This window comes from Onychomys torridus, chromosome 12 (genome assembly GCF_903995425.1).
Source record: "Onychomys torridus chromosome 12, mOncTor1.1, whole genome shotgun sequence".
Taxonomy (NCBI): Eukaryota; Metazoa; Chordata; class Mammalia; order Rodentia; family Cricetidae; genus Onychomys; species Onychomys torridus.
Window position 1 is genome coordinate 43,787,131 of NC_050454.1, and position 72,089 is coordinate 43,859,219.

A 72,089-nucleotide genomic window follows, 5' to 3' on the forward strand; every position below is an offset into this window, starting at 1 on the left:
AAATTAAACTTGGCAGGTTTACACTCTTTACCCACCTTCAGCGCTGTGTGAGTCACTAACAAAGTATCTAACTCTGCCTTTTCCCTCCTGGAATTTATCTTTTCATAAGGGAAGCAATTATCATAATTGAAATGATCAGAGCAACAGAAAGAACAATAACACTAATTTCAAAGAATAAAGAGTCTAATGTAAGGTGCAGGCAACACAGCATATAATGATAAGAGAGGGAATCTACTTTCTAATGTCAAACTTCACTGCTACAGAAGGGACAACTTTAAATGGGTCACTGGAAGTGGATAGGTTATGAATATCTACTAAGTACCTAAAGGCAGTGGGACAGTAGTGTTAAAACCTCCCTCCCTGGAACCTTTTTTTTTTTTTTTTCTCAATACAGGGTTTCTCTGTGTAGCTTTGCTCCTTTCCTGGAACTCAATTGGTAGCCCAGACTGGCCTCGAACTCACAGAGATATGCCTGGCTCTGCCTCCCGAGTGCTGGGATTAAAGGCGTGCCCACCACCACCCGGCTTGGAGCCTATTTTTATACTGAGAATGAAGTGAGTAGCTGGGATTAAATTAAGTTTTAGGATTTGAAGATGCCTACACTTCATTTTATGAAACAAACAAACACAAAACATGAAAATCTGGAATTTGCTAGAAAAGTTATTTTATATCCATAAAAGTTACTAGACTTCAGAGTGGATTTAGAAAGACAAAGTTTCTTTTGTGCTTCTTAAACATTTGTTTAGAGATTATGATTTTTCTGTCTGTTCTCTGCTGACATCTTTCATGCAAAGAGAGAGCATAGATCCCAGTATCACCTTGTCCATTGGCCTGGTGAAAATCTGTCTGGGTAGTTTTTCTCTCTGCGGTCTCTCTTGTGAATGACAGCAGCGCAGACCTTTGGCTTCATTTATTCTAAAATATTTAAATCAAATTATAAAACTAATGTATTAAAAATGAGAAATAAATTCAAACCAGATCCCTCTGGCTGCTGCAATTTATTAGTTCAATTGGTCTTTGTCTGTGGCTAGTTAGTCTTGTGGATTAGAACACAGTGTTAATGATGTCAAGATCAAGGGTTTAATCCTCCCTGGCCTACTTAGCCATGTTCCATTCCACAGGCAGAACCAGGCTCAGAACCAGCTTGGCCTCATGTGAATACATCCACTCGTCAGAGGTAGACATCAAGAATGTCACTGAATTAGCCTAGATTTGTCATCAGTACCAAAGGAACAAGCGACAGTCTCAAGGTGGGCATGGAACAAAAGATTTGTTATGGAGCTAAGAAATCCTTGTTTTTACGAACACTTGTTTTTACTAATATTTATTCACATGTAAGTTTTGAAAGCATATGGAAAAATGAAGACATCTAAATATTTATTAAATGGATTTGAGGTTTTACATGTGTTTTAATTGTGGAATTATTTAACCAGGTTAATCCACATAGCTATCCCCTTACCCTTTGCTTCTCTTTACATACACAGGCTTAGTAGTATCTTGATAGTCATTCATCTCAGATAATGTTTTCCATCTTGGCATCTTCTATTTCCAAATATCTGCAAAACATCAGACCAAAGGGGCTATGTAACTATTCAACTCCAGTCAAATTTATACACACACACACACACACACACACACACACACACACACACACATATGTATAAGATGAGTGTGTGTGTGTGTGTGTGTGTGTGTGTGTGTGTGTGTGTGTATACTTAAAAGAGACAATAATTTGTGTTTTATGAAGGTGCTTCTGTAATAAAAAACAGGTACAAAGGAAGGATGAGCATAAGCCTTGACTGAGCACCCAATGAGTCAGTGACAGTGTGATGAGGTGCTAATTGCTGTGTGTTTCTACTGGGCCAACTGAAAATATCTAAAGTTTATCTTTTCAGCAAAATAAATAAATAAATAAACAAACAATAAGGATTGAAAGTGTCTTTATTAATTTTTGAGGATGAAAGTCAACTTTAGCGTGAGTCTTCAAGTAAGAACTGTTATATCTGCTGTAACGTTATAGCATTTCATGAGACATTAATAATAATTTAAAAAGTGTGTTAAAGTAATCAGGTAAAAAAAAAAATACCAGCTTAACTCAGAATACAAATAGAATCTTTTCAAGAAATGTTGTCTCAGAAATGCTAGCATAAATGACCTAAATTAGTACAGGTTTAAATGTTAAATTTTATTGGGAGGGAGGGACCAGAATAATGCAGAGCATAGCAGGTATGGGCCATACTGATTCTTCCATACTCTACATCTCGAAGTGTCCTTCAAATCACTGGACTGTGTGATTGACTCACAGATTTTCAGCTCAGAACAGTGAAAAAGTCTTGAAGGTGACCTATAAAAGTAGTTTTTAGTTGTCCTAGGATAGATCTTAGTTTAGACATTTGTGTATTTTAAAAATCTCTAAGACAGACTTGTGAGAGGGAAGTACCCCGCTATTTTCATGTTCAAGCTGGGTTGGATTCCGCTCTATGAGTTTTGTTAATATTGTGTATTAGTCCACACTGAGGCCTTCATAATATTACTGTGACCACTTAGGTATATGAGAAGGTATTGGAAATGACAAGAAATATTATATTTAATAGCATTAAAATCTGTAGATTGGTAACTATTAAAGAACAAAATGGAAGACCTGAATTCCCTATGGCTCTCTTACTTATGTTAATTATGCTTGGATCTGGCAAATCTGGTATGATTTTTGTAATTTTCATATTTAATTAGCTTATGGTTCCTTAGCATGAACAGATACTTCATCTGGTATTCAATTCAACAGTACTTTTTTTCAATACTAGATGTTAAACAATGTTTGGTACTTGTGGGAATACAGTAAATGTATATTCAGTTCATTTTCAGAAACTGAAAAAGATTTCAAAGTTAATTTAAAACAAATACAGACTAAGCATCCAACATAAAATAGTAATCTGAAAAAGAAATTAAAGTAGTAATTTAGAATATGTATGGCTTCACTTGCTTTAGTTAACAATTTGTGGAACCGTGTAAAATGCATCCTTACAAGTCATCAACTATGAGAAACATTCTGGACATGAGGAGCATTTTATAAGTTATTTGATTGGAATAGTGGTTTTAAGATGACTGAAATCTCTTAAGAATATAGAAAAACACAAGAAAGGATGGAACACTAAGAAACTCAACATTTAAAGTTTAAATACATGAAAAATTTAACAGGAAATCGAGGAAGACTAGCTAACATGTAAGAAAACAGGAAGAACGGAGCATGTCATGGATGTACATGAGGGGAAGATAAGCAAGAATAGATTACTTTCAATATCAGTATTTATGAAGCATAAGCTTGGATGGGGTTCTAACAGTGGACTCTGTATTTGTCAATGTGTCCATTACTGATAACGTTACACATTTGGGAGTGAGATACTGTAGAAGAGTACATAGAAATAGAGAACACAAAGAAAACTGGACATGAATGATAAGAGAACGGTGAAGAAGACAGAGACAATCCTTGAAAAAGGGAAGAAATCAATGGGGAATTGTTGTAGTTGCTGAATGTTGCAGAGATCACCTAAGGCACTTGGTATGAAGGACAATGGAATAAATAGTCTTATTGTTTTACATGTGAATTTTTATCTCTTTTGCCACTGTTGTGATTTCACCAATATTAGACCATACAAAGGCGGTGCCTCCCTGCCCTCTAAGCTTTAGCCTTCCCCTTACAAGTCCTTTTCTTATTGTGCCTATCTATAGTCATTTCTTCAAGCATCTCCTGCCACATGAAATTATTATATTATTTTCTCATTGCTGCTATAACCAATTACTATGAACACAGTAACCTCATATAATGCATGCTTACTATTTCCTATTTCAGAGATTCCAGAGCTTCTGCTCACCAGTGGTGTCAGCGTGGCTTTATTCCTTCTGCAGCTCTTAGGGGAGACCATTTCTTTGCCTCTTCAACTTCTACAGGACCCTTATAATCTTTGGTTCTTGAGTCCATTCCATCTTCAAAGTCAGTGGCTGCACATAGGGTGTTTGTTTGTTTGTTTTCTTACTTTTATAGATCTGACATTAACTCTGCCTATCTCCTGCCTCTGTAGTTTGAGACTCCTGGTAATTATATTGGTTCTACCACAGATGTTGATGGTTATCTCCTTATTCTAGGATCTACTCATTAGCAGACTAATTTCCCTACAACCTTAACTCCCCTTTGCTACATAAAATAACATATTCTAGTTAGGCATGGTGTTGACAACCCTGGAGACCAAGGCAGGAGGAGCTCATGTTCCAAGCCTATGTGAGCTATCAAGCAAGGCAGGCCTGGTTGTCATTACTCAGACACAATGTTCCCTACTATTCATGCTAATTTATGCCAAGAGATATTGAGAAAATCCATTACAACTTACCTCTCCTCCCCAAATTTGTTTGGGGATTTGTCTTACTACAATCCAGCTAAAAATATTCCTAGAAATTTGATGAAGCTCAAAAGTGTATGGACCCTAAGTCAGAAAAATTAGAAACACTTATAGTCATTTATCTTTTGTGAGCACTGCAGGAGCTGGGATATAGAAAGGCTGGGGAGATTCAGATGGCTGAGTTTGGATTCTACATAAGGACTCAAGGAGAAGAGTGGATAGTAACTTCCACAGAAGATAAAATGACAGAAAGGTAAACTGTGTGGAACATAATTAGCTAAGAATCTTGGGATCACATTCTATCCAGTGTTCTTTATCTAATTATGACACTTTTATGTAATAGTGATGAAAATCTGTGCCCCAGTGATCAGGCTGAAGTCTCTTGTCTGAACGACTCTCTAATGCTACATGCTACTAGCCTGTGCATATCATAAGCCTGGTTTATATGTACTTATTCCTTCGTGTGTTTTCATGAATTAACATGTCTGAATATGTGTGGTCATCTGTAATGACCACAGGCATATAAATTATACACGTTTCAATAAAATATCACCAAAATGTTATTTCCTTGTAAGAATATTTGACTAGCACATCCAGCATGTGTTCTTTTTTAGAACCAATGATTATCCTTCCCTGTGGTGAATACTTATAGCACGCTGTCTTGATTCAGTGTTTCTATTGCTGTGAAGAGACACATGACCATGGCAACTCTTGAAAAAGGAAGTATTTGATTAGGAACTTACCTACAGTTTCAGAGGTTTGGTCCACTATCATCAAGGTGAGCATGCAGGCACACGTGGTGCTGGAGCAGTAGCTGAGAACTAGATCCTGATCTGCAGTCCAATAGAGTGATGGGACCTGGCATGGATTTTGAAATCTCAAAGCCCAATCCAAGTGACATACTTCCCTCCAAAAGGCAACTTCTCTTAATCCTTCTAATCCTTTCAAAGAGTTCCACTCCCTGGTGACTAAACATTCAAACATAAGGGCATATGGCGGCCACTCTTATTGTAATCATCACACACACTAAAGCACATGGAAGACATGGTGGTTTGAATGTATGCTCATTTTACACAATTAGTAAACACACACACTAAACAGGGACTAAACACAGTAACCCTGTGGAAGAAACAGATATTTAACACATTACTTTTGCCAAAACTAATTAACTAAGAAACACCATGAAATTGAAGCAAAATTCGGAGCTGTTAAGATGGTTGGGCAGGATGTCTGACCTGGAGGGAAAGATGCCCTTGAATGCAAGCTCTATTTTAGTCACTTGGTTCTCTTAAAATTTCTCACAATATAAGGAATTTCTCATTTTTCACATAATAGAAAACTCAAACAATCTGAAACCAGGTTTCCCATTGTAAGTAATCTCCACTGATCCCATGTGCCCTCTGATCTCTCGCTAATTTTATATTATTATGAGTTTTTGTTTATTGTTGTTCTGTATTGGTGAAATTATTAAGGCCACTCCATGTAGTTAAAAGGGAGATTTATTTAGTGGTGTAACTTACAAATGAACGGATAGTTAGGTTGCAGGATCTGGGAAAAGTGTGTTGCAGTCCAGTGGTGTTCTCTGGAGAACTCTGCTCCGTCTACCTCTAGTGTCCAGGGTCCGGGCACCAAGAGAGCCCCGGCATCCGGAACTTGGGTCTTCAGCATCCTCTTTCAGCCCTGCTTTGTAGGTGTGACCATTACTGAAGCCTCAATGGGGCTTGGAACTTCCAGGTCAAATCTGGAATGGCTACCCACTACAGTTCTGTTTTAAATACCTTATGCAATAGGTACTTATTAAGGTAACCATTACATTTTTGGGATTCAGAGGTAAAAGTCACATGTTCTTGCACTGAAACAGCCATGGTTGTGATGGTGAGACTTTAAAACTGGTCAGCAACTGACTTCTGGTTCACTGAGTAGGACTTGATCCCACAGCTGTTTAAAGTACTAGTGCCTTGGTTCCAAGGTCAGGATGGGAGCTACATAAGGATGATGCAGATCTTGAATCAGAAGGAGCAAGATCAGCCCAGGATGGCAGTGATTGAATATAAAGGGAACTGCTTCTGTCCCCTGGCCCTGCCTCACAGAGACAGCAACCTACTCTCCTAAACCAGCTGCTACTGGAACTGTAGCAGAACCTGCACCATAACCAGGAAGCAAGCCTCCACAGGCTCCCACAGGGTTCAAATGCCAAAGACTTAATTGGAGCTGGAGAGCATGCGGCTCTCACAGGTGTGTTCACAGGCCTTGGAGCTCTTGTAATGTGTGACAACTGGAAGTGGCCTTGTAAAGTGGACTGTTGAAGTGGGGCCCAGACCTTCCTACTGGCTTATGACCTTCTCTTTGCACAGTAGATAAAATTTTGATGTGAAAAAACAAAACAAAACAAAACAAAAAAAAAACTGGTCAGCATTGACTATTTTAAGATAGGACTCCTTTAAGAACTAGAAAGAGTTAGCAAATGTGGATGATCAGGGTGGACAGCTGTGGACTTTTGAAAAAAATCATAGTAGGAAATACCGGGCTCTTTCTTCATCTCCATCCCACCCCCCCTTTTTTTCTGAGGTTGTAATATAATTACAATATTTCCCCTTTGATATAGATATATAGGACATAAATATGATAGGATAAAAGGGTAGATTGGTGAACCTACTTTTAAAGAGCAACAACTTGTTTGAAATGTTTTACATTGGTATGGATTTTATTTTATTTGTTATACTGTATGTGTATTTTTACTCTTATTTAAGGTATTATGTTTATACAACTCATTTAAATTGTAATGGAACAATTAGTCTTCTATGATAGCCAAACTTTTGTCATGTGACATTTTCTAGGTATACATAGATCTATTTCAGATAGATAGGTAATCTTCAAACACCTCAAAGACCTACAGAATATGACGTTTAAAATGTTTTAAAAAATTTAGACTTTCTGGACGATGAGACATGTCTGCTCCTGGCAGCACCAATTTACTTCAGAGGGGAGGATGGGCATCAAAGACACTCCATATGGAGTTTATCTTCACCTTGGCAAAAATAGCCATTTGGGCAAGAAATTGTTCTTGCCTGGACTGCTTGATCAACTGGACATGCAGGACCCATAGGAAGGTGACCACGGAATTTTGCTTGACAAAATGGTCCTTCAAGTTCCTGCTTCACAGAGGAAACTGCCAGACATTCCACAGGACACAGGAAAAAGTGACTGAGAGACTCTAGACCTGTGGGCTGAAGACAGATGCCCCAACTTTACAAAGGAACCTAATTAGGCTGCCAGCTGTCTCTGTCTACCTCTTGCAAGACTCCCAAAAGACTTCTGGGGTCTTTGATGTAGTTAAAAACTAGATAGTTATAATTTCCTTAGTTATGATAAGAGATAGGTTAGATATAAAACCTTAGACTCACAAATGTAGATAGATAGGATATCTTCTTTAATTTTGCCAAATACAAATAGACTAGATATTATAAATAGACTAGATATTATAACTATAATTCTTTCTTGATAGTTTTTTGTTATATGTAATTTTACTATGTGAAAGTTAAAACCGTTCTTTCTAAAAAAAAGAAAAAGGGAAAGTGCTGTGGTATGTCCTGTATGTTGTAAATATATGTTGCTATGATTGATTGATAAATAAAACACTTCTAGTAGCCAGGAAGGAAAGATAGGGTAGGCAGGACAAGAAAGAGAAAAATGCTGGGAGGTAGAAGGCTGAGGCAGAGAGACTGCCAGCCACCACGATGAAAAGCAGATGTTAAGAAACTGGTAAGCCATGAACCACATGGAAACTCACAGATTAATAAAAATGGGTTGATTTAAGATTTAAGAACAGTTAGCAAGAAGCCTGCCACGGCCATATAGTTTATAAAAAAAAAAAAAAAAATAAGTCTCTGTGTGTTTATTTGGTTGGGTCTAAGAAGTTGCGAGAATGACATGGGAGAGAAAATTGTCCTAACCATGAGCCAAACAGAACCAATAAATAAATAAATAAATAAATAAATAAATAAATAAATAAATAAATCCTCTAGCTACACCCCTTCCCTTTCCTCCCTCTGATATCTCCCATATGCTCTTTCCACTCAGTCTGTAGAAATTTACTTGTATGCATGTTTTCAGGGCTGACCATTTGTTACTAGATAACCAGTCTGTATGCCTTTCCTGGGGAGACCACCTCTCCTGCTCCCCACTTTCTTCAGTTGCCTATAGTTCTTTGTGTAACGTCGAAGCCTTGTAGACTTTCCACTTTGGCACATCTATCGGTGTCACCCATGTTCAGCTCTTGCTTAGAAAATCATGTTGGTGAGACTTCATGGGTGCAAACTCTCTGATCTTCATACTCTCACAATCTTTCTGCTTCTTCCTCTGAAATTTTCCCTGAACTCTAGTTGTGGGAGTGTTTTGTAGATGTATCCATTTTTATTGGAGAAGAATCTACAACCACAGCTACACTAAACCAGCATAATACCTAGCAACAGTCTAGAAAAATGTGTCTGTATACTCACAGATAAGAATAGTCTTTATCTAAAGGTGGCGCACGCCTTTAATCCCAGCACTTGGGAGGCAGAGGCAGGTGGATTTCTGTGAGTTTGAGGCCAGCCTGGTCTCCAAAGAGAGTTCCAGGAAAGGCACAAAGCTACACAGAGAAACCCTATCTCAAAAAACCAAAAAAAAAAAAAAAAAAAAAAAAAGAAAGAAAAAAAATAGTCTTTATCTCACAAGGAAACTTCTTTTTGAAATACATGGAGACAACTACAGAAAATCACAACCAATCTAAACACAGGGTTGGAAGAGCCATGTTCTTTCTTAAAATAAGAGTTTCATCCATTCAGAGATCTGTATGAATGCAGGAGAGGCCGGTGTGAGTAGGAATCAGAATTGGAGGGGAATAGCCTAATTCTATACCATGGAATGTGAAAAACTACCTTTAAAACATGAGAAAAAGCACCAAGGCTCCATTGGATTTACTGTGGCTAAATCATTCTTGGAGTATGGGTCCTGAAGAATAGGTCAGAAGATGTTTGACCACAGGTTTGGGAAAACTGTAATGGGCCTTATCCAAGAGTCTGAACGAGAGGGACTAAATGAACTAAGGGTTATAGCAATAGTTATGAAAGCAGGAGAGCAAGAGCATTACAGGAAATGTAAAATTTAGGATGTACTAAAGGCTAAGGGCCTGTGAGCAGGCACTGTGAGAAGAGGGAGTGGTGGGAGATTCCCAGGCAGTCCCAGTTCAACTGAGAGATAGGAGTTTCATTATCTATGGTAGACATGAGAAAAGAAGCTTGGATTGGGATATGGGGAGACAGCTGCTCTTATGACTCTGTACCCCATGTGGAGCTGCCTGGACAGGGGCTCAACCTATGAGTGTGGATGACAGGAAAAGGGTTTAACTAGGGTGTATCAGCTTCAGACAAAGGTGTCACAAACATATAAAGGAAGTTCTTCTCTATCTCCTTGATAGGCATAGTCTCCCACCAGAAAGAACACAGTTTAAAAATCCGAACTACAGAAACCCTTAATAATTGTACTTTAAGATTCAGTTAATACAATAATGAATAGATGAAGGAAACTCGTTATGGGATAGCAAAAGTACCCAACACAATCATCATTGTTTGTGTGAGTGTATGTGTGTTGTACAGCTTTGTATATACCTGTAATCACACATATCACCTCTTTAAAGAACTGTCTCCAGATACAGAGGTGGTGGTGGTGGTGGTGGTGGTGGTGGTGGTGGTGGTGGTGGTGGTGTGTTTTACTCGATGGCAACACTAATACATTTGACATCCAAAGTGGCATTTCCTTTGAGAGAGACTGTGCCTTTTGGTCTCTGTTTCCTTTAGTCAGAGAGGCGAAGGTTGAGTTAGATTTCATGATTATACTGGAGTTTAATAATATTCTTGAAAATAGAGTTTTTATTTCATTTTGGAGATTTTAGTCCATTTGCACACAAGCAACACCTTTAAGCCTTCGCCAAATAAGTAGCCAATTATCTTCTCCTTCTGCATTCAAACCGGTTGGTAAATGCCAGAAAAGGACACACATCCTGCCAGGATGACAAGCCACCAAGATGTGCCTTTCAAGCGAAGACACTGCAAGGGAATTCCATATTGTCGGCCTGTGGGCACTCAAGGCAATGTTAACTTTCACTTTGGCTTATTTTTAATGTAGGAACTAATTCTGTATTGTAACCTCGGCTTGTTTCATAGCTCTCTTTACCTTTGGCCTTCCTTTGATCTTGTTCAATCATCACCGGGGTTGATGCTCCGTGAAAAAGCTCCTAGGACTTGGGCAACTTTGGCCCAGCCGCCAGGTGACCGAGACTGGGTGGGGACCCGCGGAGTTTTGTGGGCGCGGAGCCTCTCGCATACCAATCTCCTCCCACCATCCTCGCTCGCCCGGAGGCGGAGAGGGCTGCAAACTTCGCTCCAATCCGCGGCCGCTCTCCCCAGGGTCCCCCTGCTGGGCGACCCGCCCGCTGTGGACTGGAGTTGGTGGAACTTTGCAGATAAACTGCTCCGGAGATCTGGGGAGGGAAGCTCCCCGCCTCCCCACATTCCGGCTCCCCGGCCCCCGCCTCCCGGTCCTTGCCCAGCCGCCCGCGCTGGTGATAGGACGAGCCCCGGGCGTGCATTGTGTGTATGCAAAGCATCGCCGGGCTCCTGGGGCAGCTCGAGCGGGGACTCGGCGGCTGCTGCGGCGGCTGCGGCTGGCGCTGGGGTATATACGCTGCTGCTGCTGCTGCTGCCACTCACGGGTGCCACCGCCCGAGAGACTGAGCCCAGCGCTGTCATGCTCCTGCCGCGGGGCGGGCGGCAGCGTCGTCCTGTCGCTATATAAGCGCGAGCGGAGGGGCCACCCGGAGGGGCTGAAAATGAAGGTGCCCGCGCATGGGCCGCCGCTGATTGCCAACCCCTCCCGAGCTCGCTCCCGGCGTGGAGCCCGAGGCCGCCGAGGACCCGCCTTCGCCGCAGTAGCAGCAGGAGCAGCGACGCGGACAGCAGCTGCGGCGGCGGTGGCCGTGGCGCCCCTCCCGCCAGCGCGTCGAGCGGCGGCGACTCCGGGGCCGCCGCTGGCCCCGCTGCCATGAGTTGTGCGGAGGTGATGTATCACCCCCAGCCGTATGGAGCGCCCCAGTATCTGCCCAACCCCGTGGCAGCTGCAACCTGCCCCACAGCCTGCTATCATCCGGCGCCCCAACCTGGCCAGCAGGTGAGTCACCGGCCGGGCAGCCTTCCGGGGGCGGGGACGAGGGGCACCCGGTATCGGTGTGGGTCTCTAGCCGTGTCCCGCCCGGACCCGAGGCGCGGAGGATGCTCTGGGACCTGCGGGGAGTCACAGAAAGAAAAAGAGACCAAAGGGCAGGACTGCAGGTGGCGGGGCTGGGATCTCTGGAGTGGCTTTACCTGGCCCGGGGCTTCTTTGAGCTGTGTCACCTGGACACAGAGGCTGTAGCTCCTAGCTGCGCTGGTCGTTGGGATTCAGTTCTCTGAAGCTCACCAAAGGCATCTGTCTTAGGACTGTGTGAGTAAACTTTTAACGGGAATACTTTGTTTCCTTGGGCAGGTAGGGTATTCCAGCGTTTTCTGGATTAAAAGGAGGGAGTGTGCCACTGAGGTAGCAGAGGTTACCTGATCAGTGTGAGCTTCATGAAATGATCGGTCAGGGACTTTTAGGGTGGAACTCTGCTCTGATGGAAGACACATTCAGAGTTAGATTTATCCATTGCCTTTCTCACCGGGGCTGTGATTTAGAAGAAGGGGTTGCCCAAAAGGCTCTTCATTCATTTTCTATCCCCAACAAAGCACAGAGCTTGCCTGTGTCCATCAGGGGACCTCTGTTTTTCAGCCCAGAGCCTTGAGTATCAGCATGCGTGGGCCCCACCCAGCCAAGACATTGAAAATGTCAGTAAAAAGGGCAGAACATCTAGGGATGATAAGAAAGAGTAGACATCGGTAAACTTGATACTGGGGATCCTTGAGTAGTACTTTGTGGCCACATAGCAAGCGCACCAAAATGTAGTTAGCACTGTCTTAAAAACAGGAAAACGTGCATGTGGCAAGAGCCAGTACTGAAACAGAGTCCTTGGACTCCAAGGATTAGAGTAGGGCTAATTTCACTGAAACTTAAAAACTACAGCTAAATAGAGTTAGAAAATAATGATTTACAGAATGTATTGACTTGTTTTCATTTCTTAGGAACTGTATGTTTTATTCTGGCCTTCAGGGTTTGGCCCTTGGAGGAATCTGACCTTTGAATTCCTATTTTTCCTTTGCCTCTGTCCCTTTTCTACAAGTACAGGGCTACTCGTTGGGAAATAGACTATTGCTCTCTGATTAAAATGTACTGGCTGTTAAATTCAGCTGACTCTGAAAGGGTATAAATTCAGGATTCACCATTAAACAGTCCCGTCTTAATGAAGACCAACAGGGCACATGAGAGAACAGCCCGTCTTCTTGCTAGTCTTAATTTATTTATTTACTTTATTATTCGACAACTTTACCATTTCAAAGTGAAATGACCTTTGATAGGAGAAGATGGCAAGCATTTTTCTAGTTTGTGGTCAAGGGTGACAACTGAAAACGTTTTGACCGTTGATGTTTTCTTTGACATATACAAAACAGTAGTATTGTAAGTTCAAGGGAGGCAAAAAGACCTTGGATATTACTAACACTAGTTCTGTACGAAACACCCTTTGCTCTATCTCTGACGCCGTAGAGGCCTTCAATTATCAGTTGGAATGTGGATGAGCAACAGGCTGAGATGCTTCTAAGTATTCAGAAAGATAACTTTCTCTTCTGAAATGTAAAGAATAGTAGAAGTTGTGAATAAGGTTGTTGCTTTTGGAGTTATAAAATTAATTCTATTAAAATAGGTGTCTGTGGTAGACATCATCATTGTAATACTCCTTCAGCTAAAACAATCAAAGGCTGCTTCAGACAAATTAAAAATCAGTAGTCATGAAAGCTAGTTTTCCATGAGAAGCGACTACAGGTACTTGATCTTATTTTGTGATTGCCCTAAGTTTCAAACCCAAATTCCATTCTTTTGCTAAAACTACCAACAAGCTGACAAATGAATTAAAAATAAAACACCAGAAGACTCTAAACTGTCTGGGTTGAGAAATTACACAATGCCTAGCCTCTGCTGTAGTTGGAACTATATTCTATAGACTTCTTTTAAGTAGATATTTGGCCGAGTTTCCTGGAAGGATTTAGTTGAGAGGTGTGTGTGTGTGTGTGTGTGGAAATGTTCATACTTCTCTGGTTAAGTGGATTATTTGATATTTAAAGTTTTCCCTAGTAAATAAACTGTTGGACTGTTATTGGCTGATGGACTAAAGAGACATGACAGTGTTGCTTTCTTTTCTCTTTCTGTCAAAGTTTATTTTGATGACCTATATTTTCTATTGGAAGAAAGAGTAAGTCAGGAAATTCTTATCAGCCTGACAGCATTTTTAGACTATGCACTGTGTGGGTGAAGTGGGACTAATATTGACTTGGCTCTAATGCAGTCATCTGAGAATACATATTTTGGTTGTTTTTGCATTCCATAGAGTTTTATCATTATTATCCACGAAGGTTGTTTTCTCCGTACATGGGATTTGACCCCTAATAACATCTTGCTTGGAAGGCAAAAATGAGGATGGCAACTCTTGCTGCATTAAAACAAAAACAAACCAAACACTTGATTTGTTGAGGAGGAGAAAAGAAAGGAACAGGAACATAAAAAAATGACAGTGTAGTCAAAACACGAAATGGTCATTCATGAAGTAAGTGCCAGATGTGAGACTCTGACACTTAGTACTTCTTCTGCCTTCAGTTGTCATGATGTGTCCTCAGTTGTTCTTGCTCCTCAAAACTGGCTGTCTAGAGTGCTTGGACATTTGTTTTTATTTTTTATTTTTCTGGAAGGAAAAAGAATCAAATGCAGAGTCTCACATATGCTAGGCAAGCAGTATACCACTGAACTACACACACCCCTGCCTCTGAAGTTCTTGCAAATTAGTTCATATCAAAATAGTTCATTATGATTGATCTTAAGCATGGGTGCATTTTTCCCTGTCTGAAAATTCTTTTTGGAAATGAAAGACCCTCATTTTCCATCCATAGGTACTACCAGTTTTCCCCTCTAAATCTAAAAGTTTTAAATTGAACATATGGTAGGTGTAGGTAGGCAGTAGATGAGTGTTTGAAACACTAGTAATCTGCATACAATTACCTCACTACAGGGTCTTATTCCAGTTAAACCAATCAAACTAATCTGCATGTGTCTGAAGAGTAAATTCGTGATCCAAGGAGCTAATTCCTTGACACAGTGTGCTGGGCTCGAATCTTCCAGTGAACTTTTACAGAGGCAGAACTCTGGGAGAAATTCTGAGCAGCCTAGTCCCCAGCCTCACCATCTCTCCATAGCCTCCAGACAAGCCTCCTCCCTACCTCCCCGGGAGAAGCCTTGACTCAGTCTCAGCACATGCTCCGAGGCTGATGACACTGCAGAACGTGAACAGAAAGGAATGCGCTTGTATTCTACCAGTGACAGTTGGAAACAGCACAAAGTTTCGAAATACGTGTCAGGAAAAATTGAGGGCAACGATATGAACTCATAGATTCCCTTCGTACTCAGTGGACTTCTCATCTTAAAGGCAGATGGTCTGTTGTCTAAATCCTCTTCCATATTAAGAATCTTAAATTAGCAGTACACATAAAGTCAGGATTTGGGATGAAAGGACAAACAAAGCGAGCAGTAGCTGGACTTCCACATCTATATAGATTTTTTTTTTAATGGTCATTTTCGGCTTCCTGTAAGTTAGAACAAGTTTACTCTCTTCTTCAAGGATAGCAGCTGGGTGAAAATGCCCACAGGCCATCCCGTAAATAAACAAAAAACAAAAAGTTTCTTTGGGAGGGGAAACTTCAGTAATGTTTATAAGGAGTTTTTGAAACTCATTGTCTGCCTTCTGCTACCTTGGTTAAGTTACAAAACGACCCTGAGATTCTGTTTCTCACAGGGGAAAATCCTAGAGGGTGGGGAATGTATTATAAATGGGAAAAGTCAAGCCCATGGGGCTGGAATTCCTGGCTAAAATTTCCATGATCATTGGTAACAGAATCAGGACCAGCAGATCTCTTTTCCTGGAAGAGCATTCTTCTACCATGTCATGCAGTTTCCCAAGCATTTCCCCCTCCTTATTACACAACAGGTTAATTTTTGTCTTTAGTACCCCAATCAAATTTTTTGATAAAGAAGATTAATATGCAGTAGATTCTTTGGCCTTGAAGCTTGATATTCTTTCCAAGTCCTTGGTAGTGTACTTTTTAAAGTTTAGAAATGTCAAAGCCTTTGTGCAAACTGTTGTAGTGTGCTAATGACTTTTGTTCTCCATGTTACATAATTTTTGAAGAAACTGTGTACCTACTTAGCAATTGAACATTTGTTTATTTAAAATAAAATGCAAACAATGGAATTAAGTATCACATGTAGGTGCCTCGGTTTTATTGGTATTCAAACATAACATTAGATTCATTCGGAGGAAAGAACTCAATTTTAACCTAAATAGTTTCACTTACACAGTCAAATTATTTAAGGCTGGGGATTTAATTTTCTTGTAACTGTAAGCAAGGACTTAAGTATATTTGCAAGGATTTCTACAGGACTTCTTTGAAAAAGAGCAGCCTCTATAATCCTATGATGCACAAATTAACTTGACAGCGAAGCTTTAAAAGCTTAAGTTGTCCAGAGTTTCATGTTCCTAGTAACTTCTCAGCTGAACGAAGTCAGAGACAGAAACAGTTAAGCTTTAAAGTAACCAATGTATTGACAGGGCAGTGATTCAGAATGGAGATTACAAGGATACCAGAGAGGGTGGGATTAAAAGCCACAAAAGTCTCACAGAGTGAGAATGTAGTCACCTAGAAATCAACCACTAGGAGATGGTATGGCTAGAAATTTAATTGAAAAGTATTTGCTCAATATGCAAAGAGCACCACTTTATCTAGCATTTGGTAGACCCTCCACAAAGCTTGAAGTGGTGCAGAGGACTCCCATCAAGTGAAATCAGAGAGAAAGCCCTGCTCCTTTGCTTGATGTCTCTTCCAGTACTGCAGGTGAGACACTAAACTAACTCTGTTGGACCATCTGTGCAAAGACAATTTTCCAAGAGACCAAAGCAATTATGCACGTGATGCCTGGGGCAGCTCCTGCAGTACAATTGTCAGGTAGAGGAATGTCATTCTAAAAGGTGTTGCTGAGCTGGATCTCATCCCCCACGAGCCCTGTTTTCAGTGAATTTCTTTATTTTTAAGTCTCAGAAAGCATATGACTAGCAATAGAGTTAAAAAAAAAAAGGTATTTTCTCTAAAAGGAGGTTCTAAATATTTTCATTTGAAAAACTAGCATTCTGTAGTAGATGAGATCCAGCAAAGGCAATCATTTTGGTCAAGGCTCTGTTTTGAGTTTTTCAAAATGCACCTCTTCAAACAGCTGGTTTTGTGCTTTGGCGACTCATTTAGGCAGAGTCAGAAAGTGCCTTGAACTACTAGACCCACACAGCTGTTGTTAGATCAACTCACAAATGCCATATTTGTCGATAGTTTAGTGGATTCTAGACTTATGCCAGTAATTTACATGTATAGTCTGACTGGGGAAACTCAACTATTTTTCACCCATCTCCCAAAATTAGCAGAACGAGAAGATGGCCAAAACTCAACAGGTGTCTTTTCTTTTTTAATCTATCTTTTTTTTTTTTAAATGCCAAATCACTTTTTCTTGAGAGCTGGAGGAAGGCTGAAAAGATGTATTTATCTTTTCTTGTTTATGTGACAATAGATAAAAGAAGCATCCTAGGTAATTCCTAGGAGCTGAGCTAGGTGACAGCTGGAAACAAATGAGGCTTCCATGGCTTGTAGATTTTGTGTTTTGGCTAGTATCCTGTAAATTCAGAAGATATAGCCAATATAGGAAACAAAATCAAGTGTGAATGTGCCTAAAGAGCCAACATGTTGCTGATTAGAATATTTATTTTAATTATATTTATATGTATTTATTATGAGACCTATAGACCTAATCACATCAGAATTCCCCATCTTTAGAAGTGGCAGCCAAGGGCTACCAGGTTCAGTTACTTGCTCAGACTTGTGGAATTACTTTAGGTCAAGTCATCTTCGTGATTTTGGTTTCTAGTGTTGTTTTTCTAAATGAACCTCCATAAAAAGTTGAAATAATTCATAGCTAGTCTAATGTTATTACCTTGCTTGTCTTACTTTCAAATTTTGGAATAGTAGATACTTGCAAAAATAATACAGTTTACCACAGGGGTAAACCACAGGGTCAGTCTCTGTTGCTTCCCTAGCAAGGCTTTTCCCACTGTGTGAACAGATTCAGCTCTGATCCTGGCTGAGCTTTTCAGTTTGCATATCTAAGTACTTGCAAAGTTACTGACACAATGGAGGAATGAATGAATGAATGAATGAATGAATGAATGAATGATAATTGTAATAGAGACTGCATCCTAAGCTTAGTTAAAGGTTTATACAAATAAAGCAGAAATTTCACATAGGAAACTTGTTTCATTCAAAGTAGTTGCCTTGAGAAAGAGCACATTCCCTAATGATGTGATCATAGTTCAAAACATTTTGGGAATGCAAATTTTGAAATTGCTTCTAAGCCTGTGGCACATTTTTTTTAAACATCGTAAAAACTAGAAAATTTTCATTCTTAGAGTGGGTAGGTTAGATTTTTGATAATGACTAGATTTATTTGGGGGTTATGGGTTCCAACTCTTATCAGGTTGAGTAATAATGTTTTTCAGTTGCTCTTTTCTGCTATTAAGAAAATAATTGAAAAAGAAAATAAGGAAATACCATAAACACAGAGTCCTGAAGTATGACTGACTGTTCTTTACAGGCTGACTCTGTTTACATTTCCAAAATAGGATTTTCAGAAACACTGGAAACAAACGTAATATAAATATATCCAAAGAGATGGTCTATATAGACATAGAAGTTAATTGTCATCTAGGAATATACATATGTGTGTGTGTGTGTGTGTGTGTGTGTGTGTGTGTGTGTATGTGTGTGTGTGTGTGATTGTATTAATTAGTAGCTATATCTCTGATATGTTTCCACTTTTATCTAGAAATTATTTTTCTTTTGTGGTATCAAAGATCAAATCTAGGGCTTCATGCATTCTAGGCAAGTGCTCCAGTTACATTTCCAGTTTGTTGATCTTTCTAATTCTAGTTTCTTGATGTCTTACATAACTGTAGACTGTCTTAGTCAGCATGTGATGTCATTGTGCTGGCTTCTATTTATCTCTTCAGTCAGAATAGATATCCTATAGAGACTCATGCACATTGGCATATTTTCTCAGCACATGATTGGGGGACAGATAGAAATTGGTTCTAATCCTATGACCATTACTAGTCGGGTGATCCTAGATATAGAAAGACGTTTTTGCATTTGAATATTGTAAATAGACACACTGGGAAATATTTGCATATGTGAGAAAATTAAGTGAAACAAATGATAGATGGGACAAGAGATGACTTAGCATCTAAAGGTACTTACATCCAAGCCTCATGACCTAAATTCCATCCATATTATACCTCCACCAACTCTTACAAGACATCCCCTGATCTTCACATACAAAGTATGGCATACATTTATGAGAATGCACACATACACACACACACACACACACACACACACACACACACACACACACACACACACACACACACACACACATACCTAGACACACACAAATGAATAAATGTTGGTTGAAAAAGTTCAAAGAGAATTTCTCTATCATATTTTCTTTAAGCCAATTGAACCACATATTTCCTAATGTACCCACAAACCTCTGAGATGTTTTTAAAGATCTGTTTTACGAGTAAATTTTTAATAAATGATTAAAGATCAGTGGGTGATTTTATGGACTTAATGCTTTGAAATAGACTAATGGTTTTTTTTTTCTGCAAATTCTGAACTTTCCTTTTCCTTTTTCTTCTTTTCTAACACAAACCAGTCACTTCATTTAAAGGAGATAGTCAGTAGAATTTTTGTTTTTTTCAAAACTTTTTTTCTAAATATCCAGTGATTTCAGTGATTCATTAAAATAGTTTTGTTTCCTTAGGAAGAAACTTTCCACACATACACAATAAGCTCTTGGCATTCTGTGGCTTAAGCCTTGGGGAGTTAGTGGTATTTGGCTCCTGACCTGGAAGTCTTGCTCCTGTCAGACAAAATCCTTTCCCTGCACATTCCTGTTGAAGTTTGTTTCTGTTTGCATGATGGCAGGCTCTGAGGTGATCACTAGGGTTTGCACTGCCCAAGCCAACTTTCCTTCCCTTTTCTACCTTTCTGCTTTGTGATCTGGCCTCAACTCTGGCTATTAACCCCTTCATTGTTTTACCAAACTGGAATGGTATTACCTGGGGAAAATGGTTTCTACTGTGTATTACTTAAACCCACTTTCTATCTAGTGTGTGTGTGTGTGTGTGTGTGTGTGTGTGTGTGTGTGTGTGTGTGTGATGCAAATGTGCATGTGTGTAAGTGTACCAATGATTGCTGATATACATGTGTGTAAGTGGGTGCTTGTGTGTACACACAAGTATGTGTGGAGGCCAGAGGTTAAATTTGTGTGTTTTCCTCCATTTCTTTCCCCCACCTGAAATGGTGAGGTAGGATCTATTGCATGAACCAGCGCTCATGTATTTGGTATCTGGCTGCTCTAGCCCAGCCAGCTTGATCCAAGGATCTTCTGTTACTGCCTGGTGCTGGGATTTTAGGTTAGTTACTAAGCCCACCCAGCTTTTACAGGAATACTGGGGATCCAAACTCAGCTCTTTAGGCTTGCTTGGCAATTGTTTATTCACTGAGTCATCTTTCCAGCCCAGCATTTCTTGTGAGAAGCATACAGACCAGACACTTATCAGATATATCCTGGAAAATACACAAACTGAGTGACATTTTGATCTTGATTCCGCAAATCTATGCTCTGACACCTTGAGATTTCATTTCAGCCTTAAGATTTATTTATATTTTCCCAACCAAAACATGCATCCCTGGGAGAAATAGCATGTGAGAGAAAAGAGCCAGTGCAAATCTAACATAGCTAAAGTGTGCGTACTGAGGAGTATGTTCTAAGAAAAATGCACAAAGGACTGGTGTCCGAAAGTGGTTGGTGTTCGAGTCTGAGAAGTTAGGTGGTGTGATGGTGGCATATAAGCCTCATGATGTTTAAATGATGTGTTTCTATTTCCTTCCTGCTGACATTTAAGTTAAAATACTTCAGCAAATTCAAACTCAGCAGTTTTGGCATCTAGAAGACCACTTGGATATTTGGAAACTCTTCCTTTAACCAGGGATTATCTTGAGATTACATATGTGTTGGAAATGTAAATATTCAAAGAGTTTCACTCCAGACTATGAAAGTTTCAGCAAACTATGGGGAGAAAGCACAAGTAGAATCATACACATTTGTATGTTCGGTTGTTGGTAGATCATAGGCTCACTTTTGATTGCACTGCAGGCATCCACAATGTCAAAAGGGTATATTTTGTCATGTATAGTGACACAAGCAGAGACATGTTGTTTATGTATGGATATAAAAACTCAGAGAATCAATTAGCGAATGCACAGACAAAAGAATTTCACAAATTAGACTAATGATGGTTATTTTGGCATGAGACTTAGCTTACTTCTTACCTCATTGCCTGTGGATAAGGACGGGATTTTAAATATTAATTTATTTGTAGTTAGTCATTCCACAGCTGATAGAAAAATCTCCCATGAGTTATGTAGCATTAACAAAGCTGTGCAACCTTAGATTGAAAAGCTATAGCTTCAATCCAGCTGCCAGCAATTGATCCTGAGATAGTTTATGGCTGCCATCACTTTTCACAAAGCATTTTCTAATTTATGCTGTTTCATAGTTTGTTTTTTTTTTAAAAAAAATAGTTTGCTTGTATTTTATTTATTTAATTTAAGAGGTAGTTGCTGATATCTAGCAGTGAAACGGTTTCTTTCCTTTATTTGGCTAATTAACATAATTTAAAAACTAAGGAAATGGAAGAGATATGTGCATAGCACAACTCAGACTGAGGCTGTGAAGGACAGTGACAGGAAAATAAATCAGTTTCCTGGGTGACAGTGAACACTCTGAACAGAGAGGGAAACCGCGCTGTGGATCAGTTTTAATTTCCTTCCAGTATAAAAGTGGTATTCCAAATAAGCTAGAATAGCCAGGGCAGAGTTATGTATAGGTATAACCATGCAGGTTTCTAGTATATATGCATTCACCCAGAAAAATAGCACTGTGATTTGACCAGTAAATTATAGCATTTGTTTGGTTTCATAATGAAATTTAAAATTAGAAGTCATTGAACTGAATTCCTGCATTTTGCATAACCCCTTGTAATGCAGTGTTTTACTTTTGAAGTCAAATTTGAACAAAGCCAGATCATTAGCAATGTAACCCGATAGCATTGTAACTACCTATTCATCAATAAGATACATGTATTCACATGGAATAAATTATCTATTCATAAGAAAATGCTAACTACATTGATGTGAATTTTAAATAAGAATGCCACATATATTTGGAATTAATATTTCCCAAATAATAAATCAGCCCCTAATCATATGCCCATTTCAGGAACCACCTGGAATAAGAACAGTATATTTGTTGCTAGAAGAAAATGATTGGTTAATGAAAGATGTGCTTACAATCGGTAGTTACTGGTTTCCAAACTAGTAATTATATTAGAAACATAAAATCTGAGTCATATGTTGCTAACACATGCAAAACTACTGAGGATTCTGGAATTATCTGTATTTGCTATTCATGCTCATTTTGCCAGCTTGCATAATTTCTCCTAAAATAAGACAAATGATATGATAAGAAATTGAATTTTGCTGTTATACTACTCCTATGGAATGTTTATGCGGCCCCCAGGAGTATGCTCTCATGTATCATTACAGTGAAGTTGTTGGTCATCTTTAAGTCAATACATGTTCAGTGAAAATGTTTGGAAAGGTTGAAAAGCAGGTGGGAGGAAAATAACAGTTAGCTGCCAAGTTTCCATTCAGCCAAACAATATTGGCCATAATTACTTTGAGACTTTTTTTTCCTATAGTAGATATTGCTTCCTTACCTCCCAATATGGTACATGAACATCTACACCTGCTTACTTCCCTATGCATTGTCTTTGTCAGTCATAGACTCTCTGACTGTTGGCAGCTGACTTAGCTTCTTGGTCCCTTCGTTTCTTTAAGATACACACAGCAACAATAACCATGTTATAGCAGTGCAAAATTCACCTAAGGTCACGTATGTGAGGTTTTAGGAGAGATTCTTGGATAATGTATATTAATGATTACTGTAGGTATGACTGTATCTTGACATATTTTAAGATATCAAATTCTGATCATTTTTATTTGAAGAGTTAATCCTTGCTAGTATTTTATTTTATTTTCAGTAAGCCACAATAAACTCTCTCCCCCTGTGTGATAATAGTGGTGAGTGGAACATATGAAAAACATGGCCCGTGTGAAATGGATCTTCACACAGGCTCACTCTGTCATTTCAGCTTGAGTTTTAAGAAATGAGTTCAGTACATCTGCCAAGTCCTTTTAGAAGATGGTGCATTCCTGTTTTTATTTTAGTTTATTTCATTTATGAAAAGCTGTTTTTCTTCTCCACCTTGCCCTGGACAGTTAGTTCTCCTGTCTCCTCTACTGGCCTAAAGTAGAATGTTACTGTATATTAAATCTTTAAATGTAAATATAAAATGAGCATGAAAAAAATCTGGAAAGAATCTGTCACTTAAAAAAAAAAACAACATTCATTTAGTGTAGCTGGGTTTAAAACAAAAGCAGAAGAATAAAACAGGAAAAAAAATTGACATGCTGAAATTATACAATTTGATAATAGCCCCCTTTCTTTGCCAAATTTGGAATAACAGACTTTTTTTTCTCAGTGTGGGAGGGAGGCAACTGGTTTGGGGAGGGAAAGGATGGAATACAGCAGATGATGGAGGATCAGTTTGCAAACATGTTAATATTGAGATTCTTTTTTTTTTTTTTAAGTGAAAAGTTAACTAGTTAACGCTTTTCCACAAACTGTCTTTGATACTATGTTTTGTTTATTCTATCCCAGAAGAAGTTAGCGGTATACAGCAAGATGCAGGACTCACTGGAAGTCACGCTTCCCAGCAAACAAGAGGATGAGGAGGAGGAGGAGGATGAGGAGGAGGAGGAGGAGAAAGACCAGCCTGCCGAGATGGAGTACCTTAACTCTCGCTGTGTCCTTTTCAATTATTTCCAGGGAGACATTGGGTCAGTAGTGGATGAACACTTCTCAAGAGCTTTGGGCCAAGCCAGCACCTTGCATCCAGAATCTGCCATTTCAAAAAGCAAGATGGGGCTAACCCCCCTATGGCGAGGTAAGAATTCGAGAGCAGATGCCCTTTCGGAGCACGCTGTTTCGCAACTGGCCTCTACCAGGCTCCAGCTGGAGGCTTGCCCCTGGAGAACGGATATCCACTTGCTTTTTAATTTTTAAGGACAGCAAGGAATTTCTTTCAGACAAACAGCTGGATCAGTTTTGTCACATGTGGAATGCAGGATTGGAAAGGATGCTCTCACACCCCTTAAATTCCTCATGGAAAAAACAGTGATACAAGTGGCCCCAGTTTATAGTGGCCAGACTGAGCTCAGAGCTCCACTCCCTCAAGCCCGGTGGCCCCCGTATGGAGCTCTAAATAATAGGCGTGCCCGAACCGGCTTCTAAAAAACGTGTTCTTCTTGCTCACCCCACTAGGTGTTATGTGGTGACATAGCTGAGTTCTGATTGTCATCCAGGAACACTGACTTTGAAAGCTGTCTGTGTTCTTTTGGTGGCTTTCTTTCTCCTGACTTGCTGTGAACCATTTACTATGGTCTTCTCAGGTAGTGTCTTGATGACTTAATCCATTGTTTCACCTCAGTAAGCAAAAAGTTTCGGACTGAAAGAACTCTTCTTTATTCCCTTCTTTTTGGCGAGCACAGTGATTTGTTTAGTTCTATGCTCTAGTTTTAAAAAGTCAGTGGGTGAGCGGCATGTTAGAAATGGTGATTGACAGGGCAGGAGAGGAAAATCATGCACACTCTAAAGACAGTTTTAGAGAACATATTATATGCAAGTATTTTGTTCCAAACTCATCTGAATCCAAGAGGCATCTAGTAAGAATTGTAAACTGCAGTCCTCACGAGGGAACCTTTTAGAAAGCAAGATTCTGGCCCCTCATCCAAGCCTTTGGGACGAGAAACTGGTGTGGGTTAATTTGTGTTTACCCAGCCCTGCCAGTGAATAAGAACCAGGCTTAAGTTTGGGAATCAGTGACCTGAAGTCCCTGTTTGTGAGGACTCTATATGGTCAGAACATCAGCAGGAAGGTCGAGGGAATCACCAGTAACAACCGTCTTAAGTAGTATCTGAGGAGGCAAGGCTGCGCACCTGCCATAGGGTCTCGTGATTCGTGACTATTGGCTCATGTCATTCTCACAGGCATGGCTCTGCTGTTGCTGGAGAGGACCTCAGCTGGCACCACTGACCCTTACCTACAGATTCATTGTTGTTCTTCCTCCGCATGGTCCATTTTGTCATTCTCTCCCTTCTGCCTGCCTTCCTACTATCCCTTCATTCTTCTCTTTTTCTCTTCCTCTTCCTTTCCCTCACTTCTTTTTTTTTCCTTTCTAGCAATGTATTCAATATGAAGCAGATATTGTAGGAGGCCAATGGAATATAAACTCAAATAACAGAGCTGGCTAGAGTAGTCACCCACATGACTACTGCCTAAGTGACAAGTATGTGCTGTGAACTTCGTTTAGGGACAGAGAGCCCTTCAGAGTTCATGATACTTACAGAAGGAGCCAATATCCTATTTGCTAGCTTGTGAGAAATTACATGAATAATTTGAAGACGATTTCATCTGTGAATCAGATGGTTTTAGGTACACAAATTGATATATCAATAATTAATCACATCAACATAATTGGTTCCAAGAGAGTAATGATAGAGTGGTTCCTTCTTTCAGCATGCTGGTGTATGCAGTCCTGTAATGATCTTGTCTGGAAAGGAGGAAGTAGGATGCCAAATTACCTGGAGCATAAAGCCTACTATCTTGCCAAAGCCAGAAGACTTTGAGTGTGTGTGTGTGATGACTCTTAGGCAATTCAACTGTTCTACGTAGAAATTAGAACAACCAGAGGAAAGCTTTGGCTAACTGTCTGATTTTTATACAGAACCGGAGAATGGGAGCCATGGTTTAATAGCTGTTGCTGGCCTTGACTTGTCATCTTAAATTTGGCCTTCCCACATGTATGCTGACTTATTAGTTGACATTGCCACAAATACTTATTAAGCTTCTCCTATGTACTATGTAATTTTCAAGGTCCTGGGCTCTATATTTGTGGAGTTACCATTTTAATAGTAGAGACAAGTAATATGCAGGGATACAATGAGTGAGATATTATAAGGTGTTTCTTTACTGAAGGTGATAATGAAAGACTTCACAAAGACGGCTATATCTGAGCATAGCCCTGAAGGAAATGAGGGCATTCCTCATGTGAATATTTCTGAAAAAAAAAAAAAAAAGATCTATACAGGACTATTCGTTGCAAAGCCCATAAAGATGAGTGGAGCTTAGAATGTTCAGTGAGAAGGAAGCCTATGCGTATGTAGGTGGAGTAGTGTGCTCACCCAGTGTCTCGCGTCTTTTTGTCTCTTCTCCCACCAAATCTACAAATACTGTATCTAGTTATCTTACATCACTTCCCTCAAAACTCAAGGTAATGCTCTTCTATGTGAATATTCTAAGATAAATATAATTCAGTGATTAGGGAATAGAATTATGTGAAGAAAGTTCATACCATATATCAAATATTAAAAGGAAAACAGTCTTCACAGAAGCATTTTATAATTAATCAGTTGTATGAAGTCTTTGGGTACAGTTTCCTTCATCCCCTTTTCCATCCTCTCCTCCTCTCGCCCCCCTCCCTCTTCCCCTCCCTCTCTCCCTTCTCCCCTCCCTCCCTTCCTCCTTTTCTCTCTCCCTTCTTCCTTCCTTCCTTTCTCCATCTGTATGTTATATGTTTCCCTGGCAAATGTGCACATGTGTCTGCTGGTTCATGGTCAGAGGTAGACTTTGAATCTCCTGCTCTATCAGGTTCTACCTTATTCCCTTATGACAGATCTACTGTCTAAACCTGGGGCTGGACTGGCAGCCAGCAAGCCCCTGGAATCCTTTTGTCTGACTACAGTGCATATTGACTGAAGTTTTATTATATAAAATTAAGGCACGGCATCAAGTAATTATTGATATAAGGTTGGCCGAAGAATGCACTGTTTATTTTCCGTTTGTGAACTAATAGTGCCATTGCTGCTTCTGGTAGCAAATCTCTTTCAAATCAGCACACAACACTCGACTAGGATTCATGGGTAAGCCACAAAATGATATTAAAGATATAGAAACCTTCTTAAAGAGGAGGTATAATGAATGAAATGCACATATCCTATGAAGAGAAATAGTCATAATATAAATATTAATTGACAAAGCTACACAGGATTAGACAATTCAGTCTTTGGATCTTACTCATTATGGATTCTGGTTATCACCTTATTCCTTGATGTTTGCAAAGTGGTATTGGAACAACAGCTTAAAATCTCTGTGAGGCCAACTTCTCCAACAATAGCATATTTTCATTACTACTCATATTTTAGGATTATTACATAAAATGTGTTGAAGAATATATAAATGGTTTCATGCAGAACTTGAACCAGAATAATCATTGAAGCAGATGTTTCTCTTTTCCTTAACTATTTCCACTTACTTGTAGATGAAAGACCAATGTTGAGTCTTTACCTAGCAGCTTTGTTTTCTGGAAGCTCATATTTTTAGCACGAAGTAATATTTTCGATATAGTAGGGACTCAAGACTATTGATAATGTTAATGGAATCATAAGGGATAGGTTTGAAAGAAGCTGCTGGCCACTCCACCTGCATTAAATACTCTGGCTTGTAGCATGGAGTTATTACAGTCCTACTGATGTGCTACATATGAACTTACAGCTGGATTATATTTGAACAATGCATTTCCATAGTAAATTTTTAGACAAAGAGAAGAGAAGAATAATCATAGTTGAATCCATGTTTTTTTGATAGGGTTAGGAAATGTGTTGTGACAAGTGCATCTGTTAGAAAAACTGCAAAGGTGAAGAAAGTTTTGTACCTTATTTTGGTTCAATATCTTGTGAGTTTTATCACACCTTACTCTGCGTTTCAGTTAAGAAAACAAAATAAATCTGATTACTCCTTAATCCCATTTAGCATCTAGACTGAAACATTAGTTTCAGACACACTCAAGCTTTGTTTGTTTTACAGAAAATGTGTGAGTCAGTGTGTGTGTGTGTGTGTGTGTGTGTGTGTGTGTGTGTGTGTGAAGAAGGGCAGTGGTGAGGTAAGATGTAGCAGAGTGGGCCTCTGAATAAAAAATGTTGCTCTAAGGTAGTTACTGCCATTTATGTTTCTTGTACCTTCAAAATAAATGTATCTGTCCCTTAGCTTATGCAGCTTGGGTCTGCTTGGGAACTCAGCCACATGAATGAATAGTACAGATCCAGTAGAGCCGAGAAGAAAGAGAAAAAAGGGCTATGTCTTGAGGGAGTGCTGGTTTGGAGCAGACTATGGAGGAGGCCCTGGAGGCTGCTTCTTCCAGGAAGTTCGAAAAGCAAGTGAGGGGAAGGTGAGGCCTGACTCACCTTATGATAGTGCCCTCAAGGGTTAGCTCTCATTGCAGTCAGGAGGCTGATTTTTGAGCAATGCTACAAAACCGGAACTGGAGGACAGACTTTGGATACCACGGCAGTGCACACAATTCCTGGACGACAGAAAAGATTGAAACACTTGTCTTTCTTTTTCTGACCTGACAGTTGGTTTCTGTAGGAATCAGAAGAAACCAGGGAATGGGCCTTAAAAGGTGTCAAGAACCCTTAGGTTAAGAGTTGAGCTTAAATAGTCTTCTTGTTTTTTTTTTTCTCTTTCTTCCTCTTCCTCCTCCTTCTCTTCCTTTCAGAGGCAGGGTCTTGCTCCAAAGTCTGCCTTACCTAACCTGCTAAGATACTCTTAGCCCAGGTTGTAAGTGAATTTGCAGACCCCTCCAGCTTCTTTCTCTTTTTGAGTGCTGAAATTACAGGCATGCACTCCAATGCTCTAAATATTTTTTCTTTATTGTGAATTTTAAAAGAAAATGTTATGTTGGACACTAATATTTTTCATCTGTATTAACTCTAAGAATGTGTCAGCAGTAGATTATTAAAGATGACTTATGATGGCACTTCTCTGCCTTATTTTCCACTTAATATTGTTTTTATTATCTAAAAAAAATTCAAATTTGAGCCTTCCCTAATCTGTTTCAGTTTTTGTTCTTGCTTTTTCTTTTCTTTTCTTTCTTCCTTCCTTCCTTCCTTCCTTCCTTCCTTCCTTCCTTCCTTCCTTCCTTCCTTCCTTCCTTCCTTTCTTTCTTTCTTTCTTTCTTTCTTTCTTTCTTTCTTTCTTTTTTTGGGTATGTGTGCAGGGTTGCTATAAAAAGTACCCCAGTATGACGACATTTTAAAAGAAGTGCTTAGCCTCTGTGATCTGTGTTCAATTCCTCTGTTTCTCTATGAAACATTTTTTTACCCTGAAAGTCAGATGATGAGATTACCGTCATGCTTTGGAAAGATGGTATTGGACAACACAATTTGCTTTGTCTTTCAATTTTTAGAAAAGAAAAAAAGTGTGTGTATTCCTAAAAGTGAACTCAACAAAAATCATATTTAGTTTATTATTATTATTTCTATATATGAGACTATCACTGCTGGCTGGCAGCATCCAAATGCTAATATTGTATGAATGTTGAATAATGATGACTCCAGAATCCCAGTTGAGTCTTAACGTTATGCAGCTCTGAATCGTTCCCACTAACCTTAAAGGTAACATTGCATGGAAACAGCTCCCACAGCTTTTCATCTGCTTTCTTATCCACCAAATGTGGCTGTGATTAAGTACTCGTAAGCAAAGAGTCAGATAATGAAAAAAATTTACATACATATGAAATAAGCATGCTGTTGCCAGTGCAAAGCCCCTGTGTAGCATCTGTTTCTTTGTGTCACTTTTTTTTTAAACAAGCAAGATACCAAATAGAGATCCTGAAGCAAAGATTTCTTCATGAACATATTTTCCATTCAATATCGTTTCGCTTACTTGTAAAACGTGATGGTGTTTGTGGAAAAGGGCTGCCTAGATCCCTACAAACTTTATATTAATCTCAGGAGAACTTATACAGACTGGGAAAATATTAAGCTGCTTTTAATTTTATTTTTCCCTGGGGAATTTTAAAGAGTGGTTCAATTTTTATTGAGTGCCTTTAAAAAAATGATAATATATTCACTCATCACAATATACTGCTTCATAAATAGGACAATATTACTTCAGTAAGGAATGTGTTCATTATGAGAATTTGTGTGTGCATATATAAAATGTCTATACAGCTATAAAAATAAGAATGATTCCATCTTGGTAAGAATCAAGAGGAAGATAGATATCAGATAAGTTGGGTATTATTTCTGTACTTTGGACATTTTCCTCAGGATGTTGAATAAGAGGAACTTTTGTCCTTGGCACATCTGTGTGGGTCAGGAATTGCCAGTTTTCATATCCAGGTTCTGGTTGTACCAGAAGACACAAATTATGAGCAGAATGGTACCAAAGATGGGAGGTGTGTCAGTAAAGTGGGAGATTGCTGGTTGGCAAGCTGCCCTACACTGCCCATAACGCTGATTTGTAAGTGCTGTCTTTTAATCAGTGGTGACTGTCAGGAAACAGTAATTCATTGAAGAGATTACTGGGAATGAATGAAGGCTTCAGCAACAATTTCTGTCCTTTTCCTCTTGAAGAGCATCATAGGTTTCTTCAAGGGTTTTGAGATCCATAGTAACACTTAGGAAGAGATGATTATGAAAATGTGGGTCCCTGGCCACAGGGTGAGGGAGTGATTCATGGCAACACTGGTGCAGATTTGAAGGGGAGAGAGTGGATGTTCATTCCCTGATAATACCAATTATCTTAGAGAAGATGCCAGAATATGGCAGAGATGGACTGATTTGGTTAATATCATGATACATATGGTAGTTTATTCAAATTATTTATTTTGAGGCAAGAAAAATATGTTCATGCCCTGGAAGTATAAGAAATGATAAACATGCTAGATTAAATATTTTTAATAATGAGCACCTCTGAGGATACCCTTTGATCAATGGTAAAAATCTAGATTTTTTTTTTTATGTTGAACCTGGCATAAAAATAACAACAATGCATGTACATAAGTAATGGTTGTTTCAACCTTATGTCGAACATTAACAGAAATAATCAATAGACTATTTGACAGAATGAAAAATATTGAGCAATATAATTGTATGAATTAAAGTGCTTTATTATTTTTAATGGAAGAAAGTGACAGAGAGGTCAAGAAGTCCACTTATGGTTATAAAATGAGAAAAAACATGTTTGTAACAGAAGTGAAGATTCACAGGGCACAGCTTCTATAGATACACATTGTTATAAGAAGCTGACTACAGGGTGAGCAAAGACCTTTCTACATACATGTCTGACCTTGTCATTCCCTAGATTAAAACCTTTCCATGCTCTCTGGGAGGCCTCTTATGGTAAAGTTCATTTCAATTCTCTGACCAGGAAGGCCACACTCTTCTGAGTCTTTCATATCTCCATTCCTCCCTCCCTCCTCTCTTTCTCACCAAATTTTGTCTATTGAATTTTATCCCTTAAATGCTACTGATGCTGGTGGTATTGCTGTTGTTGTGTTTGGTGCATCTGTGTAGATTGTGTAGATGTGTTAATATTTCACCTGCTGGTTCATCAGACTAGAACTCCACCTCACCCCTTCATAAGCCGTCCTCCTCCTCAGCTATTCGATTTCAGCATGGTTATCACTTTTCCTGATCATTTTGTGCTTGCTCTTGCAGACATTTGCACATCTTCCTCACTTGTGCAACTCCTGGTGTGATTAACAGTGACAGGTGTCTACACAGCTCTGATGTTCTCTGTGTCTGACCCATGTAGGTCACCTGTTAACACTGAGGTGATAGAGACTGTGAATTGAGGGGGCTGATGGAGGAGGATGCTCCTTCTTCCTTACTTGTGTGCAAGTGTGCACGATAGTTTCCTAATATGGCCCGAAAAGTATAGTTCAATCTGAACTTTGCTGGTTATCAATTCTAAAGAATCTCCAAATCCAGGGGACCAGGTTGCAGTCATAATTGTTCCCTCTGGTGGCCATTATGAAGTCTACCATCCTTTGACTATTGAGGCAAGCTATTTGGTTTTGAAGGGTAGGTTTGTACTCGCCAACACCTTATACTTTTGCCCTGTCCCCATTTTCTCATGGGACTGGAGTGAACTCACAAGTGGCCTTTGGGCTGGTGTTGGACATTTGGCTATTCTCATTAAATGTAAACCATTGTTATTTCCAAGACCACAAGGTTCCCAGGTTTCCACAGAAGTAAAAAGATAAAATATATTCCTTTTAATGATCAATGATTTGGTGGGGACAATTACATGTGATCTTACTACCATTTCTTACTTTTGGCATTGAAATGTTATTTTTAAATAAAAATTGTGTGGGCATTGAAGTTAATGAAATTATTTCCAATCTACACACACCACTCCCCATCAATGGCACAAAGGTTCACCAGAGAAATATATCGTAATGACCTCTGTTTAGAACTAAGGCTCCCAACAGGAAATGAAGCTTTTCAGTCATTAAATTGAAGCAAAAACCTCAGCTCAGACTGGGACAGAGGAAGCCCAGCAAGCAAATACAGGGGCTCTCTCAGTGCTTTGAATCTTGCCCTGTTGTCCTGGCATGGGACCCCAGAAGCTAACCCCGAATCAGCTAATTCCTCTTTGTAGAGAGAAAAAAAAAAAAAAAAAAAAAAAGCGCATGCGCATGGTAATCCACTTACTTGTAAAACATTACAGGACAAGCAAAGGCAAATCTATCCCAGAACTCTATCTTATGTAAATAATGTGTTTTCTGTCTTCTCAGACAGCTCAGCTCTCTCAAGCCAGCGGAATAATTTTCCAACTTCCTTTTGGACCAGCTCTTACCAGCCCCCACCTGCACCCTGTTTGGGGGGAGTTCATCCTGACTTCCAAGTCACTGCACCCCATGCCACCTTTACAACAACCGATCCCAACTCTTGGCCAGGACATGGTCTGCATCAGACTGGCCCTGCCCCACCCCCTACTGCATCCGAGTCCTGGCACTATCCTCTGGCATCTCAGGTGAGCCCGTCCTACAGCCACATGCATGACATGTACATGCGGCATCACCACCCTCACGCCCACATGCATCACCGCCACCACCATCACCACCACCACCACCCAACTGCTGGTTCTGCCCTGGACCCCGCGTATGGGCCCCTGCTAATGCCATCAGTGCGTACTGCCAGGATTCCTGCTCCCCAGCGTGACATCACAAAGACAGATCCAACTACAGTCACCACTGCTACCTCAGCATGGGCTGGAGCCTTTCACGGGACAGTGGACATCATGCCAAGTGTGGGCTTTGATACAGGTGAGCCGACAGATTTCCTCCTTTCTAGATAAACATGAAAAAGTTGAGACATAGGTTTTGGAAAATACTTTTTTGCAAAGTTTTCTCTTGAAGCTAATATGCTTGTAGAACAGAGGCATTTTGCAATAATTCCTGCATTCCTGTGGAAAGTTGAATGACTAGCTCATGAAAGCTCTGCCTAAGAAAGGTCTCAGTACTTTTCTTGAATTGCCTATGTGGGGGATCTGTTCCTTTGAACTGGATTTCTCATACCTTATGTTTACAAATAACTCAACCCTTCTTTAAATCTCCCATGACTCCGCACTCTACACCATGTGTTCTGCCCAGTAGATTTCAAAAGTAGTGGTATGCTTCAGTTATGCATTGTAAAACAGATTGTCTTTTGGAATGTGGTCGACAGTCCAGACTTAAAGTAAATAGGGACCATATTTGAGGGAGTAGATGCTTTTCTATTCTTTTCTCTCTTTTTTTTTTAATTCTTTTTTTGTTCCTTCTTTGCTCTCTGTTTTCTTTCCCCTTCCTTCCTGTTCCTATTGTGTCTGATTTAAGTAACAGAGGACATCAGTGAGTACTGTGAATTTATCTTCAACGTACTTAGAAATAGTCATGAGAATGTTTCTTTATAGAGCACTTGTCTCTGGAGTCCCTAGTCCTGGAGATCATGGTTTCAGCCGTCCTACCATCACTACACTCCTCTACCTGTTTTAGTTTCCTGTTGAGTCTACAGTGAGGACTGGGTTCTCTCTCCTGCTGAAGAGCGTCTGTAGTGCTAAGCATCACAGGTTGCCCTTTGTCCATTGTCAGATCTTTACAGAAGAAAGAAGCTTATGTTGTTCAGTGTCTGGGGACAGATATTGTTGGGGTCTCAATGCAGTAGCTGCCACCTAGAGCTGTGTGTCTGTTAGAAGCTTGCTCTGTTTCACATCTGTGGCCTCTGTGGGGTCATATTAACAGTACTCCTGACAGGCAGGGGATGACTTTGCCTTCTGTATGTTCTGTCAATAAAAAGGAAATGGGCACGATTCCTTGTTGCTTTCTGTTTCTAATTCCCTGCTAACTTTTGCTTATTTTTGTACTTGTGAAGTTGGGAATGAGTCTGGTGCATGCATTTTTTTTTTTTTCAGAATTCCAGATTGAAAGTCTCATCAAGATTAAAAGCCATGCTTTTAGCTTTTAGAAGCAGACAAGAGAGAGGTTTTGTCCAGTAGGATATCTTGAGAGGATCTCCTTTGGTTTATTAATCCATGAATCCATGATTTAATTTAATGTATTAAGTATTTACTGTATGCTATTAGCAATTTTTCTTTTCTTTATATACATATGTCAACAAATTAGTACATTTATATATTATAAATAATATTTATATCAGTATATAACATATATATATATATATATATGTATGTATGTATATATATAATAGGTTTCTCTTGCCCCTATGTAGTGTTTCAATTTCCCAAACTGATCTTTGTACTTGCTCCAAGAGATTTCTCAGCTAGAAGTTCTGTGATTCCCTGTGTGGTTAGAGTAACAGTGCTGTAAGGAAGCAAAGTGAAAAATTATAATCTTACAATGATTAGTATTATGGAAGGGAGGTTTCCTTATTGGACGTACAAAAGAGTACTCATGGTTAGTGTCAGCTAAGTAATTGGATAGTAATTAAGATTCATTCCTAGTCTGTATTCTCACCCAACTGGAAAAACAACGAAGTAACCTAACAGATTAAGATAATTTACTGGCATAATCATTTGAGATCTCTGATTTGACTGCCTTCAACAATGGACTTTTTATTAGCTAGAACTAAATTTATATCCTACACCAGGGGAAATCTGGACTTCAGAGAATCTTCCCATAGTCTTCTCTGTCACATTTCAGAGTGCCATGACTTTAAAAAAGAGCTTTTTTTTCTTTATAATTGCCTCTGAAAAGAATGGCTTAAGGCACAACATGGTGTGTTTACTCTGCAAACTGTAGTGGAAGGGGACCAGTCCCTTTGGCCCAAGCCAATGATGATAGAGTAGAAGATGCTGAGTCATATATGATCAGTTTCTACTCCAAAATCCATAATATCAAATGACACATTTAAATTCCAACTGGAAAAGCATGGCAGGGCTCAATTTTTACAGGAAACGGCCTTTGAGCCAGTTTGTGGGATAATATTCTAGGGGATCATATCTTTGGTGTGAGAAAAGTCCTTGAGCTCAAGGAGTTGGCTTTTATGTTTCTGCATTTACAAAATCTTGGTTGTGGCTTGCCTCTGGGAAAAGGGACATGACACTGGATAAGGTATCTTTGTTTAGTTAAAGCTAATTCCCAAACAGAACTGTTCCTGAGAGAGTCTTGAGGTAACAATAAGAAAATAGATGCTTCAATCATGAAGGGAAAGGAGCTGAGTGGTACAGCATCCACTCTATGGGACCAATAAGAGGAGAAGGAAGTAACTACCCTTCTCCTGTTCAGACTGAATGTGATAACAGATGTTTCCATGTAAAATTTAAAAGCAAGGAATGAGTTGTGTAGCTGGATTAGGGATGAGGAGTGTCTCTTTCTGAAATCTGTGCCATAGTGACCTGAATGTCCAGGCAGTCCCCAGTGTTGAGAGACCACTGAACAGTCAAACTAAGGGTGAGATGAGTCAGGTGAGGCAGTCATAACTTTTATCCAGATCTATGTTTCTGAACCAACAAAATATAGTTAATTTTCATGTTTCATTAGATGGCAAATAATCTAATTCAACTGGTTTGAGAATGTTTTGGTAAAGGACATAGTAGTTTCACCCATAATGGACAGGACTTGGGATGGCCATCACAAAAGACAATATACGCAGGATGACTTCTGAACAGCAGAGAACTGATTTTCAGACTTCTGACACAGCTGAGATCAATGTCAAAGTATTGGTCATATCCAAGTCACAGGAAAACCTGCCTCCTTGTGCACAGTTGGTCATCCTTTGGTATCATGTCACATGGTGGTAGGACTGTGTTAGCCTTGTAGCTGCTTTTGTATGGCGCCAATCCCATTCACAAGGGAGCTTTCTTCTTGATGTAGTGGACTCATCTCCTAATACTATTACTTTGGAGATTTGGATTTCAGTACATTAATCTGAAGAGAACATAAACATTCCATTAGTACCAGTGAAACGATAATTATAGCTGCAGTTCTATTTTGCAGAACATAGAGAAATTAATTAATTCTGAAGAAATGGACTACCCTGAGTGTAGTCACTTGTGCACACCATTTACAGTTTTCAATACTAGAATTGTGCACATCAAGTATCCTTCAAGTTTGTGCTGCTGTCATGCTTGGCTTGCTTTCGGGCCAATGTTCTCTCTGTTGAACAGGTTTTACATACATACATGCCGATACAATCACCAGTCACCTGTGTCTGCCCTCTTTAGAAAAATCCCCGCCTTTATCCAAAGGCCGTTATCATAAATCTCACATTAGCCTTTTCTCTTTTGATTGACAATTTAGACACTGGGTTTGGCAAGCCCTGTGGACCAGTACTTCCAAAACGTGGGTTTGCCTGAAAACAAGATCTACTGTCAAATGAACTTTTGGACATAGGATACTTTGTAACTCTCTTAGCAATCACCATTAATTTAGCATTTTGAAAGCTTTTATTCATTCTTCAGTAAGTGCACATGATAAGTTTTTTTGCAGGAGATTTTCACACTTTGTGTTTTTAGGACAATACTGTGTTTTATGCACACTTTTCTCAGAATGTACTTTGAAAATTTCACTTACCTTAACTTTTTCCTCATAAGAAACCTCACAGTTTTTAATTTTCATGAGTAGTGATCAGCTTACACTAAACTACTGTGAAGGAGTATAGGCTAGGAATAGTAGGTAGTCTGAAGATAATATGGAGGAAGGTAAGATCAAGAGAGCACAGGAAGGTGAACTTCAAGCAAACTCAGAGTTGTTGGCCTGGGTTTCTGTTTGTAAGGAGGAGTTAAATGTGGGGGTGTTTGCAACTGTGTGCATTGTATTTATTATTAGACACAGGTAAGACAGGATACCACAGAGCAATCCTAATCTGCCCACCTTTCACTAGTCACAGTGATTCTCACAGCTCAGTGCGATCCTGACATCTAAATCTACAGTTTCTGTTCATAATTGACCTAATGTAAGATGGATAATCTTGTAATCCCTAGTCATTCTGTGCTAACTTTTCAAGTAAAGCTTTGCTAATGAGGCTTCTTTGCTGAAATACAAAGCTAACTTCATTTGTAGCTTTCACATCCTTCACTACATTTGAACTTAACACAACTAGAAGGAGTTTTACTTTGTGATGTAGCTTCTCTATAAACACAAGCTGTTCCTGGCTTCAGCTTGTATTCATCTGGAGATCCACAGATTTATTTCTCTTACAAGACCTCATGTTATTTCTGCTACAAGTTTGTTATGATTTTGTTTTTTCTTGTGATGAATGTCATAATGCCTTATATAAGTGTGTGTGAAGATGATCTAAAATTGAAATTCAAAGGAAAATAAAGAACATTTTGTACTAAATCATATTTTCATAAAATCAGATATGTATGAAAAGTAACAAAAACATGCTGATATTATTCTGACTTCTTAAAAATACACCTAAAGACCATTATATAAAAATTATTACTAAATATTTGGAGCCAGTGAGAGAATCTTTAGATGACCCTTCCCTAAACTATATTGATAGCTAAAATATGTTTCATCTCTCACCAACCAAGATGTATATCTTCAAATTTCCAGTCAAGATTGGGTGTCATAAGGCAGGGTTTTTTGTGTGTTTGTTTGTTTGTTTGTTTTGGCCAGGTAGAGAAACAGAATTATTCTAGATATTAGAGACACAGATTACTTGAGAAATGAAGGCTGTAAAGTTTCCACAAACATAGAAAACTACATTTCTATGACTCCATCAAGACATTGAGGCATAAACTAGATTATTTCTGAAGGAAGCTTTGAGCCCAGTGTGATGAGTCATGTGGGTAAAGGCAGCTTACCTGAGTCTGATGATTTGAGTTGGATCCCCATGGCCAACATGATGGAAGAACTCTACCAACTCCTCAAAGTCTGTTTACCTCTGCATGTGATATGCATTCTTTTGGTCTGTATGGGCACTGCACCCACATGTACAAACCCACATGCAGCCATACATGTATATACATAAAGAATGCATCTGCCAGGTGCATGTCTTTAATCCCAGCACTCAGGAAGCAAAGCTTGTGGATCTCTGTGAGTTTGAAATTAGCTTCATATACATAGTGCACTCCAGGTCACCCAGGGCTATAAAATGAGCCCTGTCTCAAGGACAAGTTAGTTCAAAAAAAGAAATAATTTCTTTGAGAACATAAATTTTCAATCGATAGGTATTGAGTACCAGTGGAAAAATCATAGACAATGTCTTTATTTGGCTATTTAATTCTCTTTATAGGCACTAAAGCTGATAAAATATACTACAAGCATAGTCATATTAGTTTTCTGAAATTTTTATGAAGTTTGATGACAAAATTCTGATTTAAGATGAATTTGTAATCTGAATATCTAATGAAACTGGGTCTTGTCTACAAATGATGAAATGTCTTTTAATCAAATTCAGGTTGGAATTATTGTTGCTCAAAATTGTAATATACTGGGACTCTGGGAAGAACTCACTAACTGATTGTGTGTTGAGTGTGTGTGTAAAACCCTAGGTTCAATACCTAGTGTCCTCCCAATCCTCCAGTCCTGCTCTGAATTGCTACTTAATGTATAGTGTTCTCTTTTAATAGGCTACACTATGTGCCTGGTAATCAGTCCTACAAGGTTGCTTTGCAATGGAATGGATTGGTGAAGTATATCTTTGTTTTCATAAAAGACAGAAAACTAGGATGAAAATCATTTATAAAGAACAACTGAGAAAACTATTGAAGAAAATTAGGGAATCAGTTTGCATTTTCCTTTTTCCAATTCATTCTGTAAATTTTGTATCTGTAGATTACATCCTGAAACCTGTGCCTGCTTGTTGGAAATTGGTAGTCATGTGCTAGGCTACAAAAATTGGATAAATGTTTCCTACATGACTTAGTGATCACTTCTAGCACTATTATTAACTCTAATTTAGTTGTAAATTAGCTAATTTATATCTAGTAACTTTTAAAAAACCATTCATATTTATCAAAAGGATTAAAAACACAAGTATTACTCATCCAAGACCCTTGAATATTTACTGATATCACAGTGCCTCCATTTAAGGCTTTACAGTAAAGGAGGGATATTGCAAGTCTGGAGAGGAATTGTCAAAGAGGCACATGAGTAACAGGCGCTATAACTCAGTTAAAACACAGAGGCACTGTGATATTTTCACCCCAAAGCATAGAAAGCACCAAAGAGACAAATATTATAGATGCTTAATTCAAAGCATTCACTCTATTTCACCTCTTCCCCCACAACATATATTAATCTGGATTCTGGATGATTAGAAAGTTATTGACATCTTTATTGACAGTTATGGTAATTTTTATAAACAATTAGTAAGAAATTTTGAAATTGTCTTCAGTATTTGTATCAAAAGTATAGAAGCTATTTCTAAATATTCTATCTCAGCATAAAGAATGAGTAAACCAGATTTTGATGTAGAAGCCAACCCTAGGACTATATGATTTTTCAATGGCAGTAATACTGCTCACTAATGAGTATTGGATAGTTACATTTTGCTTCTTTGTTTTTTTCTGAACCCAATCATGAATGTCAGTGACTCAGGGAACATGGTTATGTTTCTGGATGGAGGATTGTGATATGAAATGAACTGTTCCATGAATAAAGACTTGTAACAAAGATGAAACACTTCAAACCGAAAAATTCACACCAAATGTGTGAGTTATCTTGAAAAGTTGATGCAAGCTTGGAATACTTCTATCACATTAGGACTATCTACCTAAATCTGTTTATATTCTAGAAAATTAGCTGTGATGTTTATTAGCCAAATTCATCAAAAGTAGGAAGCAGTGAATTTTTTTTGTATTGATTGAGCAGAAAATGGAAATGGTGAAACAAAAAAAAAAAGGAAAAGAAACATAAGAATTTGAGAGATTATCAATGCATACATCTTAAGGGATTTTTAAGACATGGCTTTCTCCTACACTTTATACTCTACATATAGACTGAAGGAATGAACACACTGGTCTCATCACTACGCACTGGTGTACAATGAAGATATTTATCCTATGTATTCATAGAGCTAAAAAATTGTATGTGTAGCAAGAAAGTTAGTATATGAATTAGACTCAAAACAATCCCACTGGTTAACAGTGTTCTTTGAAAGTGTTAACTTTGTGTTCATTGATCCATTTTCCATCTTAACATTAATTTTGTAATTGAGTTTCAAAACTCATTCACCTTAAGGATTGCTGTATAAATTGGATAGCATCACTTGCTTCTGAAACATAATCTCTCAAAGCTACAAGTAAAATTAGTCACTACCATCTTTTCACCTTTTTATTAAAAAAACTTGCTTGCTTAAATAATTATACATATCTACAGATTACAATGTGATATTTCAACAGGCAAGCAACATGCACTAATCAATCATGAAATTATTTGATCAATTCTGTATGTTTAGAAACTCTTCAGATGTTTTTGTAAGGCAGTGTTTTCTACTAGCTGCAGCTGGGAATTTGGGAAGTTTTCAAATAATATTATGGTTTCTTTGGGGAAACCTTTCCTTCACCAAAAAGAAGCTGTATAGGAAAAACAAAAACAAAAACAAAAAACCACCAACCAACCAACTAACCAACCAACCAACCAACCAAACAAACAAGCCAAAGTAACCCAGACGATTATTGCATGACTTTCAGTGGAGAATGTGCAGGCACTGAAATGTGTTTCATGGGTCAGGGTTTTTGGGTATCAGCAAATAATCTCTTCACAACTGTTCTGCTGTTTGAATAGCTCACATTGGAAACCATCTAAAGGAACAGCTAGAATGAAGAAATCTGTTTCAGAATTCATTCTCAGCCAATTTTGCATCAGCTTTCAAGTAGGCTTCAAGGATTCTGGTAAAGAATTCTCCGTGGCCTGAGGAATTTACAGCTATCTTTATTCCCTTTCAGGCTGCCGTACTTTCTTCTTATTGTTCTATTTATCAACAATATAAGGTTTCACAAACAGTTGTCTGTGGCCAATATGTTCTGAATTCCTTGGTGAAAAGATGACATGCCAGAAAAATCTTGCAAAGGACTGATGAGAGGCAAAATGTGCCATTTATTTTTTCTTGTGGATACAATCTGATATGTGAGAAAGTCGGGTTCATTTTTTTTTTTTAAACCACAGGCATGTGTTCTAAAGTTTATTTCATGCTGGCTTTGCTTATGACTATCAAGGGGGCACCTAGCGTCTTCAGTATCACTGAAGCTGTATTTACATTTACTAGGATTGAATAGACTCTTCTGGAACATGTCAGAGAGCAAGTTTGCATCCAGGTCACAAGGCAGCAGAAAACCCCACTGATGTCACAACAGGAACTTATACACATTCAGGTCATCCCATGGTCGAGTCTCTTCTAATACATTTGCTTCAATGGAGAGATTGATGACTTAAGCCAAATTCCTATTAAAATATGCTTGTATTTAAGCAGTTTTGAAGTCATTTTTAAATTTTGGAATCTTTTAATAATTCATATTCCCAGATACAAGTGTTCTCTTTTCGGGGAGTGGGGGCCTTGGGCAATGGTCTCAGATTAGCTCTTTCTCTGGTTGGATGATCTATTTTCTGAATCGTAAAGCTGTCATGGCATAACCTAGAAATCTCTTTAAAGATGCATATTTGGCTGCATGTGCATGTGTTATCCAACAGATGTCTGGATAGTTAGAATCTCTTGGGAGCATTATAATGTGTGGTTTTAGTTACAACAAGTGATCCAAACTTTTTCCTCTCTTTGGCCTTGCTTTTCTCAGTTCTGGGAGAAACTCTGTAGTTTGTAGAGAATTTACTAAAGAATATATTTCATTTCTTTCCTTCTTCCTTTGTTAATTTTTATCCCTATGTTTAAGATGTCTTCCCATCTGCTTTTGGAATGAGTTTCCTGTATTGGTAAGCAGTGTCTGCAATACGTATCATGCCCCATAACCCTAAGATGTTATCACCAGGAGGTGCTCAGTTGACATTCAGGCTTAGAACCCAGTATATGACCATTATGATCATTAAAAAAAAAAGAAAGAGAGAAACTACCAATGACTGTGTATAGTTTACATCAGCCACAGGCTCAGTTTTGTAGAGATTGTCTCACATTTGTAATGCTGTAAGTACCTGCCAGATGTCCATCCAGGTGGACATGGAAGAGATGCCAAAGGCAAAGGCTGGAGGCCCCTGTGCAGCAGAGTGTGTGGTTTTGGAGCAAGAAAGTCTCCAAGAGTGGAGGCTGACTACGGCGGCATGTTGTCTGGACCTGGGAAAACCAGAGCCATTGGAAACACCTGGCAGCAAATGGCTCGTCACCCACAGGGTTTGCCTCAGGTGCACAGGTGCGGCCCTGCCTACCACAACAGTGAATTATTGTCGAAACGCAACTTTGAGTTTGGTGGGTTTTACATTTCTACTCTTCTTTTGAATCTGAACTTAAAGACATTTTGACAAGTTCAGGCAGTTTTCACCTCATTGTTCCTGACAGTACTGTTTCTGCAGAGATTTTAAGCAGATTGTAAATGTGCCTCCAGAAAATGTCTCTATAAGTAGAAAGGTCTCCTTTCTCTAGTAAGTCCTTTACGTCCATAGTGAGCTATCATTCACTGGTCACGTGCAAGAGTTGTAATCATGAGTTGATAAATGCTATTGAAATGTCATATGGAATGAATTTAACTTTATATCTGGTTCAAGAATGCATCTTTTATGTATTAAGTATGAAGTTAAATCATCAAATAGACAAAAATACTTATAACACATGAGAAAAAGTACTCATATCTAATGCTCAAAAAGCACATAATAATCAAGGAGAATTTTAATCTTTGAAAAGCACAAAATTTGATTAAAGATAAAATGGTGAGAAAGTCATAATCACATGGTGTCCATATTCATTAATAGTGAAATAAAAGTAAATTAAATATTTAAAAAGCGAGTGTTATAATCATCTTGAGCACATTTGGGCACCACAATTAAATATGCAATTATAAGTGTCTATATATGTGGCTTCAACTATAATACAAATAAGTTTTCAAAAAGAAGTTTGTAACTTCTAAAGAACTCATGCCAATAGCAAACATATTCATGCTTATTTATATGTTTATGTAAATGTGTGTGCATATGTGTATGTATGTCCATTTGCACACAAATTATATAAATATCTGCAGAGGATTGTCTCACTGAAGAATAATTGCTATGAAGCTCCCAAAGGAATAAAGTAAAGGTAGATAGGCAGTTTCCCAAGACAATGCTGCTGTAATCTGCTCGGCAGTGTAACGACTAGTGATTACTCACAGATCTAAACATACCATAAAGATATTGAGCACAATGGTGGAATACACTATTACTTAGACCTTTTACTCTCTAAATCCTGTTGACCATGGTTTTAAAAATAAGAATTCTGAGATGTTCTGAGATTTAAATGATTTGTTTTAGAAGTTATAAAAGGCGTATGGTGATTATACTTGATCTGTTTTAATATCCACCTGAAATCACATTACAGTTCCCCAGATGGGTAGCTCTTTCTTGTATTCTCCATCCCTCCTCAAAATTAATAGTAAGGTGCTATGTCCATATGGATCTTATTTAGGAAGCCTTAATTTACATTTAACCTGATTACCCCAGCCTCAGGCAAGCAGATGCAGTTGTATTATCATTTGCAGTGCTAATTTTATAAAGTCATAGAAATGCATATGACTGTCTCTTGAATGTCTCTGTGGTCATTTGTCATTCTGTCAAGTGGGTGAAAGTTGGGTATTTGGCACAGCATCCAACACAATGTTGTATGTATTCAAGTTTGTAATATGTACTATTTACTTTTAGCATAGCAAAGCTGGGTGTTTATCTTAGTTTTGAATACTGGAATAAGTTGCCAGCTTGTTAATCTAGTAGCAAATATTATTATGTCAATGACTTGCAAGTAACCCCTTAGTGTCTGTGAAATGAACAGTTTATACTTACTAAGTACTTTGTTTCTTTTTAAGGTCATACAGTTTTACCCCTACTCTTGTGTTTTATATCTAATTTCTCACCTTTTTTTTTCAATACTATGTTTTCCATTGTATAGTTACTTCTTTTATCTCTAGCGATAAACAACAACAAAAAATTGGAAACTTTTTTTTTTTGAAGAGGTGTAGTTGATGGTATTTTCTTTTTCTTTTTCATTCTTTTTTTTTTTTTTTTTGGTGGAGCTGAGGATCGAACCCAGGGCCTTGCGCTTCCAAGTCAAACACTCTACCACTGAGCTAAATCCCCAACCTGATGGTATTTTCAAATGATACTGTTTCCTTAGATGTGCACCATGTTCATCTAGTGGGGCGTGACTGGCAACCAGAGAGTTCCCCAAACCCAGCTCTGCAGCAGTGTAGAATGTTCACTTCAATTTATTCTTTATGACATCTTCCTAATAGTTGGAAAATGATACCTTCTTTTGTCCAGCTCTTCTTTTAACTATTTTGCTCATTCTTTGATACTTTCATACATTGTATTTTGATCACATTCATTTCCCTCCTCCAGCTCCTTCAAGGTCCATACCTTATTTAGTACCCACCCAACTTGGTGTTCTCATTTTAAAAAATCCTATCAAGTCCTGTTTTACCTTTACACTCTGAGGTATACGGGCATTCCCTATCAAGGGACACACCATTAAAGAAAGCTAACTCCTCAGGCAGCTGTCAGTTGTCAATAGCTCCTCAGCCGGGGGGAACTTTGTGCCCACCTCCAACCTCCATGCTGCATAGGCTAGCTATTCTTTTTTTTTTTTTTCATTTTTTAAAATTATATTTGTGTTTTAATTTTACATATCAGCCATGGGTTCCCCTGCCCTCCCCCCTCCTGCCCCCACTCCCACCTTCCCCCAACCCTCCCCTCTATTCCCATCTCCTCCAGGGCAAAGACTCCCCTGGGGATTCAGCTCAACCTGGTAGATTCAGTACAGGCAGGTCCAGTCCCCTCCTTCCAGGCTGAGCAAAGTGTCCCTGTGTAAGCCCAAGGTTCCAAACAGCCAGCCCATGCACTAAGGACAGGTCCTGGTCCCACAGCCTGGGTGCCTCTCAAACAGTTCAAGCTATTCAATTGGCTCACTTATCCAGAGGGCCTAATCCAGTTGGGGGCTCCACAGCCTTTGGTTCATAATTCATGTGCTTCCATTAGTTTGGCTATTTGTCCCTGTACTTTTCCAATCTTGTTCTCAACAATTCACACTCTTACAGTCCCTCCTCTTTCTCGACAATTGGACTTCTGGAGCTCCACCTGGGGCCTGGCTGAGGATCTCTGCATCCACTTCCAGCAGTTATTGGATGAGAGTTCCAGCATGACAGTTAGGGCTGTTTGGCCATCTGATCACCAGACTAGGTCAGATCAGGCTTTCTCTCCACCATTGCCAGCAGTCTACAGCGGATGTATCATTGTGGATTTCTGGGGACCTCTCTAGCACTTTGCTTCTTCCTGTTCTCATGTGGTCTTCATTCATCATGGTGTGTTATTCCTTGTTCTCCCTTTCTGTTCTTGATCCTGTTGGGATCTCCTGCTCCCCTAAGCTCTCTTTCCCTCGAAACATGCCCTTCATTACTCCCACTGTCGTCCAGGTGGTTCATATAGATCTCATCCATTTCTCTGTCATTGGGTGATCCTTGGGTCTTTCCTAGGGTCCCAATTTCTAGGTAGCCTCCCTGGAGTTGTGTAGCAGTCTAGTCATCTTTGTTTTACATCTAGTATCCTCCTATGAGTGAGTACATAACATGTTTGTCCTTCTGAGTCTGGGTTACCTCACTCAGGATGATTTTTTTCTAGATCCATCCATTTGCCTGCAAACCTCATGATGTCATTGTTTTTCTCTGCTGAGTAGTACTCAATTGTGTATATGTACCACAATTTCTTTATCCATTCTTCAGTTGAAGGTCATCTAGGTTGTTTCCAGGTTCTGGCTATTACAAACTATTCTTTAATTAATCTAGTGATATTGCCATGCTCCCACTTTGAAACAAAAACCTCATTTACAGCTGAAACTTTTCAAGTTATTCTTTCATCCTCTCCATCGGATGTTCTAGACAGTTATGCAAACACCTAATTAGTAGTTTGCAATCTGCCTTTTGGTGTTGCCATTTCATTCCTGTTCTGCCCCTGATTTCAAATCTTTCCCTCCTCCACTGTTTCCTTTATGCATTCTCTATTGCTTATTAAACTTGGCAGCAAACTCATCTTTGTGTGTGTGATCCCTCTAAGATGCTCATCCAGAGTTGCCTATGTCCTCTCTTCCACTGTAGGGTGCAGAAGTTCCTGTAGATTTAACAGAATCCTCTCCGAGACAATTACTGTGTCCCCCCATGGGAGTTTTTGGGAGCTTCAGTATATTTTCACAAAATATCCCCCCCCCCTTCTTTTTGGTTTTTTGAGACAGGGTTTCTCTGTGTAGCTTTGCGCCTTTCCTGGAACTCACAGAGATCCACCTGGCTCTGCCTCCTGAGTGCTGGGATTAAGGAAGTGTGCCACTACCGCCCGGCCTCAAAATTCTTTTGAGTTGAAAGAAGTTAGGGAGGGTAAAGACTTTAGACTTCTCCTATTTACATACATATAGTTGCTATTCTGATTCCTATATCCATAGCCTTTGCCAGACACCAACCTCTGAAACTGTTGCCTCTTGAAATTTAGCGTATGACTTTTTCCTCCAGGGGTATGGACATTGGTCCCAGTAACATCCTTGTAAGATTCAGTCAGTGCTATGATCTGTTGGTGTCTTCTCCCAAAGTTTGTGTTGAAATCCTAACTCCTATGGTGTTGATATTAAGTGGGGCCTTTGTCCTCAGGAATGGGATCCATTCTCTTCTGAAGGGCTTGAAAACACACACATACACACACACACACACACACACACACACACACACACACACACACACACTTCCCCTTTAGGATATAGTGAGAAGGAACCTCTATGAACCAGGAAGCAAGCTTTCATCCAACACAGAGTCTTCTGGTGTTTTGATCTTAGATCTGAGCCTCTAGAATGCTGTTGGAGCAACCTCTGCTGTCAATCAGCTGCCCGGTTTGCAGCATTTGTTTTAAGACCCTGAACAGACAGACTTCCAGACTCACAGACATTGAAATGAAAGCAAACTGTGATCCTCTACCATGACCATTTTCCTCTCCTGTCCTAATTACTCCAAGTTTGTTTGCTTGAGTATGGATATGTTCTTCTCTTCTGTGGTGATCAGGTGGTGTTGGTGTTGGAACTGAAATGAGTGTTTCTGAGCTTTTAGGGTTTTTTTTTAGGCTCTTTTTCTAAGTACATCTCCCATTCCATTTCCAAAGTCAATAATGTGATATTTTTGTTTCCTTGTTTATTTCTGATTTATCATAAACAAACAAAAGGCCATGAATCACATGTTCTCTCTTTTGAAAAAGTTCACACTAGGGAAGTGGATGGGTCTGGAGCAATTACACTACAAATAAACACAGAAGTGTCCATTAGTTGATGTGACATAGCCTATTATATCAATATAATGGTCTAAAGCAAAACAGAGTACAATGTAATTCTTTATTATGTTTGAGAAACAAACATCAAGTTAATGTAGTTGTTAAAAAGAGATTCATCTTAGTCTTGATATCAGTTCAGAAAAATTGGGGTATATGTATAAAGAGTTGAAAGGGGAATATAAAAATTGCTTAGCATTTTGTGTTCTTATTTTGTGAGACGCTATTTACTTAAGAGTTAGATTGAGTATGGGTAGTGTCCTACTGCCAATACTTACAACAACACCATTCATATAAGGTGCACATATATGCTGTCATTAAGTCTGCCGTCTCTGACATCAGAATGCCTCTTTACTAATTGCTTCCTCTGATTTCTACACTCTTGTTGAGTACGATGCATATCCAAGCATGACTAAGAAGATTGAGTCATTTCATGCAAAATGCCTAGAACAAAGCTTGGCATATCCAAATCCTAAGAATGTTAGCTAGCTTTGTCCTTGTGCTTTTCATTTTCCTTTCTATGAAAATAGTGTATGAATTGAAGAATGAAAACAAAATGGAATTGATAACAGAAGGAAAGCAAACCTGGGGATTTCTGACAGCCAGTGGAAGTTTCAGAATGTGTTAGGACCTAATTTCCTATAGATTTGATTGGCATTGGACAAGCAAAGGGAGTCAAAATAGGAACAAAGATTGTAGCTCCCAAGAAGTTTTGGAAAATGGTGGTATGTCTGTAGACCCCATAAGGCTCATAATTAACAATTTTTTCTCCCTTCATTTTGTTGGGTGTAAACTAAGTGGCTGGTTCTTAAGTATCCTGAATCACCAGCTGCAAATGTCTTTACTAGAAAAATGGCAGTCCTGTATTTATGATGCAATAGTAAGGTCTTTTCTCACTGTTCCTTTTAAAATTCTATTTATTTTGAAATTTACAGAAAATGATGCCTGGAAATTAAAGCAATGATTTTATTTATGTCTTTCCACTAAGAAGAAGCTAAACCATCAGGATCCAATCGTTGTTTAATACCTGTGAGGTTATAGATGTATTGGCAGATAGACTGTTTTTTTTTAAAAACTATTCTCTGGAGTGACACAGAGACATGGAATCAAACATGGAAGAGATGCATTTATAATGAGAGAATGATTTCTACTATTATGGCTGAAAATTTAGGGTCCATCTTAAGTAATTCCATACTTAGCTATGACAAAATGCTCACATGATCTGAAGGAGTCATATATCTTTGCACATCAAACTAGGAATTGCCTTGATTTTAAAAGGAAAAAAGTCAAACCACTTGATGATTGCAATGGTATTCATGACTTGCAGTGCTGACACACTATAGATTGATGCAGTCTTCAGCTGGAAATACTGTGTCATCTCAAAGATGAGAAGTACTAATAATGAAAACAATATTCATGTAGTCAGCAAATTGTTAGTAAAGGTGGCTTAGATTATACAAGTCACCCCACAGAGACTATGTCAGGTTGTAAATTATTCTACCAACAGTTATTTGAAAATGAGTAAAGCAAAGGAGGGTCGTGATACGTTCCTGATACTTTGTTTTCTTCCTCCCCCTTACCTTCTTTTTTACCCTTCTCTTCCCCTTTTTTTGAAACTGGAGTAGAAATTCTGCACTAAGTGAAATGCCAGTAATCCTAGAAAATAATAGATCATTCTTTTGAAACCCATGTTGCCTTTATTCCATACTCTCGTGCTTTCTTCTGGGTAGACTGGTCCTTGCAATTCTGATGTGCTTCCTGTGTTCTTTTTTATTTATTCTCTGTCATATTAGGTTGTTTTCTTAATATCTGCATCCAATGACAGCGCTTGTAAGGATATCATTATTTGATAAAAATTCCTTGATATTTGGAAGGACAAAAAATACTGTTATAGTAGCTATCAAAATGTAAAACTATCCTTTTTTCATATTTTGAGATTTCTAATATTCAACAAAGACTGATATCACTTTAGAATAAAGGTTCAGGAAAATAGCCTAATATCCTGGCACCCATACAACAATTGTCATATCTTCCTACCCACATTTGGAGGCCTCACTTTACATTTTTATATTTGGTTCTGAATGACTGAAGAATTCATCCAGAGTGTTCACCCTTCCAAATGACCAGGTTATCCTTTTGGTCATTTCTCATGATTGCCAGGATTTCACTTTCTGTACTCAGTGTATTTCAGGTCATGAGCATTTATGACTGCTACGAGTCTATGCTTGTTCTTCATCATTTTCCATTCTTATTTTTAGGTCTTCAGCATCAGGACAAGAGCAAAGAATCGGCTTGGTACTGAAGCATGGTATTAGCAGACCATATTGCATCCTGAATCCCAGGGCCCACTGGGAAAAGATGCCATGGGGATTTCCTATCCAGCAATGGGACACAGGAAACATGGATGGAGAAGAGGCCATATGAGGCCATTGTCTTTTGATGTGAACTTTTTCTGGAGAAAACAGAGTGGGTCCTAGTCATTGAAGAAAAGCATTTTGTCTGTTTTTCCCTCATCTGAGCCTTTGTCAGCTGTGCGACGTTTCATTTTACTCGCCTTTTACCAGTACGTTGGGTAGTTTTTGTTTGTTTCTTCTTTTTTCTTTTGGAACCAGCTGCCTTGTCAAAAGATGAGCCACCAAAAAAAAAAAAAAAAAAAAGCTCATTCTTTCAGGAAAACCATTTTGTAGCTCTCTCTTCATCTATTTTTGTAGAAATACAGAAACTTAGGTTTAGCATGGAGGGATATAATTTTTTTTTTTAATATTGTAACAGTTGTTGAGTTCTGTTTAAAGAACTTGCTCTCAGAAAAGCACTGGCCAAAATGTGTTGAAGCACAGATCAAAGTGTCGGTGCTGCATTGGGTATGTGCTTCCAAGAGGACCTCACGGGTTTCAGCCTGTACCAGGGGCACTGCCAGAGACAGATCAGTGCAGCATTGCATGTACATTGAATCTCAGTGAAGATTTAATTTCATGGTATCTCCCTTACTTTGCAGATACACATGTGCAGCTTGAAAAGGCACTTTCTTTTGAAGGGCCACCAATTATAGGGTATTTTATTACTTTGATGTCTCCCAAAGAATTCTAGGAGGTTGGCTAACAAGAAAGTTTAGGTTAATGAACCCAAACTTTATAGTCCATCCCCTCTTAATAATTAAGAATAGAGCTTATGCATAGCTCAGTACAGGAAAAACAATGCATTTAGCCATGATACCCGTGGATACCAGCAACTGATTTTTCAAATTTCTAATGACTCATTTGTGGCGATTTCGGAAGTCATGCTTTGAATGAGTTTATTTCCTGGAATGAATTCAAATGAATAGTATTAGGAGAGGACATAGACATGTGACAAAACTCTGACTGTCCCTCACCAATGTGACCTGACAAGTCATGTATTCTGTATGTAATGTTATAATTGGAGGATTTGGCAATATTTTATTTTCTTTTAAGTGTAATTAATTTCTCAAAAACTATAGAAAAGTAAAAGGGGCAATGGATTTACATTTATACTTCAATTACAGAAACTGGATTAGAAATGGAAAGCTTGAGAAATGAGCCTCGCATAGCACACAGATAAAGAGAAAGTGAAGTTGGGATTAAGAGATTAGGCCAAGGTTGGTGATATGATGGTAGTGCTGGCTGCCAAATCAAGGACACAGTCTGTTGTTCCTTTCAGTTGCTCCCAGCCATCAGTTACATAGGAAGTGAGTGTAGTGCAGATGCTATCATTTGATAATGTTTCTCAAGTTTTCCCATCTCTCTTAACCCACACAGAACAGAATGCTGAGAAACGTGCTCCTTTCTGGTTTTAATTGTGTACGTCATGGGTGTGAATACTTTACACATTAACGACCAAACAAGTGGTTCAGCAGAATTCTCACAGCTCGTTTCCTAACATTTTCCTTGGCTGCATCAGGGACATTAGTTTCTCCTCCAGCTGCGTTTGCATTATAAACCTATGTCCTTACTTGTCTCCATAGACTCCATCATTTCTTCATCTTGATTTTCCTTAACACGGTCTTCATATTTTCCCCAATATAATCTAAGACTTATGGCACCTTCTACTCACTGATATATAAACTTAAATGTCCAGACAGTGGCCTCATTAAATTCTGTTCATTTTTATCTGGACTTTGATAATGAAAGAATTGTTTGATTTGTTATCTGCACAAATATGTGGACCACAGAGTTGAATGAATCTGTCAAATTCATTTTGGCTTGAGTCCTCCTAAGTTTTGAGAACCAAGCTCTCAGCAACTCCCAGGGGGAGACTCACTGGCTATTATCTGGTCTTGCCTTGGAACATACTGACTTACATTGCAGTCTCTTAGAATGGTGCCACACTGAGAACTCAATGAGCTTCTTCTGTTGGATATTCCAAGTTGAGAGAGGCTAAGAGAGCCAACTCTCTGCTTCTTTCTTTACCATCAAATTGGATTGAAAGAGAAAACAGATAATTTAGTGATTTTGCTCTTATCCCTTCACAACTACGGGCAAAACATTTGGCATGAGGCCTAAGGAAAATGAAAAATCTGACTTCAATTGTATGCAACAAAGACATGCTCTCCCTTAGAGAACAAGCATGGATATCAATGGTACACTGTCACCAAAAGAATACATCAAAATCTAGTAAAAGGAGAGAGAACCTGTCTATTACTCAGCATCACTCAATGTTTTGACATTACTCTAACAAGCAGAAATAATAAAGGGAGCTAAAACATAGCATAATAAATAATCTGAATTCATGTGCGTATAAAGTGCTATTACACTCTGGATCTGGATTTCTCACTTCAGAGTATGACTGCTATATTGCAAGGGTACCACCTGCCTCACTCACTTCATTAGATCCACCACCTACCACACTCACTTCATTAGATCCGTTGTACCTTTGTCTTTTTACAGTGTCAATTTCTTTCAATCTGTCTGAAAATCTATAAACTTGACACTGGAAAACTTCATAATTCTATATGTAATCTATTATTCCACCAATGGACTATCTAAAGTAAGAAACAGCATAGTGTTGACTATCAGAGTCCACACAGGATATTTGATCTTTCCTTGTGAATTTGTAAAGAGCCTCTAATGCTTAGAGTCTAAACATTTTTATGAATCAAGAACATTAAGTAACTTTTAAAATTTTTCTCTTAGGTATTTCTTTTTAAGATTTGCATTATGCTAACTCCCCAAAATAGATATATTTCCCCAAAATATTGAAGAATATATTTCTCGATTTTGGAGGATTAAAACAATGTTCTAGAGGATGCCTATATGAGCTTGCCATTTATTTTACAAGTAATGTTTGTCCATTTCTAAGCTTGCAGAATATGGGAAAGGAAGTAGCTTTAGCCTCACTATGTGACTGACGGTTGTAGCTGTAATTTCAAGTGGCAGAGACAGCATTTTTATAAATTGCATTCTGTCCCTTATGAAAAGCATCCTGTGCAAACTAGTATTTGCTGAACTAGCCAGTGGGAGTGTCAGTAAGTGATGGGCAAGGCAGGGACACATGTTATTGACTGACTGATAGGAGAGTAGGGGAGCAGGGGGGCTAGTGTAAGCTTGATTCTTATTGAATTCTGACTTAGCCATGGTTTATTGTGTGATGTGGAACTTCATTTATTTACCTCGTGATAAAAATGGGATAATCCTACCTAATAAGAAAGGCTGTGAAAGTTTGAAGACATACAGATGTACCTGATTTACAGTATAGGTGTTCAAATAAGTGACAGCCTCCGCAAATGACCATCAGTTCAACAAGTTGCTTATTAAATTGAACTCATAAATATCCTTTTTTCTCCATGTTGTATAGTCGTTCTTCAGCAGCCAAATAAACCAGTGACTGCTTTTCTGTAAGGAGTCATTGCAAAGAGAATGCATCTCTCTATCTTATGGGGGGAAAAGTGTTAACTTCTTAATTGAGTCTGAGTTTTTAATATGGTGTTAATTTAACATTTAGTGGTATGTCGGCTGAGTCTGAGTCATATTGACTCACTACTCTATACATTGCCGTCTCCAAAGTTAGAAGGACAGTGTCATCAGGCCACCTAACTTGTATTTGACAGATATACATTGTGTTTCCGTGGCACCGGACTAAGAATGTTCCTTTTCAATTACCCCCTCCCACTTTTTTTGACTTGCCGGGGAGGTAAAGTTGCACAATATGGTGGAAAAAAAATCACTTGCATGGAAAGGGAAGGGGGAGCACCCCCTTTACCATCTCAGTCAGCGGATTTACTCTATTTGAGAAAAAAAATGAAACAACTTTATTGGAAGCAGATGTTGACACTGTGTCGGTTATTAAAGATGGAAGGAGTTCACTCAGTCGCTGCAGTTACAAAGGGGTATTGATGGCAGGCAGGGTTCCTGTGATGGATCTCTTTCCCAGCTGTGGCAGCAGAGCAGAAGCTGCATGGAACCCAAACTGAAGTTAGCCTGGGATTTTAATGTGCAAGAGACACCGAGGACTAAGCTTGTTTGGTGTCTTTTCTTTTTCTTTTTTAAAACATATATATATTTAACCCTCTCCTGCAGAGTGCATAATGGACATCATTCAGATAATATTAAGGCTAGAGGGACAAGTGAAAACCAAACATCTTTAAAAAAAAATCTCCAGTTTGAGGAATGCTTTAAATCCACCATTCCAACGTGAAAACTATGATGAAAATTATTTCAGAAAGAATAGGCTAACACTTGTTTCACAAACTAGCTGAAACTCATATATAAACTATAAAAGAAGGATGGCTTTGGTGTTTGGGGGGATAAATGGAGCCAGAGTCGAGGCAAGCTCAGTTTTGAGAGCCTCACGATGCTCATTGACATGGTCACGTGGTCATGGCAGTAGGTCACAGGTCAGAGTTGTAGAATATTGCATAGCATTTTTACTCTTAGTGCTTTCTGGGAATTTTTAAACTGTAAAATTAGTCATTAGAGTTAAGTGTCTTAACTTTTAAAATTTGTTATGAGCTTTTATTTGCTTGAAACATTTTGTGATTTGAAGTGTGTGATTAATCAAGGAAATATTCTTGAAGTTTTGACCAGTTTATATTGATCCAATGACATTTTCTAAATCTGCCTTTTAAACCACAAGGAATTCTAATAGATTTAAATGTAATTTACGAATACTGTTGTGTTGTGTAAGTCAACAGGGACACTCGCTCTTCTAGAAAGGGTCACACCAGCCCCAACAAGTTTCTTTTTGAATGATTTCTGACTACTAAATTTTAGCCTAAGGTTAGTTCCTTTAGATTATAAAATTCTTAATGAGGTTTTCTTCCTTTTTGCCTAAGATGTGAACTTTTCTCTTTATACTAATAGAGGTAGATTTTGTTTTGTTTTGTTTTCTGTGCTGTGGCCAGAGTCAAAGGTAATGATTTTTACACTCTTGGTTTCATGTGTAGGAGATGTATACTTGTGGACATCCTATCTGATTACAAACACTATTCCATATTGGTATATTTCAAGATATATGATGTAGGGAAACCTTCATGTGAGTTCTTTGTTTCATTTTAAAATGCATATATTTAAAGAGAAACATGGATTCCTTTTGTTTTCATTGTGTACAGCTAGGTAAGATGAAATGCTTTTGTAAAGAGAAAGATACACAATATGATAAACTTTATATTTATCACTCGATAAGGTAAACTGAAAACTAATAATACAACTCATATCTTACAGCATTGACATACAGTGAGATTCCAGGTTTCTTACTTCTGTGAGAAATCACCACACCTTGATTTCACATTTCCCAAAAGGGAAGTCAAGTAATCTCTACTATGCTGTCATTGATAACTAATGAATAATGTATATTTCTTAAATCTTGACTTTATTATTGTAAAATCATATGATTTTTTTTATTGTTATACTTCAAAAGCAGGACTCCTATCTGTGTCACTGATATAAAATCATGGAAACCTTTGTAAGACAAACTGATGTCATTTTCTGTAATTTGCTCAATAAATAATTTAATGTGACTTCATTGATTGGGTCTGCGCTTCTAGTCACTAAACCTGTTTCCTCTGTGTTTAAAATACTTGTAGATATGATTTGAAAATCACATCTCAGATTTTATAAACTATGAGGTTAATTTCCAGAGCCATAACATTTATTTGTTACAGTTTGGAGTGGATTATGAAACAGATGTTTATAATGGAAGAGCAAGCGAAATGGATTAATGACACAACGGCAGGAGTCTTGAGCATTGTTTCAGTATGATGCTTCTAAGGTATTTGTGTGACCCTTTGGGAAACATGTCCTTATAATTTTGTTTCCACATTTGTCAGCACAGAATTTCCTATAAGCAATATCAAAAGACAAATCAACAACAAACAACGGAACCTTTGTGCAATTGACCGATGTGAAAGAAGTGGCCGCAGAGAAGACGTTTCTAAGAGTTTCTATTATGAAGGAATAGTACTCACTACGTAGACCCTCTTTTTTTTTTCTTATTAATTGTTCTTTAATATGGAAATGTGAATTTGGAAAGCAGTCTTAAATCAGAATATCCTCCAGCAATGCAGGTGAAATAATTTGGCACAGCTTCCATTACAGTCTGACATAGACTAGGGTAGTATAAGAGGGATTTATGGCTGCTCTAAAAATTTGCTACAAATATAATGACTTAAGACAACACAAACAGATTATTTTTACAGTTCTGCACCTGTTGGGCATCTTGCACAGGATTTGTCTTGGTGGGCAACAAAGCACAGACTGCAGCTTGTTCACATGCTCCTAGAGAACATCTGTGTCCTTTCTGATTTCAATTTCTACAGTCCTTCAGCATTGGTCCCTGCATCCTTATTCAAAACTCTCTCCCCTCACCTGGTGGTACTCTCCCATTCTCTTCCACCTTCTCCTTGCATAGGTAAGGCCACTTTGTGTTAGCTCTACAAATTAGCTCTACTTGTAGAATTCAGGATAGTGTTTGTTATTTTACAGCCCGCATCTGCAAGGTACCTATTTCTGTATGAGATACAAATTTCCTCAAATTTGGGGGAAAGAATGTAAACACATCTTATTCTACCACAATTATTTATTGCCTTTAGTGGTTTTCCTAAAGTCAGTTTATGACCAGGGAAGACTTATGACTTCATCAGAAATTAATGGAACATTATCTTTGCTTTGGTGTTTGTATGGGTCTTCCCTTTAGATAATTAGGCATCAAGGTCATTTATGCTGTTTCTTCAAATGTCTCATGAAGTGTTTGGGACTTTGTGTGGAGCTGGAGAATCCAAGAGGTCACAACCAGAACTCAAAGGAATGGAAAACAGTCCTAAGTGCAGTTTCTTACTTACTGAAGTGTTTTCTCTGAGGACAACCAATAACTATTTAGACCTTTTGTTTGGGGAGTGGGGCTTATGCCCATCCTGTGATGTGTCAATTCTCCAAGCATCTCATTTGACTAAATAGTGGAAGATTACCACATTGATGTGGTGAAGTTTTAACACTTCTGCCCGGATTGAATCATTCCATCTGCTACCAGTTAAGCAGTTGAAAACTATTATAGAATATAATGGCTGATTTGATAGATTTAAAGAGCAAAGTAGGAATCCATACTGTGGAATGCTGCTGATCAATAAATGAGCTGCAAGCCTGTTGGAATCAACAGGCAAAGACAAGTGCTCTACTTTCCATACCAAGTTTGGCTGTGGCTGAATGAAGAACACCAGCATTGATCCTTGCCTTGCACTTGTACAAGCCACTATTTACAGAGAGCCAAATATAGCAACAGAGGATTTAGTATGTTGCCAAAAAACACAAAATCTGTTCCCTCTTAAGCATGATACTCTATCCTTTTCTTGTGGATCTTGCTAAAAGGAAAATACCCAATCTCTTTTGTTGAAAGTTCCCTAACCTTTTTCGAATGAGTTATGTGTTTATGTGTGGTTTTGTGGTGTTTTAAGTTTCCAAAAGAAATCAGTTACATGAGAAATCTATGTAGTGCTGGGTTTTCTCACAAAAAAACAAAGTACTTTTAGTGATAGATGTGTTAATGAATTTGGCTGTAGTAATTATGTTCAATGTGTATGTATCAAATTACTCTGTATACATTGAATATATACAATTTTTGTTTTGTCAATTAGATCTTAGTAAAAGTTGGGTGAAAGTATTTATAAGTCAAAGATGAAAGGTAATAGCAATTAAGAAAATTCAATTTTGACAGTGTAGGACTATCCAAGAATTACTGAATGATGTTAATTTGTATTTTGCTTTGTACAGAATTTTAACTTGAAAAAAGAATTTAGCTTCAACCAATGCTTTTTTCCTCCATTTCTTTGATCTTAGGTTCTGTCATTTTATTTCTAAGCATGAGATGAAAAATAGATTAATCCAGATCTCTTTATAATGTGGCTAATGACAGTGACTCTCTTGATTATGCACAAACATGTGCATGTGTGTTCGTGTGCATATGTGCATGCATGTGTGTGTGTGTGTTGTGTGTATGTGTGTGTGTGTGTGTGTGTGTGTGTGTGTGTGTGTGTGTGATTTTGAAAACACCTTTGTAAACTTCACTCAGCAAATAACTTTCTACAATGACAGATTTACCAGACAGCTCCGTTGGGGGGATTTTAAACAAACACAAGCCTGTGTGGAAATATTTGGTGTATGTAAATATGCAAAATATGTTGAGTAGTGCCACTGTGTTTAACAGCTGCAGGGTATACTCCCTCATCCTTGAAAAGAATATTTTGGTGGTAATGGCATTCATGTTCCCATCTTGGCCTTACCGTTCCCCCATGAATCTTCTGATGGCACAAATCTAATACCCTCTCCCACTTACACGCTAATCCCAAGAGGATCATTTCCCTGGATTCCCACTGGAAACGATGGGTGTTGCCTTGAAGGAATGTTTTTGAGTTGAGCGATGTTGTGAAGGCTGCACTTCGGAGAACTTGCTTGGACTTGCTCTGACACTTGTCTCCCACAGAACCCAGACACTCCGCAGGCCAGATTCCTTTAAGGCTTGTCACGGCAAGGGGTGGGTGAGAAAGTCCTGTTGTGAGTGGCCTTCCGGCAGAGAGGGTCCAATCTTTGGATCACAAAATACCCTCTTTAAGTGTGTCATCACCTTCTGTAACATTAGACACTAAACTGTTTATGGAAGTAAACATGTGCTTGTCTCCTGAGAACCCGAAGTGGAAGGGGGGACCTCAGTGGAGCTGTAAAATGTGAGTCTGTGAGTAAAGCATTCTGTTGAAGACTGTAGAGAAAGGGCTAAGAATATGAAGAGGGACAGCCTAGACCCTAGAAATATGGTTCATGACATGTTGCTATCACAATACTGTATTTCCTCAGTTTCTATATCACTGAAAATCGACAGGAGTCTAAATTGTTTTGGGAAAACTAAAATTACTGACAAATACAAAAAGAAGAGAACAGGAAAATAAAATAAACAACCTCAAATTTCTCTGTAAACAATAAGTACCCCCTGAACTTAAGAAATCTTCATAAGTAGCACTATGATTTTTTAGCAAAGTAAAATTGGGGTTTGAATTTAGAAAGTGTTATTTATTTAGAAGCTGTCTATTCTTGGTTAGTTTCCTTAGCTATTAATGTGGCCATGTGGAAAATGAAGGTTAACTCATTGCCAAGAGCACTCAAGGGCAAGGGACCAAGCTGTGGCTCAACCTAGGTGTAATCAAACCTCAAAAGCACCACTCTGCATCCCCTGGTTTCTTCTACTGTCTCATCTGCACATCTTTGCTGTAGAGACACTGAAAAAAATCTCATGGCAAGTAAGGATACATTAATAGAAGGGTCTAAACACAGCCCAGGACAGGATGCTTTGGGACACTGAGAAAGGGCAATCTGACTTTTGTGAGCCACTTAGATTCCTAACAGACTTTGGGACGGCAGAACATTGTTTCCAGTTTGGGGATGCAGAACCAGTTCCTTCAGCATTCTGGTTTGAAAGATTCGGGTTGTTTTTCTTACAGGACCAACCTCAAGTATTATTAAATAGCAATGGGTTAGGAGAAATACAATATCATATTTTTTTTTTGAAATTTTGTCTTTTATCTGAAATTGTCAATCCCTGATGTCTTTAATTGATGAATAAGATCTTGTCAATTAAAAATAAGAAAATGAAGGGCTAGAGAGATGGCTCAGCAGTTAGAAGCATTTGTTGCTTTGCAGAGGAGGGGTGTGCTCCTTGATACAGTGTGGTGTCTTACAATCAGAGGATGTCACTTCCACTTCCAGCTTCCCCTGGCACCAGGCAAGCACGGTATACCTACATATATGCAGACAAATCCCTCATACACAAAGTTAAATCTTTTAAAAATGCATTTTAATTCTGATTTTCATACTAAAGAAAGTACTTTTGAAGAACCTTCTTTTCTCACACTGTGAATACATCCTGGAGTAAGATGATACAGTGAAGATTAGCATGACCCCTGTGTAAGAAGGACACAGCAGTACCTGAAGTATTGCATATTTGTAGGAATAAGAGAGGGACAGAGTGGGACACCCCAAATGCTCTTCAGGCCTTGGTGAACTTGGGCAGAGTTGGACACGGACACACACACACACACACACACACACACACACACACACACACACCCTGCCCCCTGTGTGTGTATCAATTCCCATTTCAGTAGCGTTGATGTGTGGCTTTGCATTTTTATCTTTCCTGTCTGCTGTGGTACATTCAGCTGGACATTTGCATAAGATAACATAATTACATTGGGAATAACAACTTTAAAGGTTTCACTTGCAAGAAAGGAGAGAGAAGGGAAAACTAAAACGTTTTGAAAGGAATTTGCACAGACGAGGAGAAAACTTGCAAAGGTGACACTAAATGAAAAGTCTGAACGTAAATATCTTGAGGGTAAGCAGAGGGAGGCCTGGGTTATCTTCTGAGTGGAACAGTCCTGTCTTTGTTTCTTATGGAAAACACACTGTAAGGTGTTGGTGACTGTGTGACCATGAGCAAGAACAATTATAATGTGCTTCAAGTGACAATGACTTTTGATATTGAAGTAGTCCAGAAAGAATAAGCTCTAGATTGTCTGAAAGGAAAAGTTCCCAACCTAGTTGTGTTGCTAATGACACATGCACTCCTGGAAAAAATGACCAAATGTCCTGGTTGTGTTTCCTCATCTATTAAATTGGGAAAGTAACACTAGGCAATCTAGGCTTGTTCCCCTTGAGAGTTCAACGATCACATGTCTATTTTCTTTTGATATACAACCAAAGCCTATTTAGACAGCAGAATTAATTTTTCCTGGGGCTAGAATAGTTTGGAAAGAGTACTCTAATTGGAAAATAATATTTAACAACAACTTTAGATGCTAATGGGAGTCCAGGCTACAACATTTTGGTAATGACAATCTGCAGAATGGAACAAAGAAAAATTCCAAAGAATCTCAGCAACAAATGCCATTGGTATTTATGTAATCTGAAAAGGGAAAAACTGAGAAGTAAGAGAGACATGACTCCCTTAGGGATTTGACATTCTGGAATTTGTATTTTTAACACAGTTTATCCTGCAAGGAGCCAATATGCGAACCTGTGTGTAATTTAGAAGTTTTCTCATCCCATGTGTCCCACATGCTGGTTTGAATTACTCAGGATGGAAAATAGAATAAAAAACATTTACAGCATTCTTATTACTAATTATGTACAGCACAGTAGACAGTTACAGATACGTCACTAAAGACTCATCAGGGTATCCAGACTCATCTCCCACTCACTTAGCTTTCCTTCATTTGAGAGAGTCAAATTCTAATGATTTTTCTGCTTAATTTTCATAATCTATATTGATATTGGCTTCCATAGTTCCTGCTGGTAAACTAAGTTGGAAAAATTTTAATTTTCCTGCATTTTCTAACTGCTTAACTTCTTCAAATCTCATATCCTCATGGCCATCAGGAAGATAAATTTATTGCAATAATCCAAAAATATTCAACACCTCTTTAGGATACCATATTACATCCTGGATAAAAGTTAGTAGTTATGACCACTGTACCCTAAAGGAATCCTTAATCAGTTTGGTCTGGCTGCTCCATGAATCACATTCTCATTTATTAATAAATTCACCAATTATTCATATTTGACTTCACTTTTTATGAGTTGAGGTCCATTTCCTCTTAAGTCCTTGTCAACCATCCTATTCTATCCTTAACTTGTTTTCATTCTTCTAATGTGTTTGTCCTATACATATAACCCATTCAGCTTGATGTTCTCTTTGCTGAGCAAGGGAGATGACCCAAGAATTCCAATCTGTAGTAGAGGAAGGACAGTTTCAGTTGTTAGATCAATCACTCAGCTTTGTAGAACATAACCACGTGTCCTGTTCTTCGCAAACTTGGGGGCTATTTGATCAGGGAGGATCCTTATCCAATCTGAAAAGGTGCAGGCAGTATCAGTGGTACATAAACTCTTAGCACTGGTAGGAAAGTAGAGGCTAATGCCAGGGATGGGGGACCAATGATAGTACTTTTTCTCCTGCCTGGTTTTGAGTACCATATGTGGTAGGAGCTGGTCTTGGTCCCACAGCTCAAGGGCCTCTGCCCTAATCTTCTGTCACACAGCCATACTCCCCACCTCTGCCTGGTACCCAGGAAACTGCTTCTTGGTTTTGCTCCTTATGTAGTAAGATTATTCTCAGATCACTATTCTCTGATTGGCTTTACTATCTTCTTAGATTTTCTGTCAGGATTTCTCTGATTCACATTACTGTTTTAGTGTAGCAGGGAAGATTGTGGTGGTACATACCTTTAATCTGACACTGGGGAAGTAGAGGCAAGCAGATCTCTGTGAGTTCCAGGACTGCCAGGGCAACACAGAGAAACCCTGCCCTGAAAACCAATAAACAAACAAATAAAAAAATGAAAGTAAAGATAAATAAATAATAATGAAACTCAGAGTGTATTTGTTTATAAGGTTCTAACGTATAGACCCTTTTTGTCCATAAGGCATTGTTCTAGAAGACATCTCAAGACAGGATTTATAGCCTGAAGTTGTTTACATGTCACATCATGGAAGTAAGAATGCTTACAGGAAAAAAGAGGGAGAGTAAGTAATCCATGGCACACAGTAGCAATGTAGCTAACTTGGTTATCAAGGCTCAGGAAAGCTCAATATTCTGCTGTACTCTGTTGATACAACAGTGACAATGATGATAAGTTTGCTAGAGTTTGGGATAAATAGCTCTGGAAAAGGCACTCAAAGACTTCAAAGATGAAAAAAAGTCAAATCAAGGCTTTTAACTCTCAGTTCAAATCACAGATAAAGTATCAATGGACTTCATTACACTGTGAAGTGGTCCTGAAAATGTACAATAGATGTGGGATGTGTGTAGTCAAAGGTCAGCTCAAGCCTAAAGTCTTATGGTACAGTTTGGAGAATTGTGAAGAAAATTGTTCAGGTATCTTTGCTAAATGTCTTCTGTTAATGTCAGAAGGCTAGTGAGAGAACAATGATTCATTTAGACATAGGAAGGAACACTTGAGGGTGTGCAATGATTCATTGCAATGAACACTTGAAAGTAAAGATAATGGGATTAAAGGGTATACTGTGTGACTCACTGTGTCACACTACAGCTTCCATGATGAGATTTTTCTTTTAAATTTTATTTTGCTTTGTCTTGGTGGGAGGAGGTTGCAAGGGCAGACAGTGGATGTGAAGGGATGGGGGAGGGCAAGTGGGATTGAGATGCAGACATGTAATCCAGAAAGAATCAAAAGAAGTTAAATTATGAAAAAAAAAAAAAAGAAAACAAACCAAAAACCAAAAAACAGTTCAACAATACTAAACCTTTATAGGGAACTGAATCCTAAGACTAATTCTCAAAATTCATCTTCCAAAGTAAAGACTCCCTTTTCCTTATGGTCTGTTTCTTCCATATCTACTTCTAAACCACATTTCTTACCTATAAAGACCTAAAACAAGTCACCTGCCAGCAACATCATAGGAGGTACCTAGTTACCTTGGGAGAAGACAGCATACATCCCACAAGGATTGCAGGAACCCACATATATATGGTGGAACTTAGAGATCCCTGTACACATGGCTCTTAAGTATTTTAGACTAAGTTTTTAGACTATAAATGGAATATAAAGACTACATTTAGTCTACAAAGTTCACACTACAAATAGAGTATAAAGTTATGCTGGGATTTTCTGTTGACAGCAGTATTAAATTTACTAAGTGGGTCAGCTGGAAATGGCCCTAACAGCTTGCTTGGTTAACTGACCAGAGTATTGGTTCCAAGAGCTGTGGTTAATGAGGTTAAGATGCTAAAGTTTACCTCTAATTATTTAGAAGAAGAAATAAAACAGACTTAGAAATTTGGCAATGTTAGGAAAACAATTTTACATATAACAACTTGCTTACTTTCCCTCTCAAAATGTGGCATAGCAATTGCAGAAAATACTCCCATTCATGGGGCATTGATAAATGCTTTAAGTGGAAACTAACAGCCATGTTGTTTGATATTTCATTTGTGTTCTGACAAATAAAGCTTGCTGGGAGATTAGATAGCAGAGCTAGCCACCAGTTAACCATAGAGGCCAGGCCATGGTAGCACACACCTTTAATCCCAACACTTAGGAGGAGGAAGCAGGAGTTCAAGGCCTGAGCTACACAAGATTGATCCAGTCTAAAAGAGAAACAGAGCCAGGCAGTAATGGCACACAACTTTGATCTCATCACATACATGGGAGGCTCATGTCTTTAATCTGAGCACTAGGCAGGTGGAGACAGGAATGTTAAGTGGGTGGAGACAGGATCTCTGCAATTCAGTCTGAGGATTTGTAAAGACAGGATCACCCCCATTTTGATTGGAGATTTCACAGAGGTAAGAAGGTTCTAGGTAGCCAGCTGCTCTGCTTCTCTGATCTTTCTGCTTTCTCCTCTCAAGTGCTGGGATTAAAGGTGTGTGCCACCATGGCCTGGCCTCTACGGTTAACTAGTGGCTAGCTCCACCCTCGGATCTCCAGGCAAACTTTGTCAGAACACAAACAAAATATCATCAACACAGCCTTCTAAAGGTGGAGCGCCAAGAGTCCAATTGTCAAGAAAGAGGAGGGACTGTAAGAGCATGAATTGTTGAGATCAAGTTTGGAAAAGTACAGGGACAAATAGCCAAACCAATGGAAACACATGAATTATGAACCAAAAGCTGTGGAGTCCCCAACTGGATCAGGCCCTCTGGATAAGTGAGACAATTGAATAGCTTGAACTGCTTGGGAGGCACCCAGGCAGTGGGACCCCTGACTATGTGCATGAGCTGGCTGTTTGGAACCTTGGGCTTACACAGGGACACTTTGCTCAGCCCTGGAAGGAGGGGACTGGACCTGCCTGTACTGAATCCACCAGGTTTAAATGAATCCCCAGGGGAGTCTTGTCCCTGGAGGAGATGGGAATGAAGGGGAGGGGCTGAGGGGAAGGTGGGGGTGAGAGTGGGAGGGGGGAGGACAGGGGAACCCATGGCTGATATGTAAAATTAAAACACAAATATAATAAATAAAAAAGGAGAAAAAAAGAAATTGTTGCTTACTAGAAGTCTAGAGATGGTGGTGAGAACTGCCATCTTCAAGGTACCTTATGTATGCACTTTTCACATTAATTTGGGGGCTAAGAGTGACAGGGGTCAGTTAAAAGGTAAGAATGGCTTAATTACTGTGACTGGAAGCGAACGACATTGTCATGCAGTCTGTTTTAACCTAGAGAGATCTGCAACATTGATAATTACTGAGTTTTGACGTTACTTAACTTTTGGGTCTGAAACCTCACGTAATGTCTCTCACCCAATTCCAATAGCCAAGTAAGACCATCCCTCAGTTTCTTTGACTGAAATGGACCTTCAGTGCTATTGAAGAAGGTCCTGCAACATTTTCCTTTGTCCTGATTGTAACTGTCTCTCCAAGCATACCCTTGAAGGAGCTACAACCATTTGGCTTCTGATTCTACACTAGAGAAATGAGTGTCTAGGCACTGGCTCACTGTTGCACTGTTACAATACACTAAGACTTTTGGAAGATGGCTGATGAATATAATTCTGTGCCAAACCCCCCTCACAGTGTGTCTATGGGTTCCTTGGAGGCAAACTGCAGTCATTTATCTGTGTCAGAATCCTCATCTTCATCTTCATGTTAGGGCTAAGTGTTAGCTCCTGGACATGCCATTCTCAGTTAAATAATAAATCAAAAACAGAACCACAGCGTCGTCAACTCTGTGCACGGACGTTTTTCTCTCTAAGCATTAAATGATACAGAGATAGCAATTCGAAGATCCTCCACAAATGGCCTACAAAAAAGCAGAAAGGGGACATAGAGAATGACTGTGGGTTGTTTTCAACTTTTATAATTATTCTAACCTTAACTCCAGGTCCAGATATGTCCCCTGAGTAAAATAAACCAAGGCAGTCTTTGGCACTGAGTACACAGCTGTTTATTAGAAAAAATGATTCATTCTGCACTGTTATCATTTGAAAGGATGAACCAACAGCTCATTTTCCATCTTTATATACATTAGAGTATTGTGGGTTGAAGCATATTCTAAAACGTATGGGTATGCTTTAGAGTCCTTTCAACTTTCTTGTGCTGTGTTACACTGGAGTTCATAGGGTCTTTATTTGGGCACTCTGTAGCACTCTCCCCCATACTGATTGAATCTGGTGAACTGAATGTAAGAAGAACAGGCAACATTGCTTAATTCCTAAGTGTGTGTAAAGTGGGAAATAAATCCTATCAAAGTTCAAGGTCCTACCATATAAGTGGACTTTCTATAGATATGTAGGAATACGATAAAAAACCAGCTGCTATGAATTGTACGAGGAGAGACAGCATTTGGTGCAGAAAATTCGCTTTTACAGAACTTGGGTAGATGTTTCAGAATTGGCTTTCTCTGTGCATTTTACCTCATCTAGCACTACCACATACACCACAGTATAGCATCTTATGCTCACCCATTTTAGTTCCACATTGTCTTAGCTGAGAACCCCAGAAAAGTGGCAATAAGTCCATATCAATATTCTAAGTGATTTGGCAGATAGTGGAATGGCGGAAGATTCCATTTTGAGGCCATTTAGGAGACCACACTTGGAGTTGCCACCAACCGTATGCAAAAGTTGCTTTGAAACAGTGAATGGTATGTAGCTCCATTATTCTTTTCTTTCTTTTAAAATATATTTTGTGTGTGTGAGTGATGTGATGTGATGTGTGTGTGTGTGTGTGTGTGTGTGTGTGCGCGCGCGCGCGCGCGCGCGTGTGTGTGACAGTACATGTTGGTCGTCAGAGGACAACCTTAGGAGTCAGCTTGTCCTTATATATCTGAGGCAGGGTCTCTCTTGCTTTTTTTTTTTTTTTGCCACTGGCACATTAACTTCTGGGAGATTTCCTTACTGTTTCCCATCTCTCTAGGAATGCCAGGACTACTAGTATGTACCATATGTCTAGCTTTTACATGGGTTTAGGGGATCTGAACTCAAGTCATCAGCTTTCATGGCAAGCACATCTACGCAGTGAGTCCTTTCTTCTACTTCACCTTTGTTTTTTCTTTCTTGTCAGAAAACTGTAATCCCAGAATTAAATCAGGAAAAGAAGAGCACTGTGTGCAGACTCCACTAAATTTCTTGTTGAAACCTAACTAGCGTTCCTAGGGACAAATATTGGATTCTTCTGACTTGAGAGTTGGCAAAGTGGGTAAAGTGTAAGCATGAGGACTTGCATTTTAATGTAGGGAACTGATCAAAGGCCATAAATGTGTAATTGCAGTGCTGAGAGAGACGGGTCGATCCTAAGGAAATACTGGTAAAACACTCTAACCTATAAGGTGGGCTTGAGGTTCAGTGACAGACTTTGTCTCAAAATAAGTACATAGAGAGCAATAAAGTAAAGTACTTGAAGTCAACCACTGGCCTCTAGAAGAATACTTATAGGCAGACATGCCCTCCCACATGTATATAATTTTATACACTACTTGAACGCATGTACACACACACACACACACACACACACACACACACACACACACACACGTGTGGAGAGAGAGAAAGAGAGAGAGAGAGAGAGAGAGAGAGAGAGAGAGAAGAAGGAGGGGGAGAGAGGGCGGGAGAGAGGGAGGGAGGGAGAGAAAATGAACTCTTTCATATATTAATGAGTTAAAAGATAGAGGAGGGGTGTTTTTTGTTATAAAAGGAAGGTCTTTATGAATTGCTAGATGAAACTGTCTACCAAACAAGAAGGCCTGCACCTGTTGCTGGGCATTTCTTAACATAGTTCTTTTACATGCCCTAGACTTAAGAACCATAAAATAACTAATTTTCTTTTACAAATTACCCATTCTGTGCTATCTAATTAATAATATAAGTGGAAAAATTAATAACATATAAGTTACCCTTCTGTTACATCACTGAACCCTATGGCAAAGCTAACACCTCCTCTGTGTTGGAAGGTTCTGAGACAGTTGGCACAGCTGGGCTGAACTCTTACACACAGAAAGAAGGCTTTTGACTCATGCCTTCTTCTGCAAACTTTCAGATCTGATGACTGAGGCTCATTCTATGTAGTTCATACCTGGGACCAGCAGAGTTATCTCGCCAAGCTTCTCATTTCTTGTGAAAAATCAGCGTTGCCTGTCCCTCACAGGCTAACATTATTGCCTCAAGGCTCATTTGCTGTCTTAACATGTTCTCAGACTTTCAGCCTTCTGGTCCCAGTAGCCCTATGGCCAGGGCACAGTAAGACCATTTATACCCTGCCTTGGCAATAAATTATGAGCTTCGGAGAGGTCACATGCTCTGCTACTTTTCTAGTCTGAAAGTTCTCCAGTAACTTAAACATGTATGTTTCTCCAATAAATTCCCTTCTATATTTACTATAAACATGCGTGCTCATGCTGCGTTTGTGACTTTTTTCCCCCCATTAGCCCAATTTGTGAGTTTTCACTTCATCTCTCTGTAAAATCAAGTGCTGCCTCATTAAAGGTCTTCATTTCTTAGAAAGCGAATGGGTTCACTAGCAGATAGGAAAACTGTTACACTAAGGATTAGGAGAAGACGTTGTCATCTGCTTATTTCAGCTTGTATCACCATGCCTGCAGGGATGGAGGAGGTAACAGATCTAAGGGGGAAATACACTCCTGCTAATGAGAGCAAGAAGAAATATGTATGGAATGCAGGAGATTTCGAAGAATGCCTTTTATGACTTCCATATTTTATAGTAAGAATTAATGGAAATCCTTATGACTCTAACAAAAGCCAAGGAACACAGAGCACTCAGAAACGTTGGTTAGCTTATCTCAGAAGATAACGCACCTGGCCATCTGAGGTCATAATTGTAAAGATCAAATAAAATAACTTGAGCATCAAGGACTTGATCTCATTCACTTGTCCATGGTGTGTGGAGTGTGTAGTGTCACAGTCTCTCTTGCTGTGCTTTGGTCCTTGAGACAAATTTTCAGAAATGAGAAATGATTTGGACCTACATTCATCTCACAGGGCTGAATACTTACAAAATAGGAAACCATGTTGGATTTGTTTGCTCCTATCATTCAGGCTTGTTGCAAGGGTTAGTGTGGTCATTTTAGCACAGATTCTGAAACAGGTGCTTTCACTGTTCATTATAGATGGAAGGTCTAGAGATCTTAGGTCCTCCAGACAAGACTAAATGAACAGATCCTTCATATGGAACTCATTTTTCTTATGATTGTTTTAAATACCAAAAGAGCCACAGAGATTTCTATCCTGACTCAGTGATGGTTTTGACTTACTTCATGAAAATTTCTCCAATTACAACATTTTGTTTCTGAATAAAGATTCAGCCTCTTTTCTTACTATTTGAATTATTCCTTTCTGAACTAGAGTGCCCTCTCAACTTTTTCTTGCCTTTTTCCATTGTGGGCAGAACTTCAACACATTTCTCATTTTTAAAGGCATGATCAACTTTAACTGAAGCCAGAGTAACCTTGTCCTTAAGTTTATAAGTACACAGTTTGACATAAATGTGTGCTTATTTTTATGTTTCATGTTAACATCTTATTGTTAGTTGATATGAAGGACAGGGCCATATTAATTAATTAACTGGTTAATTTTATTACTACAGTATTTACATGAAAATTTTTATTAAAGTAAGGCTTTAGTTTTTGATGTTAAGAGTTGTTGATTGTATATGATTAGAACCTCACCTAAAATGTTATTAATGTACATAGTTAATCTTTGCTGAAAGTGACTAGTTGTGGTGGCTCCTTGGATTCCTTCAAACAAGGGTTAATATATTACTTTGAATGCATTATTTTATGAAAACGAAGAATAGCTACTATTAGAAACACAGACACATATGCATAGGAACACTGGAATTTCTAAAAAGTATGAGAAACTAATCTATTTCTTGAGTTACTCTTTTGGTCTAATCATTGTGCAGCAGTTTCTTCTGGACTGAAACATTCTGGCGAAAAAGAGAAGGTAGATTCCTGAGATTCAGGAAATAAACTACTAAAACTTTTCAGGAGTTCTCCAGACAAACTAGACTTACAAGGCTCCTCTCTAAGGTTCAAGCAACAGAAAATGACAGCAAGGAAGAGGAGATTCCCCAACTACAAATCCACCTGACTTGTGGAGTTGCCTAGAAGTCATAAGGAGAGCTGTGGAGTTTCAGCCTAAATGAATGACTCAGGTTAGGATAAGCTTTTCAGCCATCTAGTCATCTGTACTTCTGTAAGAGGCTTTTCTCATGGTACATGCCTTTAATCCCAGCACTCAGGAGGCAGAGCCAGGCTGATCTCTGTGAATTGGAGGCCAGCCTGGTCTACAGAGCAAGATCCAGGACAGGCACCAAAGCTACACAGAGAAACCCTGTCTTGAAAAACCAAGAAAAAAAGAGGCTTTTCTCCTGCACTTTTGTAAGCAACCAGTTCCCTATTGGGGGGTAATAGAGATTTGTTTACAACTCCCCAGGAAATTCTACAACACAAAATGTGCTACAAACTGATTTTTTTTTTTGTAAATTACTTTTGATGGAGTAATATGTGGCTTGCATTTCATACAGTGCTGTGGGATGTTCTGTATGTCAAATGTGTTGCTCTGATTGGTTAAAATAAATAAAGTGCTGATTGGCCAGTAGCCAGGCAAGAAGGATAGGGTAGGCAGGAGAAGGAGGAGGAGAATTCTGGGAAGTGAAGGCTGGGGCAGAGAGACACTGCCAGTTGCCGCCATGACAAGAAAGATGTAAGGTACTGGTAAGCCATGAGCCATGTGGCAACTTAATAGACTAACAGAAATGAGTTAATTTAAGATATAAGAACTAGATACCAAGAAGCCTGCCATGACCATACAGTTTGTAAACAATCTAAGACTTTGTTTGCTTACTTGGTTGGGTCTGAGTGACGATGGGACTGCCAGGTAAGAGAGATTTGTCCTGACTTTGGGCCAGGCAGGACAACTCCAGCAACAATACAGCTCACTTATTATAGGGTAGTGTCTACTACAGTTTTTTAAAGGTTGAGCCTACCTAACAGGAGGCCAGATTCCTCACAAAGTATTATGGGATTCAAGTCTTACTTTCTTCATGATTCCAGATGATACTTTTTAACTCCCATAAACTCTTATGATATTGGCATCTTTCATTAAATGAGGCAATGAAGAAGAGCCTTGCCAGAAACTGCCCAGTGCTATTGAAACAGGTATCTCTTAATACTGTGATTGAATTCATTTTATCAAACTCATTTCTTTATAAACATACTCTGACTCATCACTATAGTAATGAAAATGAACTAATAGAATATTATGTATCCCACTGATATTTTTGAGTGTGCATGTGTATATGATGCATATATGTATATGCATGGTGTGTGTGTGTGTGTGTGTGTGTGTGTGTGTGTGTGTGTGTATGAACTCTATACACGCTCATATTTACAGGGCCTGAAAGTTTTCATTATATACAGCCTTTCTATATCCATAGTCTTTCACATGCACAAATCCTCAATATAAGGTTCCTCAAGGACAAGGTGCTGGAGACAAGGGATTGCATGTTTGTTTGTTTTTTTTTTTTGTTGGGGGGGGGCACAGGTAGGGTCTTTAAGACTGTGAATAAACCAAGTGCTCTAGTATTGTTTAAAAATAAAATTTCTTTTCTATAAGAAAAATTTTTTGTTTTTTTAAAATATTTAGTTAGAAATGATACCATCACACACACACACACACACACACACACACACACACACACACACACACTCAAAACAAAACAGAAAAGAAACAATGACTCACCAAAGACTAATGACTTACATGTAAATTTTATCTCAAAAGTACATTATTCTATAGCTATAATGGTTTGAGATAGTCATCAACTAGTCAAAATCTTGAATCATCTTAAAAGGTAAACTCAATGAAAGATTGTGCAGATTAGCTTAGTCTGTGGGTGTGATTGCTGGATTATCTTGGATACATTCATAGAAGTGTGAAACCTTGCCTGTGCATGGCACCCATCCCTT

At 38.8% G+C, this 72,089-nt stretch overlaps 1 protein-coding gene and 1 non-coding gene across 4 annotated transcripts; both read left to right on the forward strand.

Moving 5' to 3' along the window:
• The first annotated feature begins 11,005 nt into the window (after window positions 1-11,005).
• On the forward strand, window positions 11,006-50,325 carry Vgll3 (vestigial like family member 3). Of its 3 annotated transcripts, none has more exons than XM_036204184.1 (4): window positions 11,006-11,597; window positions 23,547-23,832; window positions 32,530-33,060; window positions 49,920-50,325. In XM_036204184.1, exons 1-4 carry the CDS (start codon window positions 11,472-11,474, stop codon window positions 49,961-49,963), a joined length of 987 nt encoding a protein of 328 aa, XP_036060077.1. In that variant the 5' UTR covers window positions 11,006-11,471; the 3' UTR covers window positions 49,964-50,325. The 3 variants fall into 3 exon arrangements, with proteins under 3 accessions (XP_036060077.1, XP_036060078.1, XP_036060079.1); XM_036204185.1 differs by having other exon boundaries at window positions 23,550-23,832; XM_036204186.1 differs by having other exon boundaries at window positions 11,007-11,597; window positions 23,715-23,832.
• A 9,669-nt stretch (window positions 50,326-59,994) lies between these two features.
• On the forward strand, window positions 59,995-60,097 carry LOC118594375. Its single transcript, XR_004946364.1, has one exon. It is a non-coding gene; the product is annotated as a U6 spliceosomal RNA (small nuclear RNA).
• Window positions 60,098-72,089: the final 11,992 nt, after the last annotated feature.

Coding starts and splice junctions, on each gene's coding strand:
- Vgll3 (XM_036204184.1), top strand. CDS start 11,472: ATGAGTTGTGCGGAGGTGATGTATCACCCCCAGCCGTATGGAGCGCCC. Junction 11,598..23,546: donor CGCCCCAACCTGGCCAGCAG/GTGAGTCACCGG, acceptor ATTCTATCCCAG/AAGAAGTTAGCGGTATACAG. Junction 23,833..32,529: donor GCTAACCCCCCTATGGCGAG/GTAAGAATTCGA, acceptor CTGTCTTCTCAG/ACAGCTCAGCTCTCTCAAGC.